We start from the raw sequence: 64812 nt of genomic DNA on the forward strand, positions 1-64812 counted from the left end.
ATAAACAGGTATTTGTTGTACTGTGTTTCTTAAAAAACAAATATAGAAACATTTATTTATAAATCATTTTAGAAATATATAAATCTTAAATTATAAGTCTTTATGTGAATTGTCTGACTGGTTATTATGCAAAGTCTTTAAATATAAGTAGTTTTTAACTATTAATATATATTTGAGTGTTTAAGTCTTAAACTTGAGTAAACTTATAAGTATGGACTTAATTAATTGTATTATGTTGCTGAGGGTAATAAGGTATGATAAAGTACTCATAAAAGTACTCACTGTTTGTTATATGTTAACTTTATTTTTTACTTAAGTATTAATAAAGAATTAAGGTTTCTTATATGAAATATGCATTACCTAAGTCTTTATTTTAAATGCATTTAAATGTACTTAAGTGTTTTCAGTGGCAAACTTGACTTGTTCTCTTATTAGTCATGCTAATTTAAAACGTTTTTAAGGTGTTTATAATTCTGAAACTTATTAACTGAAAATATTAAATTTTTACAAGGGGTTGTTTTGAATGTACTTTAATAAAAGATGTTTTTGTAACTTTATTTAACTTCAAAAGAAATTTGTTTTTGAAGGTGGGGGAAAAAGGTTAAAATGTTTTTTATCCGGGAAACATATGTTTTTCCCAACATGAAAATTTTACAAGTAAAGCTCACCTTATTGCAGAATTTTAAACCATAAATTTTTTCCCTTTTTTTATATTTTTAATTTTTACACTTAAAAAACAAAAGGGGTTTTGAAATTGTTTAAATTAAATTTTTTATCTGTTTTTAAATCCCTTACTTTTTGTAACAACATCGGAACATTTTTAAATTGAAAATTTGGGGGCCCCCATAAAGACTTGTTTACTACGGTGCAAGAATATTGTTGTCATCTTGATATATAAGCTAATACTTAAGTTTGTTGTTATAAGTTGAATAAGAAATTAATTGTTAACGTATATTTTTGCATTACATATGAAATACTACAATGGATGATTGCTATATTGTATTTGAGAGTGATTGATACTAGGGAACTATTTAAGGCACGTGTGCGTAAGAAAGTTGGCAAATGTTGGCAACTATTATTTCTATATGTCAAGAGTATTTTTGATATATTGATAAATTAATGATTATCAGTCATTATTTAGGAACCTCTTGTTATGTTTAACATGTATTATTGTATGCATGTCGAGTGAATGATGTTTATTTATTTGAAAACATTGTAGAACCTGTTTTATGTTTGCAAGTTCTAATTGGCTGACGCTATGTTTGCCAACATCCGACAGCTATATAAGGGCGGCTGTAACCGAAAATGGCACCAGTTGCAAGCTTCCAATAACTTCCATAGTAACCAATGCACTGGGGAATATTTTCAAAGAAACATCTTATTAATCTATTTTATTCAGTAAGTTACAAACAAAACATGTTATCCCTAAAGAAAACAACAATCCTTTAAGTGTTTTAGTCCCGTTTATTTACAATAAACCGAATTAATTCCGTTTGTTTGCATATGCCGAGTTTTGTTTACATAGAACCCCGTAGTCAAGCTTTTAGCATCAACACTATGCAACTGGTGGTCCCTTTGCTTTTTACAACCGCACGTCTTAGTAGATAAATTATAAGTTCTTACATAATTTATTATTATATTTGATGATATAAACTTGAATTTGTTATCTTCATCAATACAGAAGAGATTATTTAAACGTTAATGGTGTTTCTTATTATTAGTTTTCACACTAGCTAAAACCCTTAAAAGTCAGCTTGTAAGCTTGGTGGCTTACACTATTATATGGCAGTGTCTGGCATTTTTAAACCTTTTGGTCGTGAAAATAAGACTTGTTTATGCTTCATGAAAGTTTAACATGATTAAATATTTGCTGGTTTATCATATAGTCTTTTTATTCTGTCACAAATACAAAAAATGTACATCCACTGAAATTCTCCTTTATAAGCTTGTCTTTTTAGCTCACCTGAGCAATGCTCAGGGTGAGCTATTGTGATGGCCCTGTGTCCGTCGTCGTGCGTCGTGCGTCGTCAACTTTTGAACATTAACAACATCTCCTCTGAAACCAATGACTGCACATCAACCAAACTTTACAGAAATGATCCTTGAGTGGTCCCCTTTCAAAGTTGTTCAAATTGTTCCGGTATGTTGCATATGTAGGTCATAGGGCCAGAAAAGGATTTCAAAAAACTCACAAAATTAAAAAATCTTCTTGTCTGAAAGTACAGGGGCCAGATCTTTGATTTTTGGTATATAATATCATCTATGGGTCCTCTACCAAAGTTGTTCAAATTTTGTCCCTAGTGTCAAAATTGGCCGTGTACCTGGGGGTCATAGGTTTTTCTTTATATGTATATAGTAAAATCTAAAAAAAATCTTCTTCTCTGATTTGGCTAAGGCTACAGATAAGATATTTGGCATGAAACGTTGTGTAGTAGACCTCTATCACGATTGTTCAAATAATGGCCTTGGCCCCGCCCCGGGGGTCATTGATTTTTATTACATACATATAGTGAAAACTTGAAAAATCTTCTGGTCTGAAAGTAAATGCCCTAGAGCTTTGATATTTGGTCTATGGTATCATCTGAAGGTCCAATACCAAAGTTGTACAAATTTTGTCCCTAGTGTCAAAATTGGCCCCACCCCGGGGGTCATAGGTTTTTCTAATATGCATATAGTAAAACATAAAAAATCTTCTTCTCTGAATTGGCAAAGGCTACAGGTAAGATATTTGGCATGAAACATTGTGTGGTAGACCTCTACCAAGATTGTTCAAATAATGGCCCTCGGGTCAAAATTGGCCCCGCCTTCATGGGTCATTGATTTTCATTATATACATATAGTGAAAACTTGAAAAATATTCTGGTCTGAAAGTAAATGGCCTAGAGCTTTGATATTTGGTCTATGGTATCATCTATAGGTCCAAAACCAAAGTTGTTTAAATTTTGTTCCTAGAATAAAAATCGGCCCTGCCCTGGGGGTCATAGGTTTTTCCATATATGTATATTGTAAAACCAAAAAAATCTATTTCTCTACCAAGATTGTTCAAATAATGACCCTCGGGTTAAAATTGGCCCTGCCCCGGGAGGTCATTGATTTTCATTATTTTCATATAGTGAAAACTTGAAAAATCTTCTGGTCTGAAATTAAATGGCCTAGAGCTTTGATATTTGGTATATTGTATTATCTGAAGGTCCAATACCAAAGTTGATCAAATTTTGTCCCTAGTATCAAACTTGGCCCCGCCCTGGGGGTCATAGGTTTTTAGCTCACCTGTCACAAAGTGACAGGGTAAGCTTTTGTGAATGCTTTTCGTCCGGCGTCCGTAAACTTTTACTTTAAATGACATCTCCTCATTAACCGCTGAGCCAATTTCATCCAAACTTCACAGGAATGTTCCTTTGGGGTCACCTTTAAAAAATGTTCAAAGAATTTCATTCCATGCAGAACTCTGGTTGACATGGCAACCGATAGAAAACTTAAAATATCTTCTTTTAAAAAACCCAAAAAGGTAGAACTTAGATATTTGGCATGAAACATCTTCTAGTGAGTGTCTATCAAGTTTGTTCAAATAAAAGCCCTGGGGTCAAAATTGGCCCCGCCCCAGGGATCATTGATTTTCCCTAAATGCATATAGTAAAAACTTAAAAAATCTTCTTCAAAAGAACCCAAAGAGCTAGAGCTAAGATATTTAGCATGAAACATCTTCTAATGGGTGTCTACCAAGTTTGTTCAAATAAAAGCCCTGGGGTCAAAATTGGCCCCGCCCAAGGGGGGTCATTGATTTTCCCTATATGCATATAGTAAAAACTTATAAAATCTTCTTTTAAAGAACCCAAAGAGCTAGAGCTAAGATATTTAGCATGAAACATCTTCAAATGAGTGTCTATCAAGTTTGTTCAAATAAAAGCCATTGGGTCAAAATTGGCCCCGCCCCAGGGGGTCATTGATTTTTCTCTATATGCATATAGTAAAAATTTTTAAAATCTTCTTTTAAAGAACCCAAAGAGCTAGAGCTAAGATATTTAGCATGAAACATGTTCTTATGGGTGTCTACCAAATTTGTTCAAATAAGAGCCCTGGGGTCAATATTTGCCCTGCCCCGGGGGTCATTGATTTTCCTTATATGCATTAAGCAAAAAGTTTAAAAAAACTTCTTTGAAAAAACCAAAATAGCTAGAGTTAAGATATTAAGAATGAAACATCTTCCACTTAGTGTCTTCAAAGTTTGTTCAAATAAAAGCCCTACGTTCAAAATTGGCCCTGTCCCGGGGGACATTGATTTTCCTAATATGTGTTTAGCAAAAACTTAAAATCTTATCAAAAAAAACAAATAGCTAGAGTTTAGATATTAAGCATGAAACATCTTCTAGTGAGTGTCAAATGGGGTCAAAACTGGCCCCGCCCTAGGGGTGTCATTGCTTTTAACTATATGTGTATAGTTAAATCTTAAAAAATCTTCTTTTTTTAAAAAACTCAACGAGCGAAACCTTAGATGTTTAGCATGAAATATCTTCTAATGGGTGTCTACCAAGTTTGTTCAAACAAAAGCCCTGGGGTTTAAACTGGCCCCGCTCTGGGGGCCTTTATACAGGTGAGCGACTTCAGGGCCATCATGGCCCTCTTGTTTGAAGATTTAGTCAAGCTATTATGAATGTTGCGGCATTGTTACTGTCGTTGTTGTTGGCGTGCAAAAACTTTAATGTAGCCCATTATATTATCATTTTCAAAGTTCTCAACATGAATATTGTAATAAAGTTGTTAGGCATAATTCTGAAAGCTATATTTTTGGATTATGTAATTATTATCTAAGCCATAAAGTTTTCAACCTCGACAGAAACTCCTTGATAAAGAGGAGTTTAGCCCCTCGAAACGTTGGAGGTTGAAAACTTTGTGGATAAGATAATCATAAACTAATTGTTTCCAGAGTGATTATATTTTTAAAGTTATTCCCCCATTTTAACTTAGAATATTGATTTGAAAAATTGGTTGCACGTAGTGTTAACCAGTGTAAACATGGCATGCGTTGCTCTTGTTGACTGATAGTATGTATGTGGGTATCATTTATGAACCTGACATGTCTTTACATCATTGTGCCTGGCATGATTTTTTTGCGCTTACAACTATCATATAACTTTTTTAAATTTGAACATGTATGTAATAAACAGATATATTAGTGTTGTTAATGTAGTTTATATCTTATTTAACATTTTTACTTTTGCTTTATTATTAATAAAGATACTAAAATGGAGTATTCTGGAACTTGACCATTTGTAATGCCCTACAAGGAAACATGGTTGCTATAGTTACCTCAGTGGGTTGGACCTTGAGAAACACTTAGCCACAAGGTCACATGATTTTACATAAGATAAATTGATTGTAACATACTGTAGATTATGGTATGTGTCTTTGTTTGATATTAATAGGAATATAATTAGTTTCTAAAGATCGTAAGCCGGTTAAATGACCCTTTATTATACTACACGTTTGTAAGGTCGTTTTTCGTTGGACTATTGTGACTTTTATATTATTTTGTATACACAGCTACTGTCAATTTACCAAGAAATATATTTTTTTTTTCTCTAAAAAGAAAGTTTGCTGTGTTATAAATTTGTTGATAAATGAAGATTTCAAACACATTATATCCCTGTATATAAAAGGTTCTTTAAATATAACCTGAGCTAGTATATGCAAAAAACTGTCTATATAGGGCCATATAACCTGCCAAAAATCTTAATAAGTAATATTATAATTGGTTGTTTATACATATATCCTGAACCAGTATGCTAGGGTTATATTGCAAAAAACTATTGAAATATAACCTGTTAAGAATCCTTGAAACGAGTTTATAATGTAACAAACTTCTATTATTTAAGAGCAAAAAATGACATTTTTCCATAAATTGACAGCAGCTGTGAATATAGTTTATATAATTGTCTTAACTAAATGTTATATAAATGTCTTAACTATCTACTGAAAAAGGACATTACAAATGTGAAGTATCCTTTCAACTGTATGTAAAGGATGTATAGTATTATTGAAAGATGCTGAAAGAGGAAGATAAAGAATTAAAATGAATATAAGAAAACAAAAAAATAAAAAAAAATGTTTAACTGTAAACGGCAGTGATATATGGTTAATATTTACATCAGAAGTTGTATTTTGACAAATACTAGTTTCAGGTGTAAAATACAATATATTTTCTGATACACTCTTTCGGTATCTTTCAGGGTTTTTTTTATCTTTCAGTGATACATTTATACATGTATATTAATATAATTATGATATAACAATAAATCTAATGTAAAAGATGTGCCAATATGTTGAAAGTTTATCCCGGTCATGTTTACTAATTTATGTGTCACAATTTTTACTGGCATTTCTTCGTAATATACAGCATCTGAAATCTAAATGAGCATATAATGTATGAATAAAATTGTACCACAACAAAAATTGTTACCTTTTTTTAGCTCATCAGAGCCGAAGGCTCAGGGTGAGCGTACTAAATCAAAGGGGGATACTCCGGCGTCCATCGTCCGTCGTCATGCGTCAACAATCGTCTTCTTCTCTGAAACCGCTGCACAGATTTACTTCAAATTTGGTCTGTAGCATCCTTGTGACAGTCATACTTGAATTTGCTCAATTGGCCCCTTTTAGGGGTCAACAGAGCTAAAAAGAGAAAAACCTTTGAACATCTACTACTTCAGAACTAATTGATGGATGAGCACCAAACTTTGTCTGTAGCATTCTTGTTTAGTCTTTTATCAAGTTTGCTCATATTAATTTGATTGGCCTCTTTAAGTGGTCTTTAGGGCTAAAAAAAGAAAAAGAACCTTTAAACATCTTCTTCTACAGAACTAATGGATGGGTGATCACCAAACTTTGTCTCTATCATTCTTGGGTAGTCTTTTATCAAGTTTGCTCTTATTAATTTGATTGGCCCCTTTTAGGGGCTGCTAAAGCTAAAAATAGAAATCACTTTAAACATCTATATCTAGAGAACTAACTGATGGATGATCACCAAACTTTGTCTGCAACATCTATATCTAGAGAACTAACTGATGGATGATCACCAAACTTTGTCTGTAGCATTCTTAGGTAGTCTAAAGACTTTTATCAAATTTGCTCATATTAATTTGATTGGCCTCTTTTAGGGGTCTCTAGACCTAAAAGTGGAAAAACATTTAGACATCTTCTTCTACAGAACCAATTGATGGATGATCACCAAACTTTGTCTGTAGCATTCTTAATAAGTCTTTTATCAAATTTGCTCATATTAATTTGATAGGCCCCTTTTAGGGGTCAAGGGAGCTAAAAATAATATAAACATTTAGACAGCTTTTTCTACAGAACTTATTGATGGATGATCACCAAACTTTGTAATTAGCATTCTTATAGTAATATTTTATAAAATTGCTCACATTTATTTGATTGGCTCCTTTTGTGGACTGCTAAAGCTAAGATACCCCAGACCATGGCATTTTTTCAAATTATAGTTTAATGAAAGGGAAACAACTCATGTTGGAATTTCTTTCATACATGTGAATGACCTGCGCCAGTAAAATGGATGTAGATCAACACACAAGAGTACAAGTAGAGATTTTGATGCTTAAGCATCAAGTCGCCGGATAGAAAATGATTATATTATCATTAATATAAGAAAATATAAGTTTGATTAAAGAAAAGTAAAACAATATCTTGAGTAACTGTTCATTCACAATAAAACATCATATATGAAGCAAACTTGCTTAGCAATATTGTCAAGGAACTGCTATGATTAGTATACGTATTGTCTGGCAATATTAACCCGAGACTCATTAATTTTCGGGAGGTGTTTCGTTAGTTTACGTAATTTATTATATGATTAAGGTTAAAGATTTTATTGATAGTAAAGATATTAAATCAGTTGATATTGCTCGATGGCCTGGTGATGGCAAGTATGACGAGGTTGTGACCTAGTAGGCCAAGTTCGAATCTTTGAAAATCCCTTTTGCAGTTTTCATATAACTATTTTTTTTATTATTTCTTTTAACTTTATGAAACATAAGTTGATAAATCGTGTTTCATTTCTAGCATTTTTTTATTTCATAATTTTGATTGATTTTGTAAGGCGAGTGATATTCTTATAATTCTACTTGTAATTCTACCTTATACATATACCGTTATACCAGACATCGAAATCTGTATTGTATACTTCAGAATCCGATCATTACCGCCAAATAATTAACGGTCATCGAATATTTGAAAATATATATGTTTGAATTATTGCATGAAACAATACAATTTCATCGTAAAAGTGGTATCTGCATAAAAAATATTTTTATGCGCTATCGAAAAAAATAAATTATTTAGTTGAAATCAATAGTCCTGTCGTTACATACGATATAGTTAACGTTTAATTGCCTTTTAGTTCGATAAAATATTAACAAAAAGATATTTTATTAGTTTTCTTTATTATGTATCTAATACTATTCCGAATCCCTACCGTCATACCGTTTTGGTAACCTGCGTGACGGAAATCGACGGAATATAACGAAGACGACGATTACCACTAATTTGCCTCTTTAGCATAAATCTATTTTGTGATGTTCAACCTTAACTAAAGTATTGAACGTTGACAGAAATGGCCAAGTTTAACCCTTTACCAAGAAAAAACGAAAATGTTTTGAAAATGTGTAAATTATGAGTATCCAGACCTTTCTAATGATATAAAATATGAAACTGATTAATGAAAGATAACTTTGTAATTATTTATACATTTGCATCTAATCAGGCGCCATACCTTTTCAACTATTCACAAGTTACTAGTATGTCTTTCTTATCTGATCAGCAATCTGTTACTATTAATAGATTTTATAACATAACATAGGACGTGTAGTCACGTGATTCTACAGGGAGAATCTGTTTATAATTAGATATAATAATGAAATGTGATAGGTCTCATAATAGGTTTCGGAGGTGGAATCGATATTTCCAAAGGGATATCTGGTGTGGCGGGCGGAACGTGAAGCATCTCTTGCTTATTCCTTTCGCTCTCTTCGTCAGAGTCGAACTCAATCGGGGATTCTTTCGTAGAAGCTTTGAAATGTGTCGTTACTTTGAAGCAATCGGAACACTTAACACGATAGGAATTATTCCTGAGCTGGTTACCTATAAATTTACGAATATTACACCATGGAAACTCCAAGGTCACTACAATGTATCTTTCTCGAGCATTTGTTTTGTTGAGGTCTTTTCGAAGATAAACAATATCGCCTACTTTTAAATCAGGAGCAACCGGAGTTTGATTGGAAGGGCATTTTGCTTTTTCACTTTGTACATGATTTGTCGATCTTTGAATTTGTTGAGATGATATTAATTTTTGATCTTCTACAGGAATTTGTCTATTGGAAAACTGATCTCTTTGCATCCACATTTCTCTGGAAGATAAGCCTCGTTTGCGAATGCGCGTGTTAAGACGGTCGGTTACTATCGCGAGACTCATGGGAGTTAGTATTTGATGAGGTGACGAGTTTGCTCTAAGAATTTCACCCTCCAATTCCTGTATAGCCTTTTCAGCGACCGGGTTTTTGTTGAGGTTTTTGGTACGTCCTAACTCTATTGATATATGGTGTCGTGTTAACAACTGGTCATCTATCAATGCTTTGAAACCTGGAGCTGGATCGGTTCTAATCACAGCGTACGGACCATCCAGCGGGTGAACCTCTGTCAATAATTGTATGATAGCATCCCGTAAGTCATGATGACGCTCACTTTCTAGCAACTTTGTGAATGTGAACGAGGTAACACATTCTCGAACTACTAAAACGAGTTGACGTTCCCGCTTCATTACATCGGCAGCAAAAGCAAATCCAACAGTTTCCGGTGGATCTTCGGAGCTTTGCTCATCCCGCATTTTTGGTGCCTTTGCCAGAGATGCACACTGATGGCAACCTTTAGTGACCATGTCTTATGATTTGTCCATATCCAAAGCATAAAAGTACCTCTGTACGGCGGATTTTAATTGGCTGACGGAAGGGTGTCCCAACTTTATATGTATAAAGGTCAAAAGTCCGTCGAGAACTTGTCGGGGAACCACAATACATTCCTTACTTGGCATAAACGGCAGGTTCCTTTTAACAATAATGAGTCCATCTCGAGAGAGTGAGGCTATGTTTAAGTATCGCTTTATATCTTTTACATTTGTAAGCTTTCTTTGAAGGTCTTGTGCCTTGGCGAAGATGCGCAACAGTACGGCGGAGATCAGCACACTCTGATTGAATAGATAACCAAGCAGATTTACTTGTAAACGGACATTTTACGGTTCCATTAAGAACATCCTCCCAGTAGTAATATGACGCACAACAGATTCTTCTTGCTGACTTATAAACAAACAAATTTGACAGTTTTGATTCGAACATTCGGGTGCGTTTCGGCTAGCGAAATCTGATGGTAAGATTGCTGCTCCAGAAACATGGCGAATTGAAACTTGAAAGCGACTTGCGGTAGATAGAAATGTAGACACACGTGGACTTGATGAAAACTCCCCTCTGCAAAGCTTTTCAAAGGCTTGAACGCATGGCTTACTGTCGGTAAGTATGCATGTAGATGTGGACGATTGGATAATTAGGGACTGAAGTGCTTTATTAAGGCAGCGATTGATAAGGCCTCAATTTCACATAGTAACCAACGATTCTGGTTCTGACGGAGTTTTTCGCTAAAGAAACCAGCTACATGAAGCTTATCCTTCCTATTAATGTAAAAAGTAGCCCCGAGACCTCTGCTTTTCGAAGCACCATCCGTTACAATCCATAGTTGATCAGACGGACGGGGAAGTGTTATTGAGCGCTTGGAAGATAAGGCCATTTGAGCATTAGAAAACGCACTTACTAGGTCGTCAGTCCAAACAATAGAGTCTTTTGATTCACCTCCAGCTATGACTTCTTCTCAATGAGATAGTGTTTCTGATGTGTTTTTAATGACACGAGAAAGCACTTTGTATGCGCCTATGAATGAGCGCAGAGCAGTGACAGTTTTAGGCGGTTGGCATGTAGAAAGCGTTGAAATACGATGAGGACTTGCACGGATACTCCCCTGTTACCATATCCAGCCGAGAATTGATGCTTGTTTAGGTGCGATAATAGTCTTAGTAGCTGAAAAATTGAGGCTGCATGAATGAAGCGCTTCCAATACACGTTCGAAATTTGTGAGCAACTCCTCTGGTGTATTTCCGCCACAATACAGATCATCTGCGATTTTAGCAACAGTACCATCTTGAACTAGGTGTCCTAACACTCTACACGTGAGTTCTTCAAGAGCTGTCTCAGAACCAGGCATTTCCATTGCTGAACGTACATAAGCTCTTACGCCACGGAATGGAGTTGATACACCACAGTACTTCATGGAGTCCTTTGACAGTGGAATTTGGTAAAAGGATTTAGTCAAAATTCTGGAAACAAAGTGATCCCTCGGAAGCATTAATCACAACAAAATAACATAAGAATTGCAGACTCGGTTTGATTGAGACTGTACATGAGTGATAATGAATAAGTGCAACATCACTCACGCCCCCTAGCACCGGCTTGAGCAGTACTCAAGAGCGGTACTCAATTCTCAACACTTTATAGTGTTGGCATCAATGATCCCGAAGGACCAGAAAATATAACAACACTGAAGTGAAGTACGGGGCAACTTTTTACGGCTGCCACACGGCACTTGACACCTGCTGTTGTGAAGTACAAAATTCTGGAAACAAAGTGATCCCTCGGAAGCATTAATCACAACAAAATAACATAAGAATTGCAGACTCGGTTTGATTGAGACTGTACATGAGTGATAATGAATAAGTGCAACATCACTCACGCCCCCTAGCACCGGCTTGAGCGGTACTCAAGAGCGGTACTCAATTCTCAACACTTTATAGTGTTGGCATCAATGATCCCGAAGGACCAGAAAATATAACAACACTGAAGTGAAGTACGGGGCAACTTTTTACGGCTGCCACACGGCACTTGACACCTGCTGTTGTGAAGTGCCGTGTCAGTAATAATTATATACTTCCAATGCGCAATTTGCCTGAGAGTTGAATCGACATCAGGCATCAATGGACGGTTTTGAGGTTTGCTATATCTACTAACATCTGCAAAGGCTGTGACTAGTCGAAAAGTATCCCCATTTCTTTACAAGAAAGGGACGGATTCAAATTTCTCGACTGTGAATTCCCAAAACTCCTCGGGCGTTTTGAAGACAACGATACGTTCCAGTTCGTCCAAATTTGTCCTGGAGACTAGAATAATTGAGATTTTGCATATTGTGGTAATCGTCCTTTTCGCTGAGGAGGCTGCACGGGACCCATATTCACCTTCGCTTCCAATGGACCCAATGCACCATTATAACCTTTAAAGTTTGGATTGAAGACGTCATCATACTTTATAAGTAGCGATTTAAACTGATCTCTCATACCTGTTGACAATATGTCATCTGGGTCGACACGGATTGACCGGAATGTGTTGACTTTTTCATGTTTGCATTTGCTGAGTTAGGTAGAGCTTTTGATTCAGATTCATTCCCCACAGGACAGTAAGTAGCACGTACGTGACAAAAATGTTCATTTTTTTAAGAAGCATTGGTTCGTTTGATAAATTCGGTATTCGCAAATTTCCACCAACGCTTGAAACCAAAAATGGCTACGGCCAAGAGTTGTTGTCCGAGTCCTGGTATGAGGCTCAACCGAAAAGATGTTGTCTGTGGAGCGCATATCAGACGGTAACATAACATCAATAAAGTCTTTGGGCTACAGCGTAATTGAGGTTGAAGGAGCACGTGCGACGTGAGCACGACGAATAGCGTGATTTGGGGCTGAAGTGCTTGGCGAGCCGTAGTAGTATATGTGATCATTTCCAAAAGACACCTCACGACGAGCTGGTCGTGTGGCAACGTCATTTACCTCCATGAATGGAATACCGGCCAAAACATCTGCATCTAAATGTTCGACAACTAACCCTTCAAAATACAGGTTATGATCATCGCGTGTAAATGTTTCCCCTACAATGTTTAAAGGAGAGGAACCATCGGCTTGGTGAGCAGATTGGGAGCTAGCGTTGATTTTTGCGTTCAATTGTGCTGCAGTTGATGCACGAATCATATTACCGGTGGCGCCACTGTCAACAGTTAAACGAATCGGAATATGGCCACAGTAAGTGTCAAGATAAGGAGACTGTCGAACTTGAACACGGTTAGTAGATACCGACACTTGTTGAAACTCTTCATCGGGATCGTGTAACTCAGAATCATCAAGAGGAATATCATCAATACATGTAGCGCGGGCCCTTGCCAAAAACTGTCGGTCTTGTTGCGGCAAATAAGTACACTTACTGAGGAAGTGGCGATCAGGACGTCCTGCGGCTTTGCAAAGAGGACACGACTTTTGGTTGGGTTTAGACCAAGATGGACTTGACTGCGGCTTTTGTCGTGGAAATTTTCTGACCGTTGTTCTCATGGTTTTGGCATCCTCTGCTGAACGCAACTCTTCTAAAAGTGAGTCCAGTGCTTGCGAAATTTCAGGTTTTATAGAGGCTAATGTTCTTGCTCGTAACTTCAGTACCGTATCTCTCTTTGACAAGTTTAGGTAGGTCAGGGTTTATCAGTCTCAGCCATGTTAAGACGATTAGATTTTCAAGCGTTGGAGAGAGCTCCTCATCTTCGGTTATCGGTTCGTCGTGGTGTTTGATGCCCATATCCTGATGTAACAAGCTACCTTCAATAAATGCGGTGAGTCGTTGGAACAAATCTTCGGGTCTCTCTGTAGGATCATATCGGATAGAATCAAAGTCAATAAAATGGCCACCAGTAATTTGGAAACCATAGTGGAGGCGGATTGTTTGCCAAATATCATCAACGGAGGTAGAGTTTTTAACAATAGTGTTTCTGGATATTACTGGACAAAAATTTGCTATCTGTCCTAACATCAACTCAAGAATGTTGACCTTTTGCTCACGGGTTTTCCTGTCAGCTTCGGCTACATCCTCACCGTCGTTCACAAAGCCTCTGTGGGTGCAGTTTTGGTCTTTTTCTGCCATTTAAGCCCAGCCACGAGAAACGGAGCAAAGTTCTTGTCTAAAGAAAGGCTGTAGATTAAGTTCTGTCTCCAGTTTTCAAATTAGTTTACAGTTTCATGTTTGGTAAGGCACCATTGTTTTGGCGCGTGGGTAGAATTTGTCATTGTCAATGTTTTTGTTTAATACACTTGCGTTCACGGTAATAATTCTATTACGAGATGACGTACACAGGTCTTTATCGAGCGTGGGACGTAAATTCGCTGCCACCACGCCAGTAAAATGGATGTAGATCAACACACAAGAGTATAATCAAATACGTGATTTAATATGAGCAAATGGCGTAGTACAGATAAATGGAGAAAAAATACATCATTTAGTCCGAAACAGGCAAAGTTCCGAATGTATGTAAATACACGGTCTTACACAGTCTGGCGCTGCTGTTTGCTGATGAAATTATTTGAGGTCATGACCTCTTATGAAATAACTTAAGTACATTATACAAGGTTTATAAGGACTTAATATCAAGCTTTATTTGGTTTTCTGTCAATAAAAAATCTCCCTCTTTTTGAAGTAAATTCCCTCTTGAAAAAAAGTTCACATGTATGTACATGTTATGCATAAAAAAAAAGATTGAATGTCTTAATATCATGACCTGAGATCTGAGGTCAATGTGCTTTGTATCTGTTTGAGCCCTAGAATTCAGACTGGCATCGCATCATTCTGAGGTTCATTTGTAGGTCAATCTAGAGAATTTTCCTCAAGGCCTAAAAAATGTTTCATTTGTTTTTGGTAATTTCAGGTGATTGTTTTTCACTGAGACTCATTTAAGTATCTGTTGTATTATATTTATATGAGAATATAATAATAAAATATAGAATAGCCTGATCGATTGACTTGTAATTGTCTTAATAGCCTGAACAGCTGCATAACCACTTTCTCTGATCTGAGTTTTTTTTCTTCTTTTTTCTTTCATAAGGTAATATTCAAATATTTTTTCAATAGAGAAACACTAAGAAAATAACAAGTTACATGTTAAATAAATTTGAAAATATTTTATAAATGTGGATATGGCTGAAATTATTTTTCATCTTATTTTACTTTATAATCTTTGATAACTTAGCATTTTACATGAAGGAACAAAACTTAAAGAGTATAACTTGCTTGTCTTTATGTTATTTTGTCATTTTTAACCCAACTTTTTTTGAAAAAAAAGTAGAGGTATTGTTGTGGCGGCGTTGCCGTTACCCTAGTTGTTGCCGTCCGCAAGCTTGTACCTGGATCATAACTTTTTAAGTTCTTGGTGTATTGTCTTCATAACAACCCTTTGGACAAGACCTTTCAGTAGACCACACTTACCTTGACCTTCATCCATAAATGACCTTGACCTTCAAGGTCAAAAGTCCAAATTTTTGACCACCACCACCATGCGGACCACCAATACTGTGTGGACCACCACCACTGTGTGGACCACCACCACTATGTGGACCACCATCACAATGCGGATCACCTCCACTATGCGGACCACTACTGTGCAGACCACCACCACCATGCAGACCACTAACTTGTGGTCCACCACCATCATGTGGACCGCCACCAACATGCGGATCACCTCCACCATGCGGACCGCAACCACCATGTGAACCGCCACCAACATGCGGACCACCATGCGGACCGCCACCACCATGCGGACCACCACCACCATGTGGACCGCCACAACCATGCGGATCGCCACCACCATGAGATCGCCACCACCATAAGGACCATCACCAACAGGCGGACCACCACCTCCATGTGGACCACCACTAACATGCGGACCGCTACCACCATGCGGACCTCCACCAACATGCAGACTATCACTAACATGCGGACCATCACCAATATGCAGACCGCCACTAACATGTAGACTGCCACCAACATGCTGGACCACCAAAATGCGGACCACCACCAGCATGTGAACCACCACTACACCATGCGGACCACCACAACCATGCAGACCATGTCACCTTGGGACTGCCATCACCATGCGGACCACCACTACCATGCGGACCACCTACATCATGCGGATCACCATCACTACCATGTGTACCACCGCTTACATGTGGACCATGGCCAACATGCGGACACCACCACCATGCAGATCACCCACCACCATGCTGATCACCGTCATTTGGACCACCACCACCATGCGGACCACCACCACCATGCAGATCACCACCACCATGCGGACCACCGTGGACCACCACCACCATGTGGACCACCACCACCATGTGGACCATCACCACCATGCGGACCAACACCAACATGCGGACCGCCACCACCATGCGGACCTCCACCAACATGCAGACCATCACCAACATGCGGACCATCACCAACATGCAGACCGCCACCAACATGCGGACTGCCACCATCATGCTGGACAATCGCCAACATGCGGACCATCGCCAACATGCGGAACACCACCAATATGCGGACCACCACCAGCATGTGAACCACCACCACACCATGTGGACCGCCACCACCATGTAGACCACGTCAACTTGGGACTGTCATCACCATGCGGACCATCATTTATATATATATATATAGACAAAACTAATGTGACAAGACATGCCGATTAAATTTACATTTCATCAAAACAACATTTTGCCTTTTTCCTCAATGTAGTTAAAGATACAATTTTTCCCATTTCTATAAGAGTGTAAGATAATTAACCTGAAATGTTAACTTTCTGGTCAAGTTGACTAGTATACCTATGTTATCTTAAATAAATATTGATCCGTGGTGTCATCCTGACAAACAGTAATCATGTATATCTAAATACTGAGATTATATAATTATCTAATTTTTTAGGTATTTAAAAAAAAGAAGAAAGATCGCAATTTTGAAAAACAGTCATAGGCAAATTTTATCACAAATTAATGGATGGATGATCACAAAACTTGGTTCTTATCATTTTTACTATAAAGAAAAAAAACAATCAGAGTCGGGAAACCTTATAACTAGAGAGGCACGTTGAAGTTGAGCTGGACTTGTCTTTCTACAAGTTTATTTGAAAAAAATATTTCTATAATCACTGAAAAACAGTTGTTTCTGGTGAGCGATTCAGGGCCATCATGGCCCTCTTGTTTTTATTTTCTTTTTTAATAAATTAATGTTCATTTTATAATATATTCAGGGATATTTCATTTTCTATACCCACCATTTCATATAATTTATCTTTAATTTATCTCGGAAAAAGATAAATATAAATCTGTAATAAATCTCTATGATTTTATAGTAGTACATGTATTATATTATATCTACAAAATGTACTTCGATTTAAACCTTATTTAAAAATTGAGTAACAATAAATGGTCTAAGGGGACCAATTTCAAGTTTATTTTACTATATTTAATCAGGGTCTTTCAAATAGAATGGAATGTTTTTAATTTTATATACATGTATTTTGTAGACCTTACCGTACGTTAAGGGAGAGAACTCAAATCTTCCTATTGAACTTTTTTTTTAAATCGCTTTTCCTTTGTTAAAGGTCATGCAATGAAATGATAGTGTTCACAGCAATTAATACTCCAAGGGAGATAACTTGCTCAATTGATTTGGTTTATTAGATACATATTTCTCTCCTTTGAGTGTAAACATATCTTAATTAATTGGTATAAGAGAGACAACTAGCGCATAATTACATTTTAGGTACCTGTTTATGTCCCCTTATTTATATATTCATCAGTTATTAGAGTAAAGAGCTGTGATCATTTAAGGAAGTTTCATCTCGTCCGATTTCTGCGAAGCGACCAGTCCCGTTTCTGCAGGCATGTTCGTTTGAAAGCTCTGGTGGATCCGGAAATGTAAAATGTTTGGAGTATACGTCAGTTCGCCAATTAAACGGCTGCTCCTCCATAAAGTTTTTGAAGTCCTTATGGAATGTAGAGTGACATTTTAATCTGAAGCACATTACTCGTAAATGTTTCTTTATTTTAATGTACTGAGGATATTTTTCATATAAATTTTATATGGTAATTCTACGGCATTATATAAGAAGTCTTCAGATTTATAGTTGGCTAATGCATCCTGCCACCTTTTCATAAAAGTAGCTCCTGGTTTTGCCATTAAAACACCTAGATTTATCGTATTTGGAAAATTACCCTGTTGTATATGGTCAAAGTTTGCTATGACGTCATATCCTTTTTGTATGATGTCATCTGGATTTTTGAGCCACAGGACATCCCAATCCATGTAGATATCTTAGTAAACATTCGGCTCGAACTATGTCACTACGGTGCTGAGTATAAATGACTTTATGTCCATACATACTAAAAGGTTTCTCCCGGTGTACAAGGATAACTCTTTCATCTTTTAATATTCTCTTATAGTAGCCTCCCTTTAGTTCACCGTCAGTGTGTATATATACTTTCTCTGGATTTAAAATAAACAAAGTGCTCGGCATGCTCAGACACATCATAAAATCCATTTCCTTTGAACCAAACCAGACGTAATGGACTATTTTCGGAATGGTTCCCGGTAGAATTGATTTAGCTTCTTTCTTTTCACTGGAACTATAGAGAATTGTTCTAACCAATTTACCGAAATGTGTATCTGATTCAAATTCATCCGCGGGGTTTAAAGGTGAATTTAAAACAAAGCAAAGTACATAACCTCTGTTCGTTTCTTCATTGAAAGTTGTACAGAACTGTGAGTTATTAGGAATTTCTTTTTTTTTTCAAAGATTCGTATAAACTTCTTAAAATTGTCGTCATGATCTTTCCCCATTGCTGTGGCAACGCGAGGATATTCGGATGATTTGTAATAAAACAGTCATATCATGTTTAAGGAATGATACCACTTCCTCTGTTATGACGACATTTTCATCCACGTAAATGACTGAAAATAATTGAAGAAATAACTTAGTATAGATACAAGGCAGAACATTAGGCCATTGAAATTTTATGACATAAGTGGACTTCAAACCACTGGACCCTTGCCGATGTAGGTTCGAATCCCAACAAGGACTTTAGATTCTTTCATGTGAGAAGACTAATATAACTTTCATAGATAACCACCATTTATAACCACTATATCTAACTATGACACAGATCCAATTTGAAGCATTATAAGCAATGGGGGACAACAATTTTACTCTATTCTAATCCATGACTCATAGTATTCCAATTACAACATTTTGAAAGACACTGATTAAGTTAATCGGGAACATGTTACTGTCCCCCCACTTTAGTGGCGGGCATTTAGATTTACCCTTGGCCGTCCGTCCGTCCGTTCTCTTTTGTGTCGCACGTAACTTAAAAATTATTTGACCTAGAGTCATAAAACTTTACAGGAATATTGATCAGCATGTGTAGTTGTGTACCTGGGTATTTTCTTGTGGATTTATTTAGCATTTTTAGAGTTATTGCCCTTGACTTAGAAAAATTTGCAATTTTCATTTTGTGTCGTATGTAACTCAAAAAGGATTTGACGCAGAGTCATTAAACCTTACAGGAAGGTTGCTCAGCATATTTAGTTTTGCACCTGGGGTTTCGCTTGTGGATTTATCCAGTATGTGTAGAGTTATTTCTCTTGACTTAGTAAAACCCGTTTCATTATGTTGTTATTTGTTCCTTGAGTGCTTGAGTTAGAATCAACCAACTTTACAGGAATAATGATCAACATCACTAAATTACAGGAATAATGATTCACATCACTGTGAAGCTATGAACCTGGGACTTTGCATGTGGATTTTTTTCAGTTTTGTTAGAGTTATTGCCCTTGACTTACAGTAGTATAAATTTGCAATTTTCAACTTGTTCATGGATAGCTCAAAAAGTATTTCACTTTTTGGCCTGAAAGTTTACAAGAATGTTGGTCAGCATGTGTACTTATGCCCTTTGGGTTTGCTTGTGGATTTATTCATTATTTGTAAAGTTCTTGCCCTTTACTTAGTAAAAGATTTTTAGTTTTCAAAAAAAAATTGACCTAGAGTCATAAGATTGACAACACAGTGGCGCGGTCGGGGCACCCGTGTCCTATGCACACATTTCTAGTTTTTGTTGCAGTCTTTATTAGTTCGTTGTAAACTTGTAAAAAGAAAAAAATGACTGAATAAGTCACCATTTATGAGATATATTAGAAGAATTATCGGTAATGAGGCTCAAACCTACCACCCCTGTCATCAATGGCCGCAAGGCCGAACCAAAACCCACAACCGTTATCGTCGCCGTCCCAATTTGGTGGAGTCTCCTTCATTATAAAATTTGGAATAGTTTTCTTAATTTCGGTAAGCCAATCATCATACTTGTCAGATTTTGGCGCCACCTTTTGGTGAAATTCTATGATATCCGGTCTCAGTATCTTCCAGACGCTCATTATACTAAGATAGTTCCGATAGTCGAATATTTTGTCATCACACCACACGTAATGAACAGTATTTATGACCTTGTTTCTGCACAGCTCACTTAATCCAGAATTCCGGAAACCAACAAGTTCGTGTAAAACTATTTCCGCTTCAAAATTGTCTGATATTTTCATATCCGCTTTTATGTCCGTGTCAGGGATGGAAATAAGTCCTCCAAAGTAGCTAACAGCACTAAGACTGTCAAGGGCACAGAATATAGCTATCTCGTACACTAAAGTTAGGCACACAGCAACAAATATGGCACTCAAAATATATGCACGAAATGTGCATTTGCACCTCTTCCTAGATTTTCCCATTTCTAATACTTATACGTTTCTGAAAGACAAAAAAAATAGATAATCGAGTGATATAATATGCAACAATACAACGGCTCTGCTGTCTATCTTCTAAAAGAATTCTTTCTTTAAACAGTAAAATATCGGTTTTGTAGATTTTCATAAGTATTGCACATTCTCTTATTTGCAAGAAACAATCGAACAAATGACTGTAAATTATTAATCGTTCCGATATACAAACGTCTGGAAGTTCGGAAAATCGGAATATTACTATAATGTGATAAACCGTGGTGTAACATCATAATTACTTTATCATTTACAATTATTGCAAGTCTATAAATAATAATTCCAATAATAATGTTATTGGATAGGCGTAAAATGCAAATTAGTAAGAGTATATAAAGTTAAAAATGGTCTCCTTTCACAAAACCTAAAATATATTTTACCAATGTTAGTTTCAGAAACAACATATTATTCACTTAAGCTTGGGACAATAACAATTATATACAACCCCAGGTGCATCGAAACGTACGATAAGTCATTTATATACCGTCCGCTACCGAATTACTGAATAGATGAGACATTGATGTTCGCGAATCAATGAATATTTTCAAATTAAGATTGTAAGAAAAGTTTAAAGCCCCTAAAGTACCTAGACATTTTTTTGGTTTGCTCAGTCTAATATGCTAGCTTAAGGTGCATACTGACCTTTAAAAAAACATTAATATTAGCATATTAGACTGATATATACCAAACCAAAAAAATGTCTAGGTACTTTAGGGGCTTTAAACTTTTCTTACAATCTTATTTTGAAATACAAATAAGTATTATGCGGGACGAGGATACATAATTTTACAGTACATGTACTTTAAACTTTGATATCAACAACACTGTTAAGTCTCATGTTAAAATAAAATCAAGAAGTTTGTTTGTTGTTGTTGTTGTTGTTGTTGTTGTTGTTGTTGTTGTTGTTGTTGTTGTTTTCTTATAACACTAGATAATGATTTTTTTATAATCTAACAAATACACAATATTTTCTATATTAAATACGATTTTAAGTGCTCATTTGCTTTCTTAATGAGACTATAGATAACATTAGTTGCGTGATTTGCAATAGCTTTTTTGGTGGTAAAGAAAAACACACTTCTGCTTATAAAAAATACCTAGGTACTTAAATTCTGAAACAATCTCAATATTTCATTTTTGAATTTAGAGGTGTAGTTTCCATAATCCCCTCTTGAAAATATAAGAATTTTAATCATAGAAGTATTCAACATTAATCTATTTTTCATATACAGCTAGAGCTTTTTGTAAATATGATGTTGATAGGTCAAGTGACTGCATTTTGCTACAATTTGTCATATGTTGTTTTTTATGGATCTAATTCATACCTGGACAAATGAACACTAGATATTATTTTCGTGTGCATGTACATATGTTTTCATATAGATCTTATTTTCGTATAGAAATTATTTAAGTTTAGATATTATTTTCATAAAAATCTTATTTTCGTGTAGAAATTATTTTTATATAGATATTATTTTTATATAGATATTATTTTGAAATAGATATTATTTTTATACAGATCTTATTTTCGTATAGATATTATCTCGTATAGATCTTATTTCCATATTGATAATAAATAGATGATTTTGGCGCGATTTTAGCTACAGTTTGTGTCAGACACGTTTGAAGATAGATGATTTTACTTATTTGCCACTCCCATTATTATTGCTATCTTATAATTTATTGTATTCATATTTTTATTTTGTTTTTAATTTTTTACGATAATTTATAAAAATGAAATAATAATACTATAATACTGTATAATAATAGTTATATTTGTTGCGTATTCTATAAAAGTAATATCCGCGGCAGACAGAAGATGCCGAAAATGACTCGTTATTTTCAAACTTACAGTTTTTCTTCTTCTTTTTTCTTTATCTGATAATTAATAATGTTAAGATAATAATGCATGAAAAAAATCGTAAAGATTGACCCATAAATAAAATTATAAAGTTATAAGTAATGTAAGTAGTCTTGATTAGAGTTCATCCGCCCGTGTATGGAACAAAAAGTAGCTTTCGCTGTCGAGTACGTATCCCGGACATGTCATCAGTCTTACCTTAATATTATATATTTCATATTTATATTAATAATCAATTAACGTTAAAATACGTTTTTAATGCACTAAATTATAAATAAATCTTATTTTTGTAGATCTAGTGTCAATCTTATTTTTCGCCTTCGGTATCCAACATAACGTGTAGATCAGGATGGTTTAATATTAGTGTAACAGATCGATTTTTCATTAACTTTCAAAAAAAACATAATTTGTTTACTTTCCACAACGCTTTATTTCATGGAGGCATCCATTTTGATTGCCTTGCCAAGTGCATTATATAAGAAGTGATTTGATTGGCTCTTATCATTATAATAAACGAATCGATTTTTAGATTATCTTTTTGAATAACCAATCAATTGTTTGTTTATTGTCTGGAAGCAAATAAATAGCCGAAACTTGTCATTGATAGTTAGTTCGGTGCTGTACCGTCTAGGTCAGTACAACAAGGCTCAAGCCTTGACTTTAAATAAAGACTTCGGTCTTAGAGTAAACACTTTCAAGTGTTAATTTAAATCGACTGTATCTATCAATTTATTCATAAAGCTGTACTAATCATAAATAAGATTTAAATTTACTTTAAACTTATTTAATAAACTTTCATTATATGATATTATATAAACAATTGGGACTTGATTAAAAGATTGTTGTTTATTTAAATTTACTTAGTTGTTACTTGTATCCCAACAACAAACCCACAGAGTACATGTTCCTCATTACGGCCAAATTGTGATCGCTATATGTCCGAACGAATCTCATTTAAAACTGCCACTATTACATTAGTTACAAAAGTTACTTCCCTTTTAATTTTTCACATAACAAAACGAAAGTAAATAAGAAAAAAATGGACACTCTCGTTCAGTTAGTTGGTGGTTATAGGGAACGTGATAAATTAATACGATTATGTCAGTATGTTGCACGATTTCTGGCCGGTACAGGCCAGACCAATATGGGTGCTAGACTCGGCATAATCGCCCAGGAGTTCGGGAAATGCCGTACTGTACTGCGGTTATTTGATGACATTCCAATGCTTGCCTACACATTGCACTATGGTCTAGGTAAAAAGGTCAGTATTTAGTACGTTCCAAAGTTTGAAGTTAATCAGAGTTTAATATGTAGTATGTTTTGCTGTAAATTTGACAGATAATTGGACAGGTCCAACTCATTGAACTTTTGTTAATTTACTGATTAAATAATTAATGATTTTTAGAGTGATTTGAGTCAATGATTCTCTGTCTTTTCCACAGTTTTGCTTATCCTAAAGTCAAAGTGACCACTTTTTTACTGGGTATCTTGGCAGATGGGGGGTGGGAGAGTCTGGGTTACCAATGTGTGGTAACTATGATGCATTAATCAACAAAACGACAAGTATGTTAATTCAGCATTTCTTCTGCCTGCTTTATATCTGTTATCTTTTTAAACAGCAAAGAATTTCAATAAAAATTTTATACTTTCAGGAGTCTAACAGTGGGATACGCTTTCTGACATTATTGGGTAACTGTGCCAATCAGCTGTACTTCCCGTTAGAACATGTGTCATGGTGCGCCCAAAATAAGATCATTGATAGGCCACAAAGCAAGTGGGCTACAGCATGTATTGTAGCATGGGCAGTGTCACTCCTCACAGAAATAATAAAGTAAGATCTAAAATCTGTTTGTACACACTGAATGTGAGACTTAATGTGGAAGCCTATTTGTTAATGTATCAGTGATTTTTTTTTCGTGTATTTTACAGCCGAATAAAGGCTGTTTTCTGTAGCTCAAAATAGGTATATTTTCCCCTAATAATGCTAATATTTTCCCTAAAATGCCCTGTGCACATTCTTCACCAGAACCATGACTTAACAGCATCTGACTAATATCAGCTAGAAGATAAAGCTGTTCCTATAGATAGCCTCTGCTATGTACCATGCATGTTAAATTGAAATAAAATTGAAAAAAAAAAAAATGTTGGGTAAATTCGATTATTTGATTTCCCTTTTTTATGATTTATCATGCTATATTTTCCCCTTCAGAAAGCCACAGGTTGTTTTGAAAATTGCAAAAAAAATCACTGCAGTGTATCTACAAATGTATGCTTAAGCCAGGAACCATGGCAGTGCTGGCATAGTGGTTAATGTATCTAAGTCACTACCAGGAACCAAAGTGGTTTGCACACCCATATTAGATGGGAATATGCAACAGTTCCTGATAAATACTATTGATTTACACTGTGACTTTTGATTGCCTGAGTGCATTCACAAGCTATTTATAGACTTCTTTTGCATGTTAAAATTTGCATACAAACTTAAGTGTTACCATGGAGTTTTACTTTGAAAACCATCATTTCTGTTTTATATAATTATATTGATGAAATTTCTTTTTCAGAATGGTTAAACAACACTGTTATTAACATGTCTTGTTTTGCAGGGCCTTCATAAGAATAAATTTAAACAGGAATTCTCAGAAAAGATTGCTCAAAGAACAGCAGTTAGAAGCCCGCAATGAAAGGTATGATTATATGTTGATATATAGTTAATCTGGGTTCCCTCCCCTAACACTATTGCTTTCCTAAGTAGATATAGGCAGGGAACCAGAGTAATATTCAGTAAGTCTGGGTTCTCTTCTCTTACACTAAGTTTATCATAGTAAATATAGTCAGGGAACAATATAATATTCAGTTAGTCTGGGTTCCTTCCCCTTACACTAATGTTTATCATAGTTAATATAGAGAAGGAACCATAATAATTATTATGGTTGCCCTCCCCTTACAATAAGAAATGTTTAACGGCTTCCCCCCTGACGGTGTTTGAACACATAGGACCAGGGATCCTTATGTTACCTAATGTGTCAACCACTCAGCCATGCTGCTACTTATCTTTATCTTTAGTGTATTGGGCTTTTATTTCATGATAAAATTATAAAGGTAGGGGATATTTGAATGAGTGTAGATTTGATACTAAATTTATTAAATGCCTTAAATGAAATCATATTATGCAAGCCTCTATTTATCACACGTTCAAAAAGGGAACAGTTTCCAGTAAAAAAAAAAAACAACTTAAACTTTCATTGACTATAATGTAACGCCAACATTAGAGCACTTTAATGCTTTGACTCTATGTTTGTATATATAACGCAAATGATGTCACGTCAAAGTGTTATTATACTAGTGTAATATCGTTTTTGTGTCGCCTCTACGGAGTAGTGGCGACATAGGGATCACTTCTACGTCATCTGTCTGTGCATCTGTCTGTGCGTCTGTCCGTCACAAAACTTGTCCGGACTACTCCTCATAAACTACTGATGCAATTTCATCCAAACTTTACAGGAATGATCAGTACCAAGTCTAGTTGTGCATATTGTCAGCATTTTCTGGTTCAATGATTTTTGTCAGAGTTATGGCCCTTTAATAATTTTTATTTTTAAAGTTTGTCCGGACTACTTCTCTTATACCACCAATGCAATTTCAATGAAACTTTACAGGATTGATCTGTAGCTCAAGTCCTTGCGCATATTGCACGGGTTTTCTGGTTGAATGATTTTTGGCCGAGTTATGGCCCTTTGATAAAAAGGTGTTTTTTTCTGTGTGTTGCCAGATACACAAAAGCTTGTCCGGACTACTCCTCATAAACTACTGATGCAATTTTATCCAAACTTTACAGGAATGATCAGTACCAAGTCTAGTTGTGCATATTGTCAGCATTTTATGGTTCAATGAGTTTTGTCAGAGTTATGGCCCTTAAATAATTTTTATTTTTAAAGTTTGTCCGGACTACTTCTCTTATACCACTAATGCAATTTCAATGAAACTTTACAGGATTGATCTGTAGCTCAAGTCCTTGCGCATATTGCACGGGTTTTCCGGTTGAATGATTTTTGGCCGAGTTATGGCCCTTTGATAAAAAGGTGTTTTTTTCTGTGTGTTGACAGATACACAAAAGCTTGTCCGTAATACTCTTCATAAACTACTGGTGCAATTTTATCCAAACTTAACAGGAATGATCAGTACTAAGTATAGTTGTGCACTGTCCGTCTGTCTGTCCGTCTGTCACAAAACTTGTCCCAACATAAAATTGGCCATCATGAGGCGACAAATGTGATCACTGATCGCTCTTGTTATTAAATGGCTTTAGTAGGCTCCTACGCTGTGGTGTATGTGACAAAAATACAAAGCACATAAACCACGACACAGGAGTGTAATAAAGCCATTTAATAAAAACGATATTACACTCACTAGTGTAATAACATTTAGATATGAAGTCATTTGCATTATATATAAACATAGCATTAAGCGGGCTAATATATGCATTACACTATAGGTGTGTCATTGAAAAGTGACTCTTTTTTAGCTCACCTGTCACAAAGTGACAGGGTGAGCTTTTGTGATCGCTTTTCTTCCGGTGTCCGTCCGTCCGGCGTCCGGCCGTAAACTTTTGCTTTAAATGACATCTCCTCATAAACCACTAAGCCAATTTCATCCAAACTTCACAGGAATGTTCCTTTGGTGGTCACCTTTAAAAATTGTTCAAAGAATTTAATTCCATGCAGAACTCTGGTTGCCATGGCAACCGAAAGAAAAATCTTTAAATATCTTCTTTTAACAACCCTAAGAGATAGAGCTTAGATATTTGGCATGAAACATCTTCTAGTGAGTGTCTACCAAGTTTATTCAAATAAAAGCCCTGGGGTCAAAATTGGCCCCGCCCCAGGGGGTCATTGATTTTCCCTATATGCATATAGTAAAAACTTAAAAAGTCTTCTTTTAAAGAATCCAAAGAGCTAGAGCTAAGATATTTAGCATGAAACATCTTCTAATGAGTGTCTACCAAGTTTGTTCAAATAAAAGCCTCGGGGTCAAAATTGGCCCTGCCCCAGGGGGTCATTGATTTTCCCTATATCCATATACATGTAGTAAAAACTTAAAAATCTTCTTTTAAAGAATCCAAGGAGCTAGAGCTAAGATATTAAACATGAAACATCTTCTAGTGAGTGTCTACAAAGTTTGTTCAAATAAAAGCCCTGGGGTAAAAATTGGCTCCACCTCGGGGGTCATTGACTTTCCTTATATGTGTATAGCAAAAACTTAGAAATCTTCTTTGAAAAAAACCAAATAGCTAGAGTTTATGTATTAAGCATCAAACATGTTCTTATGGGTGTCTACCAAGTTTGTTCAAATAAAAGCCCTGGGGTCAAAATTGGCCCCGCCCCGGGGGTCATTGATTTTCCTTATATGTGTATAGCAAAAACTTAGAAATCTTCTTTGAAAAAACCCAAATAGCTAGAGTTTAGATATTAAGCATGAAACATCTTCTAGTAAATGTCTACAAAGTTTGTTCAAATAAAAGCCCTTGGGTCAAAACTGTTTTTAACTATATGTGTATAGTAAAACTTAAAAAATCTTCTTTTAAAAAACCCAATGAGCTAGAACTTAAATGTTTGGCATGAAACATCCTCTTATGGGTGTCAACCAAGTTTGTTCAAATAAAAGCCCTTGGGTTAAAATTGGCCCTGACGGGGGGGCCTATATACAGGTGAGGGACCTCAGGGCCATCATGGCCCTCTTGTTTACAGTTTACCTTCTAATTTTATATATGTGATAAATAGAATATTATTTCCTTGTAGATTCAATACTAAATTAATTGAACTCGTTGAATGAAATAATATATTGATCGCCAATGGCTCGCATAAAATAATTTTATTCAACTCATTCAATAAATTTAGTATTAAATCTACACTTATTCATTATCCTCTATTTACATTTACTTTGTATCCTCTATTTATCATGGATTTAGTGATTGAATATTATAGCATTTAAAACTCATAATCTTTCACAATATGTCAGTATGACACTTAGATTTCAAGGCCTTTACCTGTACTTTCAGCGACTCATCTGAGATGACGACTAACATACGAAGTCAAATACGTGCCTTAAAAAGTCAGGAGAGAGAACAATACTTGGCTATAGTTGAAAATTGTGCCGATCTTTTCAATGCCATAAATTGGCTCCCGGCTGGATATCTTTGGGCAGGTAAATTCACATCCAGATTTTGTGGCGGCATGGGAGCCATTTCCTCAGCAATAAAACTGTACCGTATACACAGTGCGAAATGGAATGTGTCATAATTGGGTACGAGACTGTTAAAGTTTTTATTATTTAATGAAAGATGCATAATGTATCCCCTTGTAGATGAAATAAATTCATGTTAAACATGGCCATTGTTTAGAATTTTGTTATATTGTTAAAGATGTATTAAGTTAAAGATTTAGTAATAAAACTTGTTTTGTTGTTACCAATGGCTCAAAAGGGCCAAATCGTTAAAATAATATTTGAATAGATTTTTTTCCCTGTTTTAAGCTTTACTGATATTCATTTTATATGATAGGACTATCCTTGTTTGACAAAGTTGAGCCGCATTTTTATACAAATTTTTTTATCAAGTTTGTTTTTGTACTACTGCATCTTTCACTTTACCCTTAGAGATATCACTTTGAAACATAGAAAACTGTTTCTTGTTCTCCACCATTTTTAGACAGGAATATATACATGTAACTGTAATATATGTCATGCACTTTGTCTTAATTATTCTCCCTTTTTCCCCTTTATAAAAAGGGAGTTTTAATTCTGCTATTCAGGGAATGGTAGACTGTGTTTTACTATAGACAGTTCTCATTAGAAATCATGTTCCAAAATAAAATATCTTGCTCATTCAATGCTGGTTATATATTATATGGCAGTGTCTCTTTTGATCTTGAAAATAAGACTTTTTTATGCTTCATGAAAGTTTTACATGATTATATATTACCTGGTTTATCATTTAGTCCTTTTTATTCTGTCACAAAAACAAAAATGTACATGTACTGAATATTCTCCTTTACTTGCTTGTCTTTTTTGAAGATTTAGTCAAGCTATTATGAATGTTGCAGCATTGTTAATGTTGTTGTTGTTGGCGTGCAAAAATTTTAATGTAGCACATTATTTTATCATTTTTAAAGTTCTCAACATAGATGTTAGATAAAGGGGCATAATTCTTAAAGCTATATTTTTTGGATTATGTAATTATTATCTAAGCCACAAAGTTTTCAACCTCGACAGAAAGTCCTTGATAAAGAGGAGTTTAACCCCTCAAAACGTTGGAGGTTGAAAACTTTGTGGATTAGATAGTCATAAATTAATTGTTTCCAGAGTGATTATTTTTTTTGGAGTTATTCCCCTATTTTAACTTAAAATATTTGTCAAAATTAGTTTGACTTAGTGTTAACATGGCGTGCATGCTCTTGTTGATTGGTATTATGTATGTGGGTATCATTTATGAACCTGACATGTCTTTACTTCATTGTGCCTGGCATGAATTTATTTTTGCACATACATCTGTCATATTACTTTTTAAATTTATTTATTCATGTAATAAAAGTAATATTTGTTGTCAGTGTTTTATTATAAACTTAAAATGATATTTTTTTCAATCACTTGAAAATCAAAAAAAATTTATGTGTATATTGTTATAAGTCCTATGACATGTGACACAGGGTTGTAAAAAAGGTGTAGCCTGATCAGAACTTAATTCAGGACCCTTAAGGGCTTTGGAATACCGGTCCGCTGCTATCAAGTTGCTTAAACATCTTACATCTCCCTTATAAGTGAACATTTCTGTATCTTGATATATAATATGGCTATGAAAACAGTTATTATAACAGGTAGGGGACTTTTGTATTGCTTGCAGTACTTTGATAATTATTGCCTATTATTAAACTATTTTGCTTTGAAGTATGTATGGAATGGATTTTACTAGGCCATGCTCTTATGTGGCACAGACGTATAAAGTGTGATGCGTTCTTGGACTATTGAAAATCTATGAGAGCCAAATTACAAGCATAAGGGGAAGAAACTCTTATTATTATCCCTGTGCTATATTGTCCCATATATTCTATGATTATGTTAGAAACATCTTTACTATTTTAAGTGACATTATGCTTATTTTTTTGTTGTCAAGTTAAGCTTTATTAGTTAAATTATAATATATTTCAAAAGATTGTCTGTAATAAGTGTTATTCACCTAAAATGGATAGTAGAAAATGGTATTTAAGGATAAAATATTTTAACTTCATGAAATACAAAAAGACTGCCCCAATCTATTCGTCAATTGAAGATTGCAGGTACATTTTGAAATATATTTATAGAATTATCCACATGGGTTTTTGATTGTTTTTGTAACTAAAAATAATTTTGGCAAAATGTATTTTTTTGTTTTAATTTTTTACTTTGACCTGTACATTCACTATTTACACGGGCATAATGTCACTTTAAGACATTAAAGATTTTCTGTCTGAATGGTTCTGGTTTTAAAACATGCCTTAAATTAAGAAAAATATGAACTTGTATGTATTAAACAGATATATTAGTGTTGTTTATGTAGTTTATATCCTATTTAACATTTTTACTTTTGCTTTATTATTAATAAAGATACTAAAATGGAGTATTCTGGAACTTGACCATTAGTAATTCCCTACAAGGAAACATGGTTGCTATAGTTACCCCAGTGGGTTGGACCTTGAGAAGCACTTAGCCACAAGGTCACATGATCTTACATCAGATAAATTGATTGTAACATACTGTAGGTTATGGTATGTGTCTTTGTTTGATATTCATAGGAATATAATTAGTTTATAAAGATCGTAAGCCGGTTAAATGACCCTTTATTATACTACACGTTTGTAAGGTCGCTTTCATTTGACAATTGTGGCGTTTATATTATTTTGAATACACAGCTTCTGTCATTTTACCAAGAAATCTCATTTTTTTCTCTAAAAAGGAAGTTTGCTGTGTTATAAATTTGTTAATAAATGAAGATTACAAACAGATTACATCCCTGTATATAAAAGGTTTCTTTTCAATATAACCCAAGCTGGTATATGCAAAATATTGTCTATATACTAGGGTTATATAACCTACCAAAAATCTTTATAAGTAATATTATGAATGATTGTTTATATATATAACCTAAGCCAGTATGCTAGGGTTAAATTGCAAATAACTATTAAAATATAACCTGTTAAGAATCCTTGTAAAAAATTTATAATATAACAAACTTCTGTTATTTAAAAAGCAATGAAATTTCTGCATAAATTGACAGAAGTTGTGTATATAGTTGATATAAATGTCATAACTAAATTTTATATAAATGTCTTAACTATCTACTGAAAAAGGACATTACAAATGTGAAGTATCATTTCAACTGTATGTAAAGGATGTATAGTATTATTGAAAGATGCTGAAAGCTAAAGATACAGAAATATATATGAATGTACGAAAGCAAAAAAAATTAATTGTTAAATTGTAAACGGTGGTGATGTATAGCAATTAAATATTTATATCAGAAGTTGTATTTTGACAATTACAAGTTTCAGGTGTAAAATATAATATATTTTCTGATACGCTCTTTTGGTATCTTTCAGGGTTTTTTAACCAGGTTTTCCGAAGGTAAAAACTGGTTATTAGATTGAGGTATGTCGGCTGGCGGGTGGGCGGGTGTAAACAATTTCTTCTGTGCGCAACTCCTCCTACATTTCTCAATGGATTTTGACCAATATTTTACAGAAGCTTTGTCATCAAGTGCCCGGGGGTTTATTGTCGGGGCTTTGCTATTGGATAATATTTGATTTAATTATGGCCCTTTGTTTTTTTTTCCTTATATAGAATATATAGTAAACAATTTCTTCTGTGCGCAACTCCTCCTACATTTCTCAATGGATTTTGACCAAACTTTTACAGAAGCTTTGTCATCAAGTGCCCTGGGGCATATTGTCGGGGTTTTGCGATTGAATAGTATTTGACCTATTTATGGCCCTTTGTTTTTTTTCCTTATATAGAATATATATATAGTAAACAATTTCTTCTGTGCTGAACTCCTCCTACATTTCTCAACGGATTTTTACCAAACTTTCACAGAAGCTTTGTCATTAAGTGCCCTGGCGCATATTGTTGGGGTTTTGTGATTGGATAATATTTGACCTAATTATGGCCCTTTGTTGTTTTTTCCTTATATAGAATATATAGTGAACAATTTCTTTCATGCGCAAGTCCTCCTACATTTCTCAACGGATTTTGACCAAACTTTCTCAGAAGCTTTGTTATCAAGTGCCCTGGCACATATTGTCGGGGTTTTGTGATTGGATAATATTTGACCTAATTATGGCCCTTTGGTTTTTTTCCTTATACAGAATATATAGTGAACACTTCGTGGCAATTCCTCCTACATTATTCATGTTTTACATTGCACATAGTTACATTGTTTGTTGCTTGTATTTGTATTTCAAATACAACATATTTATCTACAATGGTGATAATTGAAAACCTGGTTTCATGGCATTGCCATGTTTCTTGTTTTATCTTTCAGTGATACATTTATACATGTATATTAAAATAATTATGATATAACAGAATTCCTAATGTAAAAGATGTGCCAATTATATGTTGAAAGTTTATCCTTGTCATGTTTACTAATTTATGTGTCACATTTTGTACTGGCATTTCTTTGTAATATACAGCATCTGAAACCTAAATGAGCATATAATGTATGAATAAAATTGTACAACAACAAAAATTGTTTACCTTTTTTTTATTTTTATTTTTTTTTAAATAAATTAATGTTCATTTTATAATATATTCAGGGATATTTTATTTTCTATACCCACCATTTCATATAATTTATCTTTAATTTATCTTGGAAGAAGATAAATATAAATCTATAATAAATCTCTATGATTTTATAGTAGTACAAGTATTATATTATATCTACAAAATGTACTTCGATTTAAACCTTATTTAAAAATTGAGTAACAATAAATGGTCTAAGGGGAACAACTTACAAGTCTGTTTTACTATATTAAATCAGGGTCTTTCAAATAGAATGGAATGTTTTTAATTTTATATACATGTATTTTGAAGACCTTACCGTACGTTAAGGGAGAGAACTCAAATCTTCCTATTGAACTTTTTTTTTTTAGAAATCGCTTTCCTTTGTTAAAGGTCATGTTTTATACAGTAGCAATGAAATGATAGTGTTCACAGCAATTAATGCTGCAAGGGAGACAACTTGCTCAATTGTTTTGGTTTATTAGATACATATTTCTCTCCCTTGAGTGTAAACATATCTTAATTAATGGTATAAGAGAGACAACTAGCGCATTATTACATTTTAGGTACCTGTTAATCTCCCCTTATTTATATATTCATAAGTTATTAGATAAGTACATTGTAGTAGAGCTGTGATCATTTAAGGTAGTTTCTTCTCGTGCTGTAGAATAAATTGTCCGATTTCTGCGAAGCGGCCAGTCCCGTTTCTGCAGGCATGTTCGTTTGAAAGCTCTGGTGGATCCGGAAATGTAAAATGTATGGAGTATACGTCAGTTCGCCAATTAAACGGCTGCTCCTCCATAAAGTTTTTGAAGTCCTTATGAAATGTAGGGTGACATTTTAATCTGAAGCACATTACTTGTAAATGTTTCTCTATTTTAATGTACTGAGGATATTTTTCATAAATTTTATAGGGTAATTCTACGGCATTATATAAAAAGTCTTCAGATTTATAGTTGGCTAATGCATCCTGCCATCTTTTTATAAAAGTAGCTCCTGGTTTTGCCATTAAAACACCTAGATTTATCGTATTTGGAAAATTACCCTGTTGTATATGGTCGAAGTTTGCTATGACGTCATATCCTTTTTGTATGACGTCATCTGGATTTTTGAGCCACAGGACATCCCAGTCCATGTAAATGCCTCCGTATCTCAGTAAACATTCGGCTCGAACTATGTCACTGCGGTGCTGAGTATAAATGACTTTGTGTCCATATATGCTAAAAGGTTTCTCCCGGTGTACAAGGATAACTCTTTCATCTTTCAATATTCTCTTATAGTAGCCTCCCTTTAGTTCACCGTCAGTGTGTATATATACCTTCTCTGGATTTAAAATGAACAAAGTGCTGAGCATGCTCAGAAACATCATAAAATCCATTTCCTTTGAGCCAAACCAGACGTAATGGACTATTTTCGGAATAGTTCCCGGTAAAATTGATTTAGCTTCTTTCTTTTCAATTGAACTATAGAGAATTGTTCTAACCAATTTACCGAAATGTGTGTCTGATTCAAATTCATCCGCGGGGTTTAAAGGTGAACTTAAAACATAGCAAGGTGCATAACTACTGTTCGTTTCTTCATTTACAGTTGTACAAAACCGTGAGTTATTAGGAATTTCTTTATTTTTCTCAAACGTTCGTATAAACTTCTTAAAATTGTCGTCATGATCTTTCCCCATTGCTATGGCAACGCGAGGATATTCGGATGATTTGTACTCCGAGAATAAAACAGTCATATCATGTTTAAGGAATGAAACTACTTCCTGTGTTATGACGACATTTTCATCCACGTAAATGCCTGAAAATAATTGAAGAAATATCTTATAATAGCTACAAGGCAGAACATATGAGCAGTAGGCCATTGAAATGTTATGACATAAGTGGACTTAAAACCACTTGACCCTTGCCGCCGTGGGTTCGAATCCCAACAAGGACTTTGTATTCTTTCACGTGGAAAAGCTATCCATAAGTGTCATATTTAACCACCATACATATATTTGTTTGTTTGTTTTGGGTTTTACGTCACATCGACACAGTATAGGTCATATCGCGACGTTCCAGCTTTACTGGTGGAGGAAGACCTCAGGTGCCCTTCCGTGCATATATAACTATGACCAAGACCAAATTTGAAACATTATAAGCAATAGGGGGCAACAATTTTACGCTATTCTAGAACCCCTTGCTCACAGTCTCAATTAGAACATTTTGAAAGACGCTGATTAAGTTAATCGGGAACATTTAATTTATCTCGTAGTCTTTATATGTTCGTTGTTAATTTGTAAAATAACAAATGACTAATTATTAACTCTAAATTTATGAGAAATCTCGTATTAGAAGAATTATCGGAAATGAGGCTCAAACTTACCACCCTGTCATCAATGACCGCAAGGCCGAACCAAAACCCACAACCCTTATCGTCACCGTCCCAATTTGGTGGAATCATCTTCATTATAAAATTTGGAACAGTTTTCTTAATTTCGGTAAGCCAATCGTCATACTTGTCAGATTTGGCGCCACCTTTTTGGTGAAATTCTATGATATCCGGTCTCAGTATCTTCCAGACGCTCATTATACTGAGATAGTTCCGGAATCGAATATTTGTTCATCACACCACACGTGAAATGAACAGTATTTTATGACCTTGGTTTCTGCCCAGTCACTTAATCCAGAATTTCGGAAACCAGCAAGTTTCGTGTAAAACTATTTCCCCGCGTCAAAATTGTCTGATATTTTTATATCCGCTTTTACGTCCGTGTCAGGGAATGGAAATAAGTCCTCCAAAGTAGCTAACAGCACTTAGACTGTCAAGTGCACAGAAAATGGCTATCTCATACACTAAAAAGTAAGGCCACACTGCAACAAAATATGGCACTCAAAATATAAGCACGAAAATGTGCATCTGCACCTTTTCCTAGATTTTCCCATTCCTAATCCTTATACTTTTCTGAAAGACAAAAAAATAATAATAATCGAGTGATATTAATATGCAACAATACAACGGCTCTGCTGTCTATCTTCTAAAAGAATTCTTTTCTTTAAACAGTAAAATATCGTTTTGTAGATTTTCATAAGTATTGCACATTCTCTTATTTGCAAGAAACAATCGAACAAATGACTGTAAAATTATTAATCGTTCCGATATACAAACGTCTGGAAGTTCGGAAAATCGGAATATTACTATAATGTGATATAAACCGTGGTGTAAATTTCTAATTACAATTTTAAATTTTTAAATTTAGAAAGTCTATAAAATGAAATTCCTTTTTTTATCGGAAGGCGTAAAATGAAAAAATTGGTAACAGTAAAAATTAAAAAGGGGTCTCCTTCCACAAAACCAAAAAAAAATTTACCAATGTTTTTAAAAAAAACATATACCGCTTAAGTTTTGGGACAATAACAATTAAAATACAACCCCAGGTGCATCAAAAAGTACGATAAGTCTTTTAAATATCCCGTCCGCTCCCCGGAATTACTGAATAGATGGACATTGATGTTCGCGAATCAATGAATATTTTCAAATTAAGATTGTAAGAAAAGTTTAAAGCCCCTAAAGTACCTAAACATTTTTTTTTGGTTTGGTATATATCAGTCTAATATGCTAGGTTAAGGTACATACTGACCTTTAAAAAACATTAAAAGTGAAAATTCGACGTGTAACTGTCGGTATTTTATGGACAATGCTAAACACTATGTATTTTGTTGTCCATTTTTTAAAACTTAAAGAGTCCTCTGTGTAGAAACTAAAACTTTTAATCAACGATGATTTTAATCATTGCGGTAGCAGTGCTAACAACTTGTAATGAAATGATATAGTTTACGTGTTGAAAAAAATATCGAACACTACTGGCTGTTTCCACAACATCTGATATTTTATAACATCTTTCAACATGACTTGTACCCTGGTTCCATGGGAACATTGAAGTCTGTTTATAATTGAGGAACGAGCCCGTGCTGGATAATGGATAGGCTCGATCCTTACACCTATAGTTGATTTATTTATATGGGTTTTTTTTTCTTCAGTATAATTATCTTTCTGAGAACAAAATCTATTGTGCTTCCCTTTACATTAAACTGCAATCACTTCTGCTAAATAGAATATATATCAAATTTATCTTTGGGAAGGGCCGATCGCTAAAGTTGTAGGAACTTTTGCCCAGTCTTTTGCCTATTTATTATTCCGAAAACATATTGTTTGTGTGTACATTTTCATTTATACAGTATAATAACAATAAATTATGTTTAAACAAAATTAAAATGTTTACAAAAACCGTTTACTTCCGGTCATTGTAACATAATATTATATTGTAAGCTTACTCAACTGAGCTTGTAATATTTTGTAGTAGAATGTGTTTACCCACTGTAAAAATCCAAATCCATGAAAGTCACTTTAAGAAGTTGAATTTTCTGTAAAGTGGACGGCATTAAAAAACAGGTTAAGCACTATTAAAAGCCGGTTTTTTTTTCAAATTTATTTATAATGAACACTGACCTACACATAAAATGTATATTTATCCAATGCGGGGTACAAAGATACACGTCTAGCGTTATATAACACGAGCATAATCTGAAAACGAGGCTTCAAAAAGTTCCGTGCAACAGGCGTCGGCCATTTTCAAATCACGTAACATATTTATCTTATTCTTAAGCTTTTGAATAATGAATAAGAAAACGATCGTAAATATTGAATAAGCTGACATTGATGGCTGAGTTATAAATTTATAATGATCATATTTGACACCAGGTGCACGCTTAATTAATGGTGAATAATAGATGAAAACGAACATTTTACTCTAGATGTAGAGTGTCATATCGTGCAAACAGTATAATTGTGTTTTAAATCGATTGTTTTCATTAAGATTTGTTGAGCAATCGAAATTCCGACACCTTCCCGCCAAACTTCGGATAAGAAACTCGAACTGAACATTAAGGATATGTAATTTTGATTTAATCAAGGCTACAAAAAAGATGTTTATAAATAAGGTAATGATTTAAATGAGTTGCCGAGTGGTTAAGGTCTTAAAGACTTCAGCCCAATTGCCCCTCACCACTGTGGGTTCGAATCCCGACATGGACTTCAGATTGTTTCATATTAGGAAGCTAACCAAGTAGTTTACGGAACGTAGGAAGTTCTACACTCAGGTGCCCGTTCGTGCCTGAAAAATTGCACGCGTAGATGCACCTGAGGCCTGCCTCCAATAGTAAAGCTGGAAACCCGCCATATGACCTATACTGGATTGGGTTCGACATAAAACTCAACCAAAAAGAAAAGTAAAAATAAGTAATATCGTACTTTCAAAGAACACAGCTGTAATCATCCAGCCCAGTATCACAAATGTTATCATTAGTCACGAGATATATATTCCGAATGTTTTTTCAGAACAAGCTCTTGCAGCAATCATTTGTCTATACGTATTGTTACTATGCATCTATCCTACATAAAAACTGGACAGTTTCACATAAATTATAGCAGACTTATAGATATGGCTGGTAAGATAAACTGATAACACTCTATATCAGAAATTACAGAGCTCACCCACCTGACGTATCTCGCACGGTTTTAAATCTCACTAACGTCCATTTATCCTAATTTTAAACTGATTAAAAAGTCTTAACAATGATCTATGTGCTCCACGTCTTAAAAAACCTTTAAACAATTTTAAAATGTTTCAGTTTATTTTAGGCCAAACAATGAAATAAATGGGTTATAAACTCTTGTAGCGCGTGCAGGGCTTCTTTTTGCAAAAGAGAATTCTGCGTCATATTGTCACTTTTAAATACTAGAACATTTGAGCCGTGTCATGACAAAACCAACGTAATGGGTTTGCGACCAGCATGGATCCAGATCAGACTGCGCGGATGTGCAGGCTGGTCCGGATCCATGCTGGTCGCAAATGCATTATGTGTGCATCAGCGTGATTCCAGATTCATGCTTATTTCAATAAAGTATTTGAAAATGTATTCAAATGTAAAATGTTGTCATGTCAACAAGCAAATGGCACTTATAGAATCCACATAGATTAGGTCAAAATATGCAAATAGTCCATACGGAGTTAGCCAGGCGATGATAAATACTGCAAAATCAGGCATTAATCGCACATAGCTTGTAAATTATTACTTGCATCTTGATTATTTTTTTTAACTTTTTATAAAATCTAAGTACATGTTCTCTTGAAATATTTTGGCTCATCTGAAGGAATGCAGATTTAACTAGAGAAATATATAAGCCGCATCACGACAAAACCAACATAGTGGGTTTGCGACCAGCATGGATCCAAACCAGCCTGCGCATCCGCGCTGCGCTGTTCGCTTACAAACTCCATAACAAGTAGAGAAACTGATAGCGAACAGCATGGATCCTGATCAGACTGCGCGGATTCGCAGGCTGGTCTGGATCCATGCTGGTCGCAAACCATTATGTTGGTTTTGTCGTGACGCGGCTCATACATTTTAATTTTGAATGCATTTTTAGCTCACCTTGCACAAAGTGCAGGTGAGCTTTTAGGATGGCCAACCAAATGGCGTCCGTCGTCCGTCGTCCGTCCACATTTTAAATATTCTAAGGACATCTTCTATGATACCGCAAGGCCAATGTTAATGAAACTTGGCAGGAATACTCTTTGTATGAAGCTCTATCAAGATTGTTCAAAGAATTCCATTTCATGCAGAACTCTGGTTGCCATGGCAACCGAAAGAAAAATCTTTAAATATCTTCTTTTAAAGAACCCAAAGAGCTAGAGCTAAGATATTTGGCATGAAACATCTTCTAGTGAGTGTCTACCAAGTTTGTTCAAATAAAAGCCCTGGGGTCAAAATTGGCCCCGGCCCGGGGGGTCATTGATTTTCCCTATATGCATATAGTAAAAACTTAAAAAATCTTCTTTTAAAGAACTGTAAAAGCTAGAGCTTAGATATTTGGCATGAAACATCTTCTAGTGAATGTCTACCAAGTTTGTTCAAATAAAAGCCCTGGGGTCAAAATTGGCCCCGCCCCAGGGGGTCATTGATTTTCCCTATATATGCATATAGTAAAAACTTAAAAAATTCTCTTTTAAAGAACCCAAAGAGCTAGAGCTAAGATATTTAGCATGAAACATCTTCTAATGAGTGTCTACCAAGTTTGTTCAAATAAAAGCCCTGAGGTCAAAATTGGCCCTGCCCCAGGGGGTCATAGATTTTCCCTATATATGCATATAGTAAAAACTTAAAAAATCTTCTTTTAAAGAACCCAAAGAGCTAGAGCTAAGATATTTGACATGAAATATCTTCTAGTGAGTGTCTACCAAGTTTGTTCAAATAAAAGCCCTGGGGTCAAAATTGGCCCCGCCCCGGGGGGTCATTGATTTTCCCTATATGCATATAGTAAAAACTTAAAAAATCTTCTTTTAAAGAACCGTAAGAGCTAGAGCTTAGATATTTGGCATGAAACATCTTCTAGTGAATGTCTACCAAGTTTGTTCAAATAAAAGCCCTGGGGTCAAAATTGGCCCCGTCCCAGGGGGTCATAGATTTTCCCTATATGCATATAGTAAAAACTTAAAAAATCTTCTTTTAAAGAACTCAAAGAGCTAGAGCTAAGATATTTAGCATGAAACATGTTCTAGTGAATGTCTACCAAGTTTGTTCAAATAAAAGCCCTGGGGTCAAAACTGGCCCCGCCCCGGGGGTCATTGATTTTCCTTATATGTGTATAGCAAAAACTTAAAAATCTTCTTTGAAAAAACCCAAATAGCTTGAGTTTAGATATTATACATGAAACATCTTTAAGTAAATATCTACAAAGTTTGTTCAAATAAAAGCCCGGGGGTCAAAACTGGCCCTGCCCCAGGGGTGTCATTGTTTTTAACTATATGTGTATAGTAAAAACTTAAAAAATCTTCTTTTAAAAAAACTAATGAGCTAGAACTTAGATGTTTAGCATGAAACATCTTCTTATGGGTGTCTACAAATTCTGTTCAAATAAAAGCCCTTGGGTAAAAATTGGCCCGGGGGGGGGGCTATATACAGGTGAGCGACCTCAGGGCCATCATGGCCCTCTTGTTTTGTTTAATACCGCACGATAAGAAATATAAATGATAGGTATGTATATTATTCTTTGTGAAGGATTGATATCTACATGTCTATCCATTCTAATTTACACAAAGACGTAAAGTTACTGAAACTTGTTCGGAACTACATTTAATAAATGGGTATTTTCCATGATATCTGCATTTATTACTACCGTTTCTTTTGTTAAAATGAATTGTAAATTAGTGGAGGTTTTAGTATTTTAAGCTTATTTCAAATGACCGTAAACATGAACAAATGGTTAATTTTAGTACCCTTTTTCGAAACTCAATTTTGACAATAGTTTTTCTAATCCGTCCTTAATTCTGTAAGTCAGTCGGTCAGTTATATCGACCAAGTTAATGCAAACAGTAAAAAACACTAAAATACTTGTGATCAAGTTTTTTTCTATAAATACAGGATTTATTTTCATCGAGTGGTATGAAAATAAAATATTCAATAAACCGCGGTAGCCACGAGTGAAATATGATGATTTTCTTACCACAAGATGAAAATAAATTCTGTATTTACATAAAAAAATCTTGAATTTTCTGTTTATTAATATACATTTTGCACTTTTTTGGACATTACAATTTAAAAGACTTCCCCAAAATATTTGAGTATTGGCTGAATTTAGAAGAAAGTAGTCCGGCAAAACATCAGTGAAAATACGGAAAATATCTTTCATTGCAGTGAAAAATAAACTTTTTACAGTTTAAATACGCATTTTATTTCATCATTATTTCTCAATATTTCATTTATAAGTTTATCATTTAAAATATAATATTGCACGGTCTCTTTTGTTCTGACACTGCATGTGAATAATGTCTCTGCATTTGTTTAATGACTAAATAACTGCCGTGCAATACATGCAGATACCAGGAAGACAACTGAACGCTTTCCAAATATAGACCACTTTAAGATTCAGAATCCCCGAATCTGTTTATTAATGTAACCCCTTTATAAGTTTTAATTTCCTCTAAATTGTATTTCATAATGTCATTCAAATTAATATTTTTTTAATAAAAAAAATGGCCCACCTGTTTAAAATCAATTATTTCAACTCCGCACAACTCTACGCCAGGATCTACTTCCGGAATTCCGATAAGAATAGCTACTGTAAATTATCCATGAACAGAACTTAAATTATGTTTCTTACTAACTATTTCTGGTTTATACACTTGAAGGAAATATTATCTTTAACAAATCATTCTTCTCTCGGCCCACGCATGCTGATTCAGAATAAAGAGCATAAGTTGATCGTTACATTTATGCATGTGTTTGTTTACATATAAAATCTTGAATTTCATGTAAAAAAACCTCATGATTTTCTTGTACATACTAGACTGAACTGGACAGGGTTTCAAAAACAATCGTCGTTTCCGCTGGTTCGAATACTTGTGACCATTATCCATGGAAATCATAAAGGTGTCATTTTTTAAACATTAATTTATTTATTCATTTATTCATGCATCCATGCATTCCTTCCTCCCTTCCTTTCTCCCTTCCTTCCTTCCTTCCTTCCTACTTCATCTATTTATTTATTTATTCATTTATTCATTCATTCATTCATCCATTCATGCATCCATGCATTCCTTTCCTTTTCCTTCCTTCTTCATTCATTCATTCATTCATTCATTCATTCATTCATTCATTCATTCATTCATTTATTTATTTATTTATTTATTCATTTATTCATAGAAGATATTTGTTTGCATGTAAGATTGAAACGGAAAACTAGGTGTAATGTAAGAGCTGTTTAGAGTGACGGCTACTATGAAAATTATACATGTACTTCATAATTTCACTATAAAACTATCAAATGTAATTTCACTGTCCACTGAAAAGTATGTAATGGCTTCTATAAGGTTTTACTTTCGGCCAAAATCAATAATTATTGTTATGTTGTTTCTTACACATGTATAAATATTCCTAAATAAATTATGTTTAAACCAAAAGTATGTAATCAATAAATCTATCTAATATTTGTAAAACAATTACTCTATCCAGATGTTCGGACGGTGAAATCAAATCATTATCAATGATAATGTTAAATATCCTCAAAAAAATCATCAGATATTGATAATATGTCGTCAATTATTTTCGAATTGAAAGGTGATTTTTATATTGCACAATCCCAAATTCGAAAAATGGTTCTATATGTTTGTACGTTGTACAACAGTTTAGTTTTGAATGTTGCTTAAAAACGTGTGTACTTTGTTCAATGGTTTAGGATCGTATCTTGCCTCTGTATGATTGTGCATAGCACAATCGGAAAGATTGATTCTACATGTTTGAAATAGGTACATGATCATTCGGATAGCTTTTGAAATCTTAGTAAAATCTTAAAAACATGTACTTACTCGTAAATTATGAACCTTTATTTTGTATCTGTCTTTGTTTTCAAAGTGATAATAATTCATTTGTATGTGTATCTCTGATTGTACTTTTATTGGTCATTTATTTACACTTAAATTAAGTTGTGAACCGAGCGACGTCAATTAATTGATATTTTGTTTTATTTATTTCTTTATTTATTTAATTTACACTGATTGATTAATTGATTGATTTCATTTACATTGATTGATTGATTGATTGATTGATTGATTGATTGATTGGTTGATTGATTGATTGATTGATCGATTGATCGATTGATCGATTTTTATTTCATTTACATTGATAGATTGATTGATTGATCGATTGATTGTCCGATTGATAGTTCGATCGATCTATTGAGTGAGTGATTGGTTGATTTTGAGTGCAATTAATAAATATACTCACTGCAACAATGTATGTGGAAAAAACACAACTCATAAAAAAGGTTTTTGTAATTTAGTACTTCCGGCCAATTAGATATGTTAAAGAAAGTTTGGATATAGTATAACATTATCGGTTAAATACTGTGTAATCTGAATAATTCCACGACGACCTCCAAGACCGTGCAATATCATGTAATACAGTCGTCAAAAAAGAGTGTGTTGTATGTCCAAATTATTTTTATAAAATTCAAATGTGGTGCCAAACGAAATTAATAACATCTTTTAGTAAAGGTTACAATTAGCTAAATTTGGTATGATGAAAAATGAAACCATGCGTTGTCAAACTTAGTACTTTCATTCACGGATTTGACCAAAGTTTTACGAATTATAAACGATAGAACTATACTAGAACTAGTTTTGTCTTTTACGGTAAGAACGTATTGTATAGGCAAATAATGAAGTTGATGAGTACCTAATTATAATGAAATCACTTCTATAGATCTAGCCAACAAACATGAAAGCTGGTGAACCTAGTTGATTGACCTACAGCAATTAACTGAAATAATATTAATTTTGCCAACATTAGTCACAAAACCAGGTGAACGTTAAACAACAAGAAAACAAAAAAACACCATATCAACACTGCAAATGAAAATAATTAGTGAAATGTATAAATGTAATTGCAAATAGTATGTATATCTTCTCTAATTAAGTTTTAAACGTGTAATACCTTTTAAAACTAACCTTTTATTTCTGATATTTTTATCCGTTACTTTTATATTTACGCTGAGCAGGAACATTTTCTATCACTAGAAGTGAAGTTAACAAAAAAATGAAGTAACGTTAACCAGTTGTAGAAAACTACTTGAGTACATTGTTTTTTCTTACTTTGTTATAAATTACGGAAAGGCACGGTGCCATATTACTGTCTACAGTAATTAGCGTTGATTGGACAATTAAAGGGAGAGAAATCCATTGCTGCGTTTTTTAAGTTGCGGCAAGGAAACTAGACTTCTCGTCTGTATCGTAATAAAGAAGCCTCATTTCTAATGTTTTTTTTTGTTTTTTTTTTTTTTTTTTTTTGCATTTTGCATTTTGCATTTTGCACGTTATCTGATGCTGCGGTTTAAACAAAGGCCCACTGCTTCTTATTAAAATTGGTTTATAGATTGAAAAGAAACTTATATTAATTTATACACTTATATCATCAAACTTGTCAAACGATCGTCGGCACGTCAACGTCTTTTCTATTATGACGCCAATTTGCACAATTATTAAAATGCCTTTGCCATATACATGTAGTTATATAGAGTACAAACAAAAATATATAAAAACTGTATTGTAGAATATATATATATCTGAATCTTTAAATACGAGAACAGGAATGTTTCAAACGGAAAAAAACACTGACCTCGTTTTCGTATTATCTGCACTTGCACATGAACATTTTGTAAGGACAAAAAAAGACAATTTAATTATAAATGACTGTGAAGGTTGTACAAACGATATTTCGATTGATTTTCAACAGGATTGCAGATCAATGTCATAGCACATTGTGACCTTAGTAAGGCCTTAACCACGAATATCATTTTGAATCTTGCATTTAAAAAAAGCCAACATCCTGATCGACATACATTTGGGACAATACTTTACAAAACCAAACGAGTAATATCTATTCATGGTGAATTTTCTATAAGTTTAGATGAAATACATATAAAATGTCCCAAGTGATAATTAAGGTGTGTTTTTTAAATCTATAACATGTGCATTTTTATTGGGATTAACGTCGCACATACACAGTATGGCGACTTTCCAGCGTTACTGGTGTGCACCCTGTATATATTATTTCAGGCACAAACCAGCACCGACGTTCCGTAAGCTAGCTGGATAGCTTTCTATCATGAAGAACCCGAAGACACTGGCACGGCTCGAACCTACAGCGGTGAGAGGCAAGTGGTTTGAAGTAAACGACTATAACCACTTGACCAAGGATGTCCCATATATATGTGCATGTATTGAATGTATTGAGATGCATGTATTTAGATGGGAAATACATCAGTGTGCTTTTTGGCGACAAGGTTATAAATGAAATGCGCCCGGTGATTTCTCTCCTCTGTAAGTCCAAAGATAAAATGGATAAAATCTGTTATGATTATTTGACATCTAGATTTGTTTATTCATTTTCACATGTACAGCAAAATTACCTGATACAGGAAAAAAACAGGCATTTCTATTTAATTATGAAATGACATTAGATTCTCTATATACATGCAGTTTTAGACTAATGATGTAATATTTATTTGCATGATTTTGTCTTTCTGAACAAAACTGTTCAGGCACCATTGTGGTGTTCGAAAGAATAGCAATTCTATGGGCTTTCTCCACGCGCTAACCTCGTATTGATATCCGCTACAACTTCCGGTAAATCTACTATCGTGTCAATGACGTAATGCGCACCGCTTTTGCGCAATAAGTCTCTGGAATGTTCCAATCTTCGTTGAATTTCTTCCTCACTTAAAGTTTTCTCGTGTTCAAAGCTATCAACGTCCATGTAATTGCTATAACGCGCCAATCCGACACCCCAGCATCCGGCTGAAAGCGCCTCGCCTACACCGGAAATAGTATCGTCAACTTTAACAACCGCTTGGATTGGGTGAACGTCTAGAAGATCTAGATTTCGGTAAACCATGAATGGTTTTGGCCTGGCACCATTGGCAACTTCGTCACCTTTATAAAAGTAAATTATATTTCAAAAAACAACAATTTATAGTTAGTGCAAAGGACAGGCACACAATTACTTTCAAATGTGAGCTGCTGTCGGTCAAACTTTTCGAAACTGTCACATTTTCTTTAACGTTAATCTCGCCTCAAAGCTTGTAAATGTACCAGCGGACATAAATATAAAAGTGAGGTAAATTAAGGGCAATGAACTGGAAAAGGGTAACATTTTGCTACTGAACCAATGCTCATTTAAGTACCGCTTCTCTAATTACATGTAAGTATGTTGAAAGTTAAAGCACTTATTTTAAGCGTCTATTAGCCTTACTAAGAATAAAATTGAGGTCATTGTTCTGGAAAAAGACATTACAAAAATCCAGTAACCACGCTAAACCTTGCGCCACTATGTCACGCAATTATGTATGAGGTATAAAGTCATTACCAGCTACGGTACAATCCGGATGAAATCCTTGTTTCTTTGCGTCCTCCAACAAAACATCCACCATGGATCGGATAAATCCCGTCGTACTCCCAATTTTCATTCCTGAAATTTTAAGCTTATATGCGAGTATTGTTAATGAACACCGTTTATTATATATAATGTTGGATAGATTTCATTCTCAATGAAAAAAAAAATATTGTCTCAGTGCAATAAACTTGCAAGTTAAATATGTGGACCCCCTTTCACACCTCTTCCCCTCTCAAGAATGTCCCTTTTGTCATTTTAGTTATCATAGCTCCAACACCCCCTCCCTCCCCCAAACGCTTCTTTTGCGCAATGAATATCAATCAAAAATTAAATCTACCGGAAATCAACATCGTTTTGATCCATAACCTTCAAAACTAGACGCCTTCTGTGTTATGCAATATAAAACCCAATATGTTTGTTTGTTTTTGTTTTGTATATAGTTAAGAGTTCTATTGGAAGTTTTGACAAAGAAGAAAAAATAAATTTCAAAGCTGGATAAAGTCTATACGATACGTACCATATTCTTTCTTGAGAGTATTGACAGCGTCTACGGTACCAGGAATAAGTTCTGTGTATTTATTGAGACAGTTCAGCTGCATTGGAACAAAGTCTTTAAACATATTATCAACGTCACCTGGAAATTACAATATAAAAATTGTTTTGATATTTTTTTTTTAAATAGGAACATATATTCTAAAATCTACTACTGCAGCTTCTATAATTATTGTCATCATTGTTGCTGTTGTTATTCCTGTTGTTGTTCTGGTTGTTGTTGTTGCTCATGTTCATGTTGTTTTTTTGCCGTTGTTGCAGCTGCTGTTGCTGCTGCTTTGTTATGGGGTTGTGTTATTGTTGTGTTGTTTGTTGTGCTTTTGCTATTGAATTTCAAAATTTGGGAGTTCATTTTTTTATTTTTGGTTTCGACTTTTACTTACTCTTTATTTCCTGTCATAATACTTTCCCAATCAGAACTCTCAATGGTGAAGTATTTGACATACGTTCCTTACAGTTAGTTATGCATTTATACCTAACAATAATAATATCACTGATGATGAATGATGATGATGAATGATGTTGTTTAATCTAATACTTATTACTATAAGTAATACATGTATATTCACAACAGACCTTGGTTTGGATCCCGGCCGTATACAGATCGCCAGCGATCTTTCACTTCCGGTATCTCAGTGATAGCTTTGATGTGTAGATCTTTGCGTAAACCCATGGGCAGACGAGCTTCTTTCATGGAAATTGGAACCTGGTGGTAAATGATCAAGATAATCAATGTAATGATACTTTAAACAATAAGAAAATAATCAGTCCTGTCATCGTGTCCTTATTTTAATACATGTACTTAATCAGTTTTTGTATACATCTACTTTATAAGACCCCTGAAATCAAACTATAAATTAATCAGTGGCCGAAACACATCTATTTTAGCGGACCCCGGAAGATCAACAATATATTAGATCTACTATAGACACTTGCTTATTGGAGGCTGCTTCCCCCCCATGCCCGTTTTATTAAATGTTAATTTTCAAAATTACAACAAAGGTCAGAATAACACTAACAAACAGAATGAAACCATAGATTTAGTAACAAAAAGTATGCGCATTCATATAGTTCCTGGGTCAGTTAAACTAGATTCTATCTAGATGACACTCAGGTTACTTTATTTAACATTTATCAGTGAAGGGTTATCAAAATGTGACCTTTATTTGAAGGGTTATCTACATTCAGAGGTGGTCTTTTACACTGGTTTGACTATACATTGAATTTCAATAGTCATAAAAAGATATTTTTTACAATTTTTTATATAAATACATAAATTATTTACCTTATGTTTATCAAAAACCTCAACGAAGACAACGGCCGGTGCAATCACATATTTGTCGGCAGTAGTCCCACTCCAATCCAAGATAGCTGCTTTTAATCCTCCAACGTACTTCCGGACAAAACGGAAATTCTGAGACATTCTACTTGTGATATTATTGTCAGAAGGAATTTACGATGACCTGTAATGAGTAGTTATTAAAGTGAATCATTGCCATACAGTATAAAAATTATATTTTACGGGAAAAATCAAATCAACTCCTTTATGACGTCACTTCCGTCATGACAAACACCCGCGGTTTATTTCTTGACATAAAAATTTATAATGGTACCAAACAATACAGCATAAAATGGGGTCGCTTAAAAGCCTTTGACTTTTGTAATGTTAGAAATTTGTCCCAAATTAAAATGTTTTAACATATTTACTGTATCTATAACTTGCAAATTTATATACATTAAAATGTACACAGTAATTCAATACGCTTTCCTTGAAATAAAATTTTATGAAAAAATGCACGGACTATTTTGAAAAAAAAAATATTAACCACAACGCAAATAGTGCAAAATTTGAAGTAAATATTATAAGATACAACTCCCCCCCCCCCTTCGTCTATTCGAGTACAGGAAGCACATATAAATAAAATACACGTAATTATTTTCCCTCTTTGTTTGTATTTCATGTTGTCATTTGTCTATTAGAGAAAAATAACAAGTAGATATGTTATTGACCTCCTATTTTAGTACTACATACGTATATGTGTTCAATGAATTTGATCTTACCAAAGGGGGACAATTCAGCTATGAGAAATGTACGCCATTTTGTTCGATAAAAACATTTTTAATTTGGCTTTCTTTATAACCATTTAAGTTGAGGAATAATCTGTTACCAATCAGTGCATTGTTGTTGTTGTTGTTGTTGTTGTTGTTGTTGATGGTGGTGGTGGTGTTGTTATTATTATTGTTGTTGTTGTTGTTGTTGTTGTTGTTGTTGATGATGTTGTTGTTGGCGGTGGTGGTGGTGATGATGTTGTTATTGTTGTTGTTGCTGCTGCTGCTGCTGTTGTTGTTGTTGACGGTGGTGGTGGTGGTGGTGGTGGTGTTTATGTTAATGTTTTTGTTTATGATAATGTTGTTTTTGTTTTTGTTGTTGTTTATGATTATGATGATGTTGTTATCGTTGTATTTTTATTACTCAACCGACAATATTACCATGCCACCATATAATTTCATTATTTTAATTCATTTTTTTGAAATATAGAAACCACAACACAATAGAAAAATACGCCGTATTTGAAATCAATTCTTCATTGCAGACGACAGTTGTTGCATTTATTAATATTATTTATGTACATAGAATTAAATAACATATAAAATCTTACCACATGTGCTTTACATTCCATTCATAAACAAATCATGAAAAGTTCGTAAAATTGTGCTAATATATAGTTACACTTTAGTCCTTGACTTTCGTACTTTAGAATAAAAACAATATTTGTAAGAATCACGTGGACTGTTATGTTCACACAAAGTGAGGTTATTGGAAATCAATTTTTTATCCACTGCAAACCGATGCACACAAGCAGATGAGATATTTTGTTTACAATGTTGGCTTGATCTTATTTATTATTCACGGAAGATTTATATATTTGAAGGTCATTATTCAACAATGCATTGCGTAGATTATTTACAGTGAAATCTGTATTAATGAACAATCATGAAACACAATCCCATTGTTACATGTTAAGACGATTGATACACAAACACTGTTAATAAATAGCATGTTTGGCGATTTTCTATCTTTTTGGGGGGTGGGGTAGGGCGGGGGTTGCCCCTTGTGAGTTATTTCAGGCACCTGGGTAGAAACATTGTCTTCCGTCATGTACCTAGAAAGCTTCCTAGCATGAATATTATCTTCTTTAGAGACTTGAAGTCACAACGATGAGGACAAGCCGACGCACAAAGTCGATCAGTAACCTCCACTGCTCGACCACCTTTGCCCTTCAAGGCCGTCATTTTAATTTCCCCTATAACGGTGACCCTACTACTTGGTTATAATTTAGTGTTAACCACAACACGTGGTATATAATGTCATTTTAGTTTCCCCCTATGACAGGGTGACCATACATATCGTAGAAATATATTATATATATTTATATGTTTCCCGGTGTAAAGTAAGTAATATGTTATTTAATAGCCCATTATGTCCCACAAATGTTAAATAGAAGCCTTTACATGACACAACAACATGACATTAACTGCTAATAATAACAGCTCCTTCCATAGGCCAAAATAAAAAGCATTCCATAAAAGACGACGCCGCTCACCGGCGTCGCCAATAAATAGAAACAGGACACAAAAAAATAGAAACCGTAACAGAACAACAAAACTTGAGACTTCAACAGAACACTAAAAATATATACCGTAATAGGACACAAAAAAATAGAAAGCAGGGAAATGGCCAATGAATAACTTTTTGGCAACTAAAAAAGCATCACAGATTTTAAAAAAAAAAAAGCTTTTGAGAAATAAAAATGAAAGCGTATGTGGGGCATAATGGGCCTTTAAAAGTTATAAAGTTGTAAATAAATGTGTGCGATGCCATATACTTCCCTACATATTTGTACGTATTGGTACAATAAGTAAGTTGTTTACATACATTTATCTATGTTAATCTTTTTGAAGTCCTTGAACCCTTTGCACCGTGTTACAAGTGTATAACATGCTGAATTAGTTATATGGTAGATAGTAAGTTAAGAAGACATGCTATCATTTGAAGTTACTTAAGAAAGATATAAATTAATGTTATCTCTAAGTTTACATTTGTGTGTATTCTAAGTTTTAAAATCGCACGCCATACTGGGTTGGAGCGCTATGGTTTTGAAGTACTAAATCTTAGCGCCTACCTTTTCTCCTATTCTTTACACATATAATCATTTTAGGTCTATAATGGAAGGTCGTTAATAAAATTTAAAATAATTAAGTATAACAACAAAGCAAGATACATGATCCGATATTACATATATCTATATACCAAATAATAAAATGTTCTAGAACAAAATATTATCATTCACCATATAAATGTTTTTTTTTCTAATCTGTATGAAATTCGTCAGCATTTTTCCAAAGAATAATCAAATTATACATTTCTATTGTCTTTAATATCAATATTTGAAATAATTATGAAAAATATGTAAATTGTAGACCAATCCATTTTCACTGGTCTGCTGGATTTATTGTAAACAAAGATATTTCTCATTAAAACTAGATATTTGTTTGTTTCAATAATCAAAAAATATATATATACATGTACATGTGTCTGAAGATCCTGTATGTTGTAATTATGGATGTAACAACATTTAAGTGAAATTTTATACACATGTATTTATATAATTATTCTTCTTAAACAATTTTCAAACATCTAAGAATATGTTAAATATTACTGCAAATATTTATACGCATTATATGTAATGATTAAAATGTATGCATTCACTTCTAATTAAATGAATTTCTAATTACATCCCTTTATTTACATGAAATGAAAATTCGGTAACATCTTTGCAAATAATGCTTATGGAACTTGCAATATTGATAAATCTTTATTTGAGTTTCATATTTGTGATATAAAACCATATATTTTTTGTTACAGAATCTTTAATTATAGGAACATGCCTACAAATGACAGCTGCAATAAGGACAGTAAAAATGTTTTATAATTTCTTTCCTTGGTTGAAATAAGTAGACAGAGATTGACTGGGGGAAAAAGTCACATACAGGCATATGAGTGGTAATGGATAAGTTTCCATTTAGAAACATGTTTGTCCCGTCTTTTCACAAGAATTAATTAAAATAGTAACTGGGCATTACCTAGGAATAAGGTATCGGGTGTCTAAATGAGTTAAATGGTTGTCTATTGATTTAATGGCTTTTAACCTTTTTCAAAAAAGATCGATAATAGAAAAGTGTTCAATAACGGGTGGATTTCTCACCGCAAGCAATACAGCACAGCTTCAATCTCATTAAACCATTTGAAGACATTTTCTATAGGTCTTCTATATTCTAATATAAGCAGGAAAATAAAAACTAGTTAATAGATTTTTATCGTGATAAAAGAAAATCATGTTTGCCAATGGAAGTGAGGATTGATTGAAAGTCTTTTAGTCATTTTCAAGAGCTCACATTCAAGCATATCCAATACATTTTTTAATCGTAGCAAATAGCAGAAAAACAAACAATCAAAATGATTTTTGAAAGGTTACAAATTAAACGCTTATTATGAATCAAATGGTGATGTTTTACAGTTTTGAGTTATCTACTCTCGGAAATGTTCTAAAAGTACTTTAAAAATACTTATATTGAGGGACAGATAACTAAACAAGCACAATGGTGAATCCCATTTTTTTATTTATTTATTTATTTATCTATTTATTTATTTATTTTTTTTTTTTCTTCAGTTATAAATGATGCTCTTTAATCATGCGAGGTTCAAGAAAATCCTGTCCTTTGCTTATGAAAAATTGTATAAAAATCAGAAATGTCTCGTTTTCACAGAAACCCCTTTTTAACACGACACTATACACTATAAACCACTTTATGGCACCACCAAAATCAATATTTCAGTGCTTTGATTATCCATTTTGTCAGTGTTACCAAGTCGAGATTTTGAATGATTTTCACGTATGTGTAACTGTTTCATGAATTTCAAACCCAAAATATTTTACTGCACTTTCAACTATTTTTATAAATATCTTCAAAGGTTCACTAATCTTCATCGTAACTTCTAAAGACTTTTTTAAAACTCTTAACAGACTTGATTTTGATTTTTTCCTGATACATGTATATACTTATTACTTACATTAGATTTCTGTTGAATTCATGATGGTAGTAATATTTTGATCTAAACTCGTACATGTTAATATAAAATGCATTACACAGTAGTTGGATTGTAGTATTTTTATCTTCTGCACTTAATATTACCAGTGCAAAGTAGAATGCATTTCTTGTTTACTTAGATAGTGTCCTATATTTTGTTTAAAATTCATTTGCATTTTGTTTCTATATTTGTATATTTACTGAAATATTGATGGATAATAAACAGTATCTGAAATCAAAGAGATCGCAAAGTAAAAAGAAAATCTTACTTGTCAGGTAACCACACTATCCTGTAGATGTTGGATATATGTGATGTACAAAGTTATCTATCGCAGTATAACCTTGTATCTGGACACTCAAAGTATTCGGTCAAATTATTTGACGGTAAAAATTCAATTATGTCATAGTCTGAAATCTTTTGCACACTAAATAGATATGACAAGTAGAAAAGTAGCGTCCATTTCTCGATCTCCGTGTTTCCCAAATAGAAGATTGATAAGAAATATTATACAACATTATTGTTATCATCCTCATCAACATCATCACTACCATCATCACCGTCATCATTATTGCTACTACCATCATCATCACCATCATTATCATCAAAACCACCACAATCATCATCACCACGTTCATCATCACTACAACCATCATCATCATCATTAACAACAACAGTATAATCATTATCACCATCATCATCATCATCACCACCACCATTATCACCATCATCATCACCATCATCATCATCACCGCAATCATCATCATCATCATCATCTTCACTACTTCCATCATCATCATCATCATCATCATCAACAACAACAACAACAACAACAACAACAGTACCATCATTATCAACATCATCATCATTACCACCTTTATCGTCACCACTACCATCATCACCACCACCATCATCATTATCATCATCATCACCACCACAACCAACACAACATTACCGTTATCACTTCCACCATCATCACCACCATCATCATCAATACCATCATCATCATCACCACTACCATCAATAGCAGTAACTGTTATTGTTATGGTAGTTTCTGTGTGTTTTTGGTTTTGTAACGGCTGATGTTGTTATTGTTGTTGCTATAATAATTGTCGTGTTGCTGCATGTATATATGACCTCTGCGTAAAGGTCTTTTTTTTTTGTAAGTTGCTACATAACAACAATTATTAACCTATTTCGTGTTTTTCAAGGACTGTAATTAATTTATACCTATATGACGTTCTATATTAGTTCATTAAAAGGATAGTCCTTATAGTTAAAGTCTTATTTATGGCACATAATTATGCAGCAAGCCTAATATTAATTCATGCTAGTTTCAATATTTCACGAGTTTAGAAACTGATACTACATATAGATTCGACCTTCGTTTACATAATATAAAGCCGTGGCGCACAATTTCTCGGCCTAGTATTCATGCCTACATGTGACTAGGCACACACTTTTAGGAAAACGAATTACTGGAATATATTATACAGTAGAACTTCTATGTGTCGAACTTCGATTAGTCGATTGTCTCGATTTGTCGAAGTTAAATGAAAACTTCTAAATATAAGAAATGTACAAATATAGAGGTTTTGTTATTTAAAAGTGCATAGCCTTTTCTCAAGAGATAGAAAAATTCCGACGGTACTATACATTGATTACTTCTTAAAGGACCCTAATATGCTGACACACACATAAGGTTATCTGTCACAAACTAGGTCAAAAACGAAGTACAAGATACCAAGAGTCCAGCTAATCTTTCTAAAGATATCACACAATCATTATGTACACCAACACAAGTACGCTAGCTTCATTCTGTGCTGACCTGTGAACTTATTGGATCACTTCCGACAATCTTTACTTCTATTAATATTCTACTATATAAATATACAAATACTACTTAATTTTATCACAATTTTACAGTTATAATGATAAGATGCTCAGTGTACATGCAAAAATTAAATGGTCGTGACAAAAATTATAACAACTTTATCGCAGATTCTATGGATATTCATCATTCAAAATATCGTATTTTTGTCACGTGGTGGCGGTCATACATCTTGGTATATAAGGTCTGCATCTCCAGGTTAAAATGTAGCTGGTATATATATATAAAGAGAGAGGCTTCCGTCCGCTAAGCTAAATAGGGAAAGCATCGGACTTGCAATCCACATGCTCGCCCATATGGTCTCTTTCCGGTGGGTAAACACACACACACACACACACACACACACACACACACACACACACACGCGCGCGCGCGTGCACACACACACTTGCATTCCATAGGCGCTGAATAGATCCTCGGGCTATTAACAATGGATTGTTTAATAGTCATTTGTCTTTTACAGCTTGTGGGATCGCTTTCGAATCATTCTTGATAATAGGTACAATAAGTACGATAAGTTAGTACAACCCTAGTGGTGAGGCCTATAATAATAATGATGATGATGATGATGATGATAAACACTTTATTTCATGAAGGTAACATATAAAAGATCCTGTAACACAATTTTTTATGGTTTTATAACATAAATATGATGCTCAAATTAAGATCTATCAATTTTGTAAGTTTCAAAAAGCATTAATTATAAAGATATTACCGAATTTAACATTTCATGTAAATAAAGGGAGGTAATAAAAAATGTATTTTCTATAAAGTCAAATTTTTCAATAAGAAATGAATGCATATATTTTAATGATTACAGAAAATGTGCACAAATATTTGCAGCACATATTTTACATATTCGTCGATGTTTAAAAAATTGTTTTATAAGCATAATTATATACATATATATATATATATAATTTCATTTGAGTGTGGTATACAACCTCAATTATAACATACAGGATCTTTAAGAAAAACATATCTTATTTACAATATGGCCTTTTATTAGACAAGATAAAGAAAATCACAAATATGTACACACATCAACAACCATTCAAATGAACAGACACGTGCATACATCAGATTCATTTAAATTGTATATCAAGTAAATATTTTTTCATATTTCTTTTAAAAGCATATAGAGACGAAGACTCTTTAATATATAAATGTAAATTATTCCATACTTGCATAGCATTATTTCTAAAAGTTCGTTTTACATATTTTGTATTAGATCTTACATGTATTATGTTTCTATTTGTAGTTGATCTAAATGTATATGAACACTAGGATATCTGAACTGTGGGAAGGAGTCAATCCTTGTATAGATTTAAATACTAATAATGCAGTATGATACGTGCATCTATTTTCAAAGGTTAACCAATTTAATAAGCTGTAAAAATGGCGCTTTAACTGGTTTACACAATATTATATTTGCCGCACATTTCTGCACTTTATTTTTCAAATTCAGTTTTATTACAAGTACTCCATATAATACAACAATTATCAAAACAAGGTAAATACAGGCATTATAAAACATTATTTTCTTTCATTTCAGCGGATAATGAGTACGATATACGCTTTAAGAGAGCAATTTGTTTTTGTAATTTATTACAGACGTGCTTTATTTGAACAGTCCATTTTCATCTAAGTAAATACCTAATAATTTCGTGATTTCGTTTGACTTAGGCATGTTCCTTCTATATTTATATCTAATGAAAGTTTGGATTTAAATTTAGTTTCTAACACAATTACCATACAAGTCTTTTTTCGGATTTATTCCCATATTGTTTAGTTTACACCATTTACTTATATTAATCATATTGCAGGGTTCTGTGAATCACTTCAATTTTTTTTTATTTGATATATCATAGTAATATCGTCAGCATACATGTCGTACTTTAGAGTGCTTTGTACTAAATGGCATATCATTAACGTAGAAGATGAAAAGTAAAGGGCCTAATATAGACCCTTGAGGGATCCCTGATTTGGCTTCCTATATGCACCGTAGGCGAGTGCCTACACTTTTTCTCAGAATTGAAAAAAACGAATACAAAACTGCAATAAAAATGTTGGGTAAGAGCGACATATGTATAGGTCCTAATATGTATGAAATTAGCAATTATCTTATTTGAAAAAAAGTTTTTTTTCGGATTTATATTACAATTTAAATCCGTGTTATTTTATTTAACGAACAAAGTCATGTTGCCGTTTCATGAAGTTGTTCTGTTCAGAACTGTTGCGCAAACAAAAATTAGCAGGTAAAGATGACGTTGTTGACTACATAAAAGTTTTGGGTCCACTGAATTCAAAATGTAGATATTGCAAATAAGGTCGACCAGAATCCACCATACCGAGATTTCGTTAGTGCTTGTGTTGATGAGGAAACGAAGCGATGTCTTTTGGATGAAGTCCCGACATCTTGTCTGTCATTTCTTTTTCCCTTTAGGAATGTATGATTGAAACTGCAACCCCGTCTTATATTGGGCTTGTTGATACACTATCAACTTTTAAACAAAACAAAACACAAAGCAGAGTCGAAACCAAACAAGTTTCACAAAGTAGATTTAGAATAAATTTGAAACTTGAGACATACACTGTGGTAAAACATACAATTTTAAGATTGTGTCTTGCCTAGATATATAAGTAAAATTGCTTATATACACAGCGAAAGCTGTATTATTGAAGTAGTATGCTTTCAGAACTTGCCGTGCAAATTCGATCCTCCGTCACGACCAACCAATTTCATAGTTATTTATTTATTTATTTATTATTCCGTAAACTACTCCAGCGAAATGATTTATTCTAATTTCAAATACAAAATTCGTATATAAATAGTTTTTCGAAGTTCTTTTGTTGACACTACGTTCAGAATGACTATCTGTTTTATTTTAGTAGGTACCGTACTACGTATAAGTTTTAAGTTTATCTTTCATAAGTGTGATTTGTTTCATTTAAACATTCAACATATGGAAGCATAATTTGCTATTGAGTAATGACATTCGAAGCTCTTTGAGTGTCAATTTAAATTTAGCTATAGGTTTGTACTTGACTGTGAATTCCTTTGTTGAGTGCTTTATAACGATTGCACTGTGTACATGTGTAGCTAGGTGTCGTTGGAGATACGGTAAGTTAATCTAGCTCGCTTTCCTTTGTTACTCTTTTTCATTGGTTTGTAATTATATATTTAGACAAACCTATAAATTTATCACTTTGAGTAGTTTAGGACTTCTTGTTAACATACCCCCAACACTAGTGCCCACACAGTGTTTTCTTAAAAGGGACGTCTCTGCCTTTTCTACATCTTGCAAATAAATGCCTTACAATCGAATTTAAATTAATAAAAGATTTAACACCGAGTGTAGGACAAAGCCCCCCCCCCCCATCTAAAAATGACATGGTGAACAAGAGCCCCCCCCCCGAAATATACAGGTAGACAAAGCCCCCATCAAAAATACAAGAAGGACAAAAGCCCCCATTAAAATACAGGTAAGACAAAAGCCCCCCTCCTATCAAACAAATGGTAGGGCAAAAGCCCCCCCCCCCCCCCCCCCCCCGACCAGACTGACTACTATATTTTTTCAAACGCCCAGGTGCTCAAATTCAGCAAGGTTCGCACTAACTTTAAAAAAATGAAAAGAATTTGTTTTAAAGTGTATTCATAATACACATATTGAAGTGATAACAAAGTATATGATAACACATTAAATAACACATGCATGCGATACTAAATTTATAGCTTTTCATATCAGTTATTCCTCTTACAAAACAGTCCCAGATTAGTAATGTTTAATCACTTTATTTTGTGAAGGAATCAATATCCTTAGCACTACAAGTGATGTCCATACAATATTCTTAATATACTTTAAACGCATGAATATTGAAAGATAGCATCACTGATTTATGTAATAGAAATCCGTGAGGGGTACGTTACGATACCGAAATCAACTTGATTTCGGTAAAGTTACCGAAATCAACTTTTCATTACCGAAATCAACTCGTAAAAACCAAACTAGTTAAAATATTGCTATTATTTCTTCATTTTTGATGAAAAATAATGAAATAGACTTTCAGTTAAAAAATCTATTGAAAATATTGTATTTTATTGATGTTATTAACAAAAATGTAATTATTGAGTTACTTCCCTTTGTTCTAAACAACCCGTTATGTGTTTAGCATTACCGAAATCAGCTGTGAAGTTTAAATTATGTATATAACAAGTACAAATGTTGCTGCAGTGCAGCAATTGAGAAGCTCCGCGCAAAAAAATGCGCTCATTACAGATACCTTACCAAATTATTCCTACGCACAGGTCATGTTATATTCAGATTAAGTACTATTGTAGATTTTTTCCGAATGTTTTGTAAACCATTTTTTGCATAATTATACTTATCTTATGCACTGTCCATAATTAACAAGTAATTATCATAGTATTGCAAGCAATCCATAAGTCCCCTCAGCAACATTCTGATGGGCCATTGGCCATTCAATTTTACAAGTGAATGAATGACATGAATGAACTTAAATCTTTTGAAGTTCTAAATTTGTCTATATTACAGTATTGTGTTAAGTTTCCCTGCCTAGTAAGAAAATTATGTTTATACAACCTTGTCATATTATTACGATGTGGGATTTTAAAGTAACTCCTATAAGGAATGAAGAAGTTGGAGTAAAAAATACCAATTTCATAGCATATACATGTATAAAAGTATGATGAAAAGAAAATGATATAAACAAACACTACTATAATACAAACATGCATACAAAGAAAAGAAATGTAGATGAAGAGTCTTTTTTCCTAGATGTAAATTTGATGGACCGGGGGAGGGGGGCTGTTGTCCTCCGTGTAAAATTGATGGGGGTTGTCCACTGTGTCATTTTTTAGATGGGGGCTTTTGTCCGTATCCCGTTTTAACTAAACTACATTGTAACGATTAGATTTAATCAAATAAAAAAACCTTAGTATCCTTAATTAAAGCCGTGTTTAGTTGTAGCATTCGATGAAATTCCGTAAAATGTTGTTCAACTAATGTGCCAATAAGGCTATCGATATCATCCGCATCTTTTCTATATTTTTTATTGCTTCTCCTTTTTGTGACAATAATATCTTTAGCTTCATTTAAATTATCCAATCACAGTCTGGCAAGCTGTTGATTCGCGCCAACTTTGATAAACAGCGGTAAAAGAAGCACAAAGAAGTCAAAAACAAATAATTTTCAGGTAATATAACTTTTCAGTAATATTTTAACTTGTGGAATGCTCCATTTAATAGAGTATTCACTAAAGTAATGTTTAAAATAAATTATTTTTACGATCCAGTCAGATTAAAAGACATACACACGATTTAGCAGCGAAGTTTTATGGACTTGCAAAGTTTGTGCAAACATTCATCTGTTCATCGCGATATTTTATGTAAACAAGGAAAATACCGCAGTTTTGATATTTAACAAACTGTTTTAATTGTTAACGTTTTCGCTTTGTGTTTTTCTATTATCTGTATATAACTCGAATTCGATATTTTGTCTGGAAACCAAAGATTAGAAGTCGTGGTATAGAGAATAGGCAACTTAGGCTCATTTCGTATATGTAGGTATATTAGTGTATAAAATATAAAGGGTGATAAACATAGGGGTCTAACTCTATTCTAGATTGCCAAACAGAATAGTATTAGATGTGCCAAAGCAAGATCCTGAGATATTTTCGTTCAGCGTCAGTATCTCGCTTTTATTTTTTTGTAGAGGTGAGGTATTGCACAGGCACAAAAAAGCACAATATCTCGTCGTGCAGTACAATTTGTTGGGAGTACCAAACAGAACAGTTGAACTTGCATTCCACCCACTAAGCTCTATCAGTGATTTTTCTCACTTAATTGGGAAGAGGCCTTAGCGGTTAGCCCATTGATTTTGGGGAAAATGTTGCTAAAATTGCTAATTTGGGAAGTTAAAAAGCAGGTTTAAGTTCAGATTTTTGGGACATGATTTTAAAGATAATTTCAATTGGGAAAAGGCCTTTTATAGGAGAATGTTATACCTGGATCCTACATATTACTGGACAAAATATGAAGTTTTTTATCTGTACATTTTCAGGGCTCCAGATAATTTTTTAGGGCAATGAGTATTTACTCATTGATTTTTTTGTGAATGAGTAAAACTTGAAATCTGAAATTTGACAGGAGTATTTTAACTCCTTAAAATGTATGTAAAAGAGTAAAAGATTTATTATGCTTCCATGTTTATTGTATTATTATACGTGTAATACAAGATATGTCAAAGTCATTTCTTTTGCTTTTTGGACTCTCTTGGTTTATAATCTTGCATTTCCAAACGGCATACGTTTTATCTGAACCTGAGGCATGTTTCTGTTGCTCGTACGTGGCAGCGCTAATTATTTCATTAATTATAAACGTCACAATTACTTTTGGGTCGATTTTTTTCCGGCTGAAAATACGAGTCAATCGTTTTAACTTTAGACAGCGACATTGTACCGGTTAATTCCACCACCCTACTATACATACGCTAACAACCGATGATAGTCGGAACTACAGGAAGTAACCGTTAAGACGTTGCAAAGCATTCAGGCGAAATTGAAAATAAAATAATCACCGAGTTTACTTTCGGTTACATTTACGCGAAAGAAATGTTGCTCAATGCGTAACCTGAATTTTGTGTGCGTTTTCATACGCTTAAATTTTGTTTTGAATGCGTAAACGGGTTATTTCCATGCGTAATTTACGCGTATACGCATCTTATCTGGAGCCCTGCATTTTATTTTAAATAATAAAAAAGAATGGAGTTTTACCTAAATAATTTTGGGTTCTTAATGCACGTAAACATTCCTTTATCAAACATAAATATTTAACAGTACAAATGTGTCTTTAAAGTAGGGCATTATTAGAGGGAAAAAATCGTGTTAACAACTCAATTTACCAGACATTGTGTTTCAAAAAATTTTGAAGTCGTGAATTGAAATCAATCTTTAAATAATCAGCAAGGAAACTACGACTATTGAATGGCAAGGTTAAGATATTTGAAAAACTTAGTATTTCACTAGAAATAGACACGGCAGCCATGCCTGTTATAAAGAGGCCAATATATAGGGTGAAATTGAAATTAACACTATGAACTCAATTGAACATATGAAACATTTTAATATTCAAATGGAATTCTGTTCTTTGTCATACAGTTTCCTTTTGGTCATCATGTACATTTTACAAAAGCCATAAAATCATTTTATTTACATTTCATGTAGAGTTTCCTCCCATGGGCGTAACCATTTCCTTGTATGATTTTTAATTTGCACTTCTTTGTAAAAGACGACAGCGAGATACTTGTTTAGACTAAATTTAAAATTCTTTATGATCATTAAAATATGTTACAATTGTCTCTTGAGGTAACGTTGAAAAGAATTAAAAGTTAAACCTATCTAAAAAAAACCCATTAAGGGTCTCCATAGTAGTTATATAAAGAAAAAAAACACTGGTATAGGTAGGAAAATCACTGTCAATAGGGAGAGCACTGAGTAGTACACAAGTCTGTGGTTCAATCCTCTTGCAATGCATAATTTTTCAGTGAAAATTGATTGCAGACATTGATTAGCTGGTAATCAAAATTTCAAGCCTTGGGCAATCAACTCAATGCCTGAGGATTTTTCAGGTCTACCATAATTTACAAAAAAAAATTGATTATATAGATTTTATTTTACAGATTCAGAATGTCAGCGCAAGTGCAACGGAAACTTGAATTTCAAGTTAGGAAGTCAACAAGATCCCAGACACAAAAATCTTTAGAATCAACAAAATCCACACCAAAAGTTTCTACTGGCCAGAAAAATACACCAAGATCAACACGCCGCTCAGCCAGAAATAAGCAAGCAGATGATGAAAATTTAACACCAGTCATAGGGAAAGATTTGCAAGCATCACCGCGTAAACGATTGAGTGATGATAATGGTATGAAGAATTGTGTGATTAAAAAAGTGATATTCCGCAGTAAAACTCAGGTGGGGGGGGGATCAGCTAGTCAAAATTTATCTGTGAAAAATTACTTAGTTCTAGCACCGAGTTTCTTGTAATTGACCTTTTCGAAAACCTAGCTAAACACCGTTTTCCGGTACGATACGGATTTTGCTCTGGGGAATTACACAAAATGAAGTACATAACACTATTACATGATATTTCTATTTTTCTATGATTATTTTACCGTTTAAGGTGAAAAAACTTGATGTGTTTGAAAATAATCTATGTTTCTTTAATATGTTTTGCAAATTTTGCAAAAATTAAATTGTTATAATAAAAATCAATAAAATTAAAACAGTCGTTGTGGCATCTTCCGTGATAAATAAACATTTTCTACGTAAACCTGGGTATTTACTTTATATTTTGTATGGAATGATTCATTCAATGATATTTTATTATTTTCTTACAAAGAAATCACTTTAATTCAAAAAAGTCAAAACATAAGCTTTTGTTTTTACACCGATTGGGGAATTTTTCCCAAAACTATTTACAGAAAGTACCGGAAAAAACTTTTCTAATTTTTTTAAGGAAATATACTTTTTTTTAGACAATAGAATAATTTGAGTTTTTTAAAAATGCCACCATTTTTAATAACAGTGTGGAATTACATGCATTTAGGTGTTAAGACAACTTCACAGTTAAATTTTAACCTTCAAAATTAGAAATTTTTTTTGCAGATAAAAATTCCCACAAAACCACACTATCCAATAAGAAAAAAAAAGAGAACCAGCCCCGTGCAAACGTAGAGATAGCACCTATTCGTACCAGTTGCCGC

General features: G+C 33.8%; 4 protein-coding genes across 5 annotated transcripts; 1 reads left to right on the plus strand and 3 right to left on the minus strand.

Moving 5' to 3' along the window:
- Positions 1–18736: 18736 nt before the first annotated feature.
- On the minus strand, positions 18737–45302 carry LOC132725223 (uncharacterized). Its single transcript, XM_060710307.1, has 3 exons — positions 44993–45302; positions 20186–20754; positions 18737–18911 (listed from the first exon to the last, which is right to left on the minus strand). Exons 2-3 carry the CDS (start codon positions 20733–20735, stop codon positions 18784–18786), a joined length of 678 nt encoding a protein of 225 aa, XP_060566290.1. The 5' UTR covers positions 20736–20754; positions 44993–45302; the 3' UTR covers positions 18737–18783.
- Positions 23660–29040, plus strand: LOC132725222 (peroxisomal membrane protein 11C-like). Its single transcript, XM_060710306.1, has 4 exons — positions 23660–23902; positions 24294–24472; positions 25245–25325; positions 28697–29040. Exons 1-4 carry the CDS (start codon positions 23681–23683, stop codon positions 28935–28937), a joined length of 723 nt encoding a protein of 240 aa, XP_060566289.1. The 5' UTR covers positions 23660–23680; the 3' UTR covers positions 28938–29040.
- LOC132725221 (uncharacterized) lies at positions 33476–35267 on the minus strand. Its single transcript, XM_060710304.1, has one exon. The coding sequence runs from the start codon at positions 35180–35182 to the stop codon at positions 34088–34090; it is 1095 nt and encodes a 364-aa protein (XP_060566287.1). The 5' UTR covers positions 35183–35267; the 3' UTR covers positions 33476–34087.
- A 39-nt stretch (positions 45303–45341) lies between the features above and the next one.
- LOC132725224 (phosphonoacetaldehyde hydrolase-like) lies at positions 45342–54550 on the minus strand. 2 transcript variants are annotated; one of them, XM_060710309.1, is made up of 6 exons: positions 54407–54550; positions 49273–49450; positions 48564–48693; positions 47953–48069; positions 47409–47510; positions 45342–46975 (listed from the first exon to the last, which is right to left on the minus strand). In XM_060710309.1, exons 2-6 carry the CDS (start codon positions 49408–49410, stop codon positions 46617–46619), a joined length of 846 nt encoding a protein of 281 aa, XP_060566292.1. In that variant the 5' UTR covers positions 49411–49450; positions 54407–54550; the 3' UTR covers positions 45342–46616. The 2 variants fall into 2 exon arrangements, with proteins under 2 accessions (XP_060566292.1, XP_060566291.1); XM_060710308.1 differs by lacking the exon at positions 54407–54550 and adding an exon at positions 50648–50866.
- Positions 54551–64812: the final 10262 nt, after the last annotated feature.

The sequence above is a fragment of the Ruditapes philippinarum genome, unplaced genomic scaffold, assembly GCF_026571515.1.
Source record: "Ruditapes philippinarum isolate M1 unplaced genomic scaffold, ASM2657151v2 ctg8475_1_1_1_1, whole genome shotgun sequence".
Classification (NCBI taxonomy): domain Eukaryota; kingdom Metazoa; phylum Mollusca; class Bivalvia; order Venerida; family Veneridae; genus Ruditapes; species Ruditapes philippinarum.

What these genes read in the sequence shown, in the direction of transcription:
- LOC132725224 (XM_060710309.1), bottom strand. Translation starts at nt 49,410, where the DNA reads ATGTCTCAGAATTTCCGTTTTGTCCGGAAGTACGTTGGAGGATTAAAA. An exon ending in CGGCCGGGATCCAAACCAAG is followed by an intron (nt 48,070 to 48,563) that starts GTCTGTTGTGAA and finishes TGTAATTTCCAG; the next exon opens with GTGACGTTGATAATATGTTT. An exon ending in TACTCTCAAGAAAGAATATG is followed by an intron (nt 47,511 to 47,952) that starts GTACGTATCGTA and finishes TTAAAATTTCAG; the next exon opens with GAATGAAAATTGGGAGTACG.
- LOC132725221 (XM_060710304.1), bottom strand. Translation starts at nt 35,182, where the DNA reads ATGACTGTTTTATTCTCGGAGTACAAATCATCCGAATATCCTCGCGTT.
- LOC132725223 (XM_060710307.1), bottom strand. Translation starts at nt 20,735, where the DNA reads ATGGGAAAATCTAGGAAGAGGTGCAAATGCACATTTCGTGCATATATT. An exon ending in GGCCATTGATGACAGGGGTG is followed by an intron (nt 18,912 to 20,185) that starts GTAGGTTTGAGC and finishes AATTATTTTCAG; the next exon opens with TCATTTACGTGGATGAAAAT.
- LOC132725222 (XM_060710306.1), top strand. Translation starts at nt 23,681, where the DNA reads ATGGACACTCTCGTTCAGTTAGTTGGTGGTTATAGGGAACGTGATAAA. An exon ending in CTCCTCACAGAAATAATAAA is followed by an intron (nt 24,473 to 25,244) that starts GTAAGATCTAAA and finishes CTTGTTTTGCAG; the next exon opens with GGCCTTCATAAGAATAAATT. An exon ending in TTAGAAGCCCGCAATGAAAG is followed by an intron (nt 25,326 to 28,696) that starts GTATGATTATAT and finishes CTGTACTTTCAG; the next exon opens with CGACTCATCTGAGATGACGA.